At 42.9% G+C, this 72,089-nt stretch overlaps 3 protein-coding genes across 3 annotated transcripts; 1 reads left to right on the top strand and 2 right to left on the bottom strand.

Moving 5' to 3' along the window:
• Positions 1–6,867: 6,867 nt before the first annotated feature.
• Positions 6,868–30,838, top strand: LHCGR (luteinizing hormone/choriogonadotropin receptor). The gene is given in 12 exon segments (XM_059835342.1): positions 6,868–6,984; positions 6,986–7,017; positions 14,426–14,497; positions 17,376–17,450; positions 19,628–19,702; positions 20,266–20,340; positions 20,434–20,511; positions 22,504–22,572; positions 23,337–23,411; positions 24,636–24,821; positions 27,068–27,148; positions 29,680–30,838. Coding segments are annotated over 12 exon segments (2,094 nt in total).
• A 6,349-nt stretch (positions 30,839–37,187) lies between these two features.
• On the bottom strand, positions 37,188–49,332 carry GTF2A1L (general transcription factor IIA subunit 1 like). The gene is made up of 9 exons (XM_059834859.1): positions 49,312–49,332; positions 47,208–47,309; positions 46,783–46,906; positions 45,088–45,143; positions 43,760–43,853; positions 41,892–42,493; positions 40,050–40,346; positions 39,202–39,291; positions 37,188–37,295 (listed from the first exon to the last, which is right to left on the bottom strand). Exons 1-9 carry the CDS (start codon positions 49,330–49,332, stop codon positions 37,188–37,190), a joined length of 1,494 nt encoding a protein of 497 aa, XP_059690842.1.
• Positions 49,333–59,661: 10,329 nt separating this feature from the next.
• On the bottom strand, positions 59,662–71,224 carry STON1 (stonin 1). Its single transcript, XM_009821794.2, has 3 exons — positions 69,257–71,224; positions 60,435–60,637; positions 59,662–60,055 (listed from the first exon to the last, which is right to left on the bottom strand). The coding sequence occupies exons 1-3, from the start codon at positions 71,199–71,201 to the stop codon at positions 59,981–59,983; spliced, it is 2,223 nt and encodes a 740-aa protein (XP_009820096.2). The 5' UTR covers positions 71,202–71,224; the 3' UTR covers positions 59,662–59,980.
• Positions 71,225–72,089: the final 865 nt, after the last annotated feature.

Below are 72,089 nucleotides of genomic sequence, written 5' to 3'. Positions count from 1 at the left end.
CCTTGGAAATACTGACCTTGAAATAATGTAACCCTACTGCATGCCAGTGGAAGAGGTAAGAAAGTGAATGAGCTGAGGATGGCTAACACTGTTCCTTTCTGAAGTGAACACTAAGATTTAGAATTATTTTTCCCTTACAAGTCTACATATATTTGTCTAACTCAAGAACTTCTACTTTAATGAACTCCCAGAAAAAAAAAATGTATTAACTTCTTTCCAATCCACTTCATAATGTTTACCAAAAAAACCCGTATTTTTTTAATCAATATGGTATGAGCAATTCTGAGTTTTTTATCAACAGATTGTGAGCTATCATTTTTATATAATGAACTTGTATTAACTATTAAACCAATATTTAATTATTGAAATTACTGCAGTCTTTTTAGACTCTCTCCTGTTCATCTCTGCATTGTCAGAATCACACAAGCTGGCCTGCGTTATGTAGCAAGTGAAATTAAATGTAATTGCAGCCCTTTTGAACCTGAAAGTCCATGAAATACTTGAACCAAACCCTCAGGATCTAGGCAGCATGCCATTATTTTTCATGCAGTATTCAAATCTCAAGGGAATGGCAAAGTCTAGAAACCCCAGTGGAATTTTACCAATCTGGCCACATCTTGCATTAGAATCAAAAATACCCATTCTGACCAGGACCATTAAAAAGAGACCAAATGTGCCACAGATTCTTTTTTTCCAGGGTGACATGCCAAAGCCCAGAGTCGGTAAGAGCATACGCATAGATAAAATTAACAAGGTTGGATGCGAAACTGCTTCTTACCATATGAACTTCTGAAGTCACGTTTTGATCTCATTTGCAGCAATGCTAATCCAGAGTTCAATCAAATTCAAATTTATGCCGTTATAAACGAGAGCAGAATTTGGCTCTTAAATTACAGCAGCTAAGCACAACAGATTTTGTTTCCCTTGGAGTGTTTTTAAGCTCCTGATAAAGAGACAGCTTTTATGTCTTTAATAATCCCTTCTTCCTGCATTCAACAAGGTAAGCATCAAACACGCACTCAGAAGGGCTTCCTTCATTTCTCATGATGGCTTTAATGTATTTTAAAATAGTTCCTAAATCAATGCATAATACATACTAAAAGTGACAGAGGCATCAGGCTCAGACCTGATTGCGAATGGCTGTACCACCCTCTTTTGACATTTTGAGACAACAGACAAAAGATAAGTAAGAATGTGAAAGAAACTCTTTGGAAGAAGGGCAGAAAAACTACACCATACTTAATTATTGGATTTATGATCCAACTGACATATGGATTACTGGATCAAAGACCACAGGTTTTGCCATCTAGTGAATAAAGCTTACAACTCATCCTACTTGAAACCTCTTCCAGCCTTTAGGCTTTTGATGTATAACGTGTACATGTATAAATTCACGGGCTGCTGTTTCAGCTCGGTGCCCCTTCCGGGCACTCAGACGTTCTTGCAAACACTTAACACCTGCAAGTGTACGCTCACGTGCAGTTATAAATAAGTTAAACCTAACTGATGCATCAGTCAGAGAATTAATACTATGGCCCAAGTGAGAAAAATCCCCACTCCCTCGACTCCCCGATTTACTTTTACCCTCTGCAGCAGCTCTGGTCCTGCCGCTGAGACCCGAGGGTTAACTCCCCACCGCACTCACAGCCTCCACGTAAGGACGCATAACGCTCACAGGGTGGTCACAGTCCTCTAATTCATAAAGATGCATGCACTAACCGTATGACATCATATTCATGAAGAACCGACGGCTCCAGCACTATGTTGAAAGCACGCACAGTAAAGCGCTGGGGCAGAGTTACACTTGTACGAACACCCGACCAGAGCCAGACTCTTTCCCAACTGCTTCTGGAGGAGCCAAGGGCTTCTTTCTCTCTCAACATCCTTCCTCCGGGATTTACCAGAGGCAAATCACAGGTTTATACGCCCTGGCCAAAGCCCTTCCCAAAAATTTAATAATTATTTTTTTGCCAGGAACTGCCACAGATCATAGCGCAAGACTGCCAAACAAACTGAGAAGAGAGAATCGATGATTAAGTAATTGGCTAAACAACAGAGACCCACGTTCTATAAACAAACTCTCCTATTAATCAGTACTTAGGAGGATGGATGTGGTCCAAAGTTAGTTACTACTTGCTGCTTTGCGACTACAGTGACATATTTTTTAATAACGCCTTCACAAACACATTTCTTTTTGGAGTTTTGGGCCTGGTGAAGGCAAAAGACAGTGAAACGTTAAAGATGTGACAAAAAAAATGAAGTAGTAGAAAGGAGCAGAAGGTTTGACTAAGCTGGCTCAGTCGTTGTCAGCTCTAATTTAACTGTAATTACCATAGTTCAGCACGTTGAGCAGTATATTAGCAGGACTACAACTCTTCCGAGATGTTTCGACAAGGCAAAATTAATCTATAGGATAGAAAATAATGAGCCATTTTAGGTTTAGTTCACTAAAAGTACACAGAAGAGCACTTCAGCTTTCCAATACCACAGTGAAAAAATAAAAACCCACGCAGAAAGCAGCAGTTCATCTCCTTCCTACGGTAATTCAGTGAACAATGAGAAGCTCCTCAGAGCTGAGTGCAAACTCAGGCGATGCCGTACCGCCTGTTACCTCTACACTGTTCTTGGTAGGACACCTACCCTTGGGATGAAGTATGCGCTCAGGAACGATGTGATACGAATTACCATTGCGTCATTGTAAGTCCGCCTGCATGAGGGAGTCTTGAAACCAAGAAAGTGTAATTCATCACGACAGATGTATGCAGCATCAGACGTTTCTAACGGAGTTCGGGTGGAAGAAATACTGGAGCATCTGCGGGCTGCTCTGCTCTTCAGGCAGAAAGCACAATCCGTGGCAGCGTACATGGCCACTGTTATCTTCTGGAAACTAGAAAAGCATATGGTATAGCAGATGCTGCACTATGATTTCCCCCCTTGGACTCTGTTAAGGGCATTCAGCTAATTGTAACGCCGTAATTAGCTGTGTTCTGTATCTCAAAAGCAATTTTTTCTGCACATGAGTATTCCACTGGCACCGCTTCTCTGAGGAACTGTAAAAAGGCATGTTAAGGTTAACAAACGGAGAAAGAGAGGGAAAGATGGTAAATTAGAATAATTGGCCTAAACTGGATCTACCATGAGTGCAAGTCACGGGTTGCTCCTGAGCAAAAGTGGGCTGGCAGGTTCCAGCCCTGCTGTTCAATGTCAAAGTGAGACACCTCTCACCAGCTCCTCCGAGCCAAATTTCTCAGTCCTCGCTCCGTCAACCCCACATTTCAGATAGGTGGGAGGTGCGACGGAGTAAGGACTGCGGGGTTTTCCTGTTTACATTTTTCGCCCGTGCAGAACAAACCTACAACCTACAGCTGCAGCCCTCGCTGCTGTTATCGCTCCCGCAATTTCGGCATGCAGAAGGGCTCACGTACACTTCTGCACATCGGCCTTGAGGCAAGGATTCAGGAAAGCACTCCAAGACGTGGAAAGCAATCCCTGCCTATGCCGACACTTGAGCAGAAGAATAACGTCAGGCATTTCTTTAATTCCCGGTGACTTCAGTGAAACCTCAACACATCAAAGTTAAGCTCCCGCTTAAGTACTGCCAGAATAAAGACGGTTCCCTGAACTGTAAAATATAGGTAGTGCCATTCATTATGATTATATAGCCACGTACGAATGTAGGTGTAAAACTATTTGCATGTGTAGTTACAGAGCCGTATAAGGCTCCTCCATAATGAACCGCTGTCACTCCTGCATGTGCGAATTTAGGTTAACATCATGTGCATATATGCCTATACTTGTGCATATATGCCTATACTTGTGCATATATGCCTATATTTGTGCATATATGCCTATACTTATGCATAATTACTACGTCATTTCGGGCCGATATTAACTCAGGACCAGATGCGCAAGAATCCCTAATAATCGTGTCTTTCCATCAGAAATAAAGTTTTTTGCTTACAATTCTAATTTGGGTGTGTTAAAAATAATAGGGCATCAAAACCTTTTTATGTATGCAGCTAACATCGCTCAATGATAGTTTCTGGAGAGGGAGTTTCAGGGATAGGTACACTTTCAGGGGGGTAAATTTGCTTCTCCCTACAATGTGTACAAGATCCCCTGTGACAGCTCAGGTGAACTAGTGGGCTGAATGCAATTAAGGATGTATGATTGTTGCAGATTATTAAATGGTTTTTGCAGTTGATCGCAAGATATATACTCTGTACACACATGAGCATAAGGACGCGTAAATAAAAAAATTGATTTATAATTGCATGGCTAATTGTAATTGCCTGCCAGGCAAAGAGTGACCGCAGGTGTCACTCAGCAGTGCAGCTTCCCATGCTCTTCCAAGATGGCTTGCCAAACAAGTTGGTTTTTTTAAAGATGCACTCTTTCCCCCAACTTTGGGAGTACAGGCGGCTTTGCGGACAGACAAGCTATCCGGCAGCAGGGAGTTTGCTTCCTGACCGTAAAGTCTGCATGCAGCCGATTCAGGAACCGAACTGCTCCTCGGAAACCATCGGCTTGGCAGGGGGAGTCTCGAGAAGGGACTTGCTTGCTTGCCCTCTGGCCGTCTCTCTCCCAAATCAATGTATATGAGCACATGTAAATAACATAAGAATATACTCAGATTTTTTCCTCACCGATTGCTCCTCCCATAGGAAACCAAGCCGCGGGACTCCAGGCACCGGCTACTGCTCGTGACACCAGCAGCCGAGGGTGGGGAAAGGGTCAGCGGTACCATCTGGGCAGACCTCAAGGAAACCGCACTGCACATCAGCAGGTCCTCCCAAGGGCACAACGTTATCCGACGTTTGTCAGCAGGCACGGTTCAGTCGGTCCCTCGCTTTCATAACCCCGCCACTTTCTTTGATTTCAGAGGTGATGGGGAGGTGGGGAGGAGGAGGACCGATCAATATAAAGGCACATGCTAGCTGGAATTAGGCAGACCATCCATCAGAATAACCCTGCTGGAGTGGTGGAGAAAAAGAGTATGCCAAGCGTAGCGGAATAAAGTGATGGAGTGCACCTCATAACCATGGCAAGGTCAGAATAAAAGCTGACATCGCTATCAGTTAAAGCGGAGCGGATGATGCTGAGGGGAGGAAGGCGGAGCGGATGGTAGTGCTCTCGAGAGGGACAGCAAAGCAGGGCTTTGCCACCCTACCCTCCCGCGCAAGATTTGGTTCCAGTTCCCGATCCGGATGGACACAGGTCATGCTCTTGAGGCCAGACCACAGGAGTTGCTCAGCGCTTGCTAACTATCTCCACCTCCCAGCTCCTGCTGAGAATACAGGGATGCTCCTGGACCCGGCACCTCTCACGCACCTCATTCCTGGCTCCCATTTTAGTCCTAACCACCGAAAGCTGTAAAAGGCTTTACTATTTGATTCCGTGATTTTAAAGCTACAATCGGAAGAATCGTTTCGGGCAAAACCCATGTTGTGCCGGGCCATTCCCTCCTTTACTCTTTGCCTTTTTCCTGGATACCCTTGAGGACAGAGGCAGCTTTTGACAGCGTACCCATACCCTTAGTTTACAAATCCTACTCTGGGTAGTGATTATCTTTTTTGGTGGGTTGCGCCATAACTTGCCATAAATAAGGTCCTGATTTCTAACTATAGCTTTCTAGAAGCTACAGTTGTCGCAATAAATAATAATAACAACAGCAATGCTGATAGTTGCGTGGAAAACAGTCCCTTACAAAATGAATGGACCTTTGCGAAGATAAGTAGCCCTGAGAACATGATTGCTTCTTCCATGCAAAGGGCATAACGGATCGTAAAGTAACAAGCCACACACCCTGAAATGCCTCCCTTTGATCACCCGGCAGGCGAATCACAATCCTTCATCAGTGATACAGCAACCGTGCATGGAGCCGTAAGAAAGCGTTTGACAGGGACATTTGTATCCCGACCATTCCCACCCATTTGTATCCCGTCCATTCCCACCCACTAAGGAGGCTGCCGTATCTGGATGATAAGCATTTACCCCGTAAAGGGAGATGGGACGTGTTTCCCCCCAGACAGAGACTCTCAGAGCAGTTAACAGCCAGGCAGACGAGAGGTTGCAGAGCCCCCACCTTCACCGGCACAGCCACCCATCAGCTGGCGTGCAAGGCGGTCTGGTGGGGAGTTGGGTACGTGCTTTGCACCCGCGCCACTGGCCAAGCAACACCTCTGGGGACGGACAGCAGGGCTTGCGCACCCAACCCTCCTGAGAGGGGACAGAGAGCACGGCTTGCGACTTGCGCGCCCAACCCTCCTGAGAGGGGACGGAGAGCACGGCTTGCGACTTGCGCACCCAACCCTCCTGAGAGGGGACGGAGAGCACGGCTTGCGCGCCCAACCCTCCTGAGAGGGGACAGAGAGCACGGCTTGCGACTTGCGCGCCCAACCCTCCTGAGAGGGGACGGAGAGCACGGCTTGCGCACCCAACCCTCCTGAGAGGGGACGGAGAGCACGACTTGCGCATCCAACCCTCCTGGGAGGGAACGGAGAGCACGACTTGCGCACCCAACCCTCCTGAGAGGGGATGGAGAGCACGGCTTGCGCGCCCAACCCTCCTGAGAGGGGACGGTGGGGGCCGAGCTGGCGGCAGAGCCCGCGCAGACCCAAGGAGGTTTCCCCTTGCCGCCCGCCGGCTTTGCGCGGGTGAGGGGACGCCGAGGCAGGCTGCCCCCCCGGCTGGCCCAGCGGGCCGGGGTGCGGGCGCGGCTCTCCCCGGCGGCGGAGGGCGGAGGGCGGCGAGCCCGCCCCGGGGCGGGGGCGGGAGGAGCCGGGGGCGCCGGCCGCCTCCCGCGGGCTGCGGGCGGGCAGAGGCGAGGGGCGAGGAGAGGCGAGGCGAGGCGAGGCGCCGCCGGCCATGGTGCCCGCGCTGCTGCCCCTCCTGCTGCTGCCGCCGCTCCTGCCCGCCGCGGCGGGACACCGCTGCCCGTCCCGCTGCGCCTGCAGCCAGGGCGTCCTGCGCTGCCCGCCGCCGCCGCAGGGGGGCGCTGCCCGCGCCCGCCCGCGCGTAAGTACCGCGGGGTGGGGGGGGGGGGGGGGGGGGTGAGGCACACGCGAGGGGGAGCGGGCGCGGGGGGACCCTCCCGGCGGGGCGGGAGTACGCGCCCCGCGGGGGAGCAGTGCCTTCCCCCTCAGCCCCGCGCGTCGAGGGGCGCCCGGCCCGCCGAGGTGAGAGGGCTGGGCCCTGCGCTCGGGGCTGAGGCCCTGCGCGGGGCGTGAGGCCCGGCGCGCGCTGCCTGCGTGTGGAGAGGCTGGCAGGAGCCCGGCGGCGGGGTTTGCCCCCCGGGAGTAGGACGTGCGTCCTTTCGGGACGTTTTCTCACGGGGCAAAACGCCGCGCTGCCGAAGCCCCGTGCCCTGCGCCGCCGGCCTCAGCGACAGGGCAACGGGGTGTGCCTGGCTGAACTTTCTGGAGCTCCTTGTAGTGGCCTAGATAACTTCAAAGAAACCCAATTAAAAGGCGGATAGTTGGTCTCAAACCTTCTGTCGGTTCTGGGGTTTGCTTGGGTTTGCTTTCACAAATCCGACTTCTCGCAACCTCTCCTCCCAAAGCTTGTGCGATTTCATGCCCCCTTACACTGAAGCATCAAAACCCTCCTAGCAGCGCTCGTTGCCTCTTTTCAAGCTCCAACGCATCGACAAGTTAGTGGCTAATCCTTTTTCCCCTCTCTGGCAGTAAAAAGCTGGCTCTCTGTAGGGTGGTCCATCGTACCTTTCTGCCTAACGCTCCTCTGGGAATTAGGATTAAATTACAAGAACAGGGAGTCGCAGGCATTCCCTTACCCCACTCCCACACCATAGTCCCAGCTCAGGACCTAGTAGACCATACCAAGTACTTGATATACGTAGGTATTCAAGTGTTGTTGTGTTGTTTACGGGCTCAATTACAGCACTGATCTAAACAACCATGGCATCAAAATACGGGATTAGATGACCGACAGCAGAGTTGCTGTTTCTAGGATCCCTTGGTTATCTCCGCATGAATTGAGCTGGGGTTTTCTTATTATGGCCCTTTTGGTAACAAAGCCTGTGTTTTCCATTTTCATCTGATTTGTTTGTAAATTTAACATGCTCTTGAAATTCCCCAGGGATGATACTATCCTTCATCTCCTCTTTCCTTTCTCCCTAGCTCGAGAATCAGTAGGAGCAAGGAATACTAATTTGTACTAATCTATAGCCATGTGAATCATTCCTCCAAAGTCAGCTTTTAGAAAAACCTCTGTCCTGAATTTCTTTCCTTCCCATTCCCTTGTGTTACCTTAGTGTCAGAGAAAGCAGAGCACTGGAGAGACTCTCCATAGTTATTGCAACGAGCCCGTTTCTTCCCCGGTGCTCATACCACACGCAGAGCAGACAGTGGATCGGTCACATCAAGGATCCCTGCAGCAGCAGAAACAAACGGGGAGGTTAGTTTTTGCAGGGATCTAGCGTGTTTATTAGGACGATGCACACCGCAGCCCAGAGAGGTTATCAAAAGCTCTAAACTTAGGTGATTTTTTCTTTATTTTTTAGTTTACGCTTTTATTTTTCCTTTTTCCATCTATCACCCCAAGAAGAAACCACATCACAACCTCAGTGATCGGGTTAAGACAGATAACGGGCTTATGGCTGCTGCCAGTTATGCTTCACTCAGATCAACAGGGCTAGATGATGGGCAAAAATAAGAGCAGAATTTTTCCCTTCAACCTTTAATATAACATTTAATCTTCATGATTGTACACAAAGTCTAGCTGTTAGGCTGGCTGTAGAAACCAGCTTTACAGTCAGAAAAGAGTTCAACCAAGATTCTGCTCAATACTCCTACAGAGAAAATATTTACACTTAGATGTCAAAAAAAAATCCCTGTCTTTAAGTCTGCATTTGCAGACATGTCCAGCTCCTTCTACTTCCAGACCACATCCAACCTGATTTATATTGAACCTGGAACTATGCTATAAATTTCCATTTCTGTGTATTTTGGGGGGTTTTAATAGAAAGCTTACATTAATCATACAATTACAAAGCTGTACCGATGAATGCACTCTCTAACCCTACAGGTGTACATGTATTCTTGCTCTTTTTTTAGTTCTTATTCGATCTCTGTTACTTTCCTTTCACCTTTTCCTTTGATTTTCATATTAGTGTCTTCTTATCCCCTTAGCTGTTGTCTTCCCCTCTCTCTTACTCTTTCCCCTCTCTCCTACTCATATGGCTTTTCCAGCTTGGTTGGTACTGACTCCCTCTCTTTCCATACTTTACCAACCTTTTTAGCTCTCTTCTCCCCCCGCGCAGCTCTGTGTACAAGAAACAAGGCAAGAGAAAGTTACTTTTGCCCCCTCGTAGTCACGTCTGTACCTGTGTGCACCACGGGAATTGCAGTGTAGTGCTCGCAACTGCACTAATGATTTGGGAAAAAAACGCTGCTCCAGGTTGTTCCAACACAGTTCCTGGGGTGCCCACGCCCTTCCATTGGTGCCACAGGAACCAGACCTTGGAAAAGTCCTTCTTAGTAGTATGGTCAGTCAAGAAAATAAACACCAATATGTAACTCCAGCTATACCCAAGTAATTCAAGCCCTGATGCTGTAATGAGCTGTGCCCCCAAATGTACTTCTGATCATTTGTTATATCCCAAGTATATATTCTGTAGGGAAATTTCAGCCATTTTTCTTTACCCGAGTTATTCTTGCCATGTCATATTATTGCTGGAAGAGTTTTCAAAATGATTAGACTTCCGACAGGTTGCAGAATGATGTGTTTTATACAGTCCTGAATTGACCATATTTTTCTCAGACTCCTGTTTTTAATTTGGACGTCACACAAATGCTATAGAAACTCCATTATCCAGACACCTTTGTATGCCATTTTGGCTATAGCAGCTATGCGTCTTCTTAGTCTCAGCAGAAAAATAATCTTTAATACACCATTATATTTTGAAACAAAACATGATTTTCCTTCTTTTGAAGTCTTGTATGTACTTTTGGGGTTTTTAGTGAAGTCTAAATGGATAGGCACCCAACTCCAGTTGTACAGTAATGGGCAGTGGATACCTAATAGCTTTCTGCCCCTTCAGAAACCTCTTTTCACCTCGTTTCACCTCAAAACACACTTTGCTGTGCCTGAATGTGTGCCCCCATATGCAGGGCTTCTGCAGTAGGGTGAGTGGCACATGATTAGGCACCAAATTACCAGGCACCAAATCCAAAACTTTGTGGCAAAAGCCTGAACGAGTAGACAATTCTACCACGTCTTCACTAAGGGCATGTTCGGCTCTTTTGGATTGACAGGAATTCAGTTTCAGGGCCAAAGTGTCTTTCATAGGAGATAACGTCTCACCCATCATCACCTAGCGGAAAGTACTCTTTGGCTGCTTGTGGGATATATCCAGCATCATAGTTCGCATTTCAGGTGGATCATGCCCCGTACACAGGGCTTTAAAAATCAGTGCCAACACTTTGCATTGCCCCCAGAAGCTGACAAAAATCCTAGGAAAATGGTGGGGTTTCAGTCTTAGTGTCAATCAATATTCCCAGTCCTTCTGAGCTAAGTCCAAGGACACCACAGAATAAAACGTTTGCCACTCCCAGCAAGGGTCTACCTTAGGCATTCACCTTTCGGGTGTTAGAAATATGAGTAAGCCTATAAAATAGAGACTCTAAAATATAACAGCCAACCCAACTACGGTAACACATTCATACCTGTTGCTATAGGGCCCGTGTTCTTTTTTTCATATTTGTTATCAATTCAACTAATCACTTTTTGCAAAGGGGGAATTCTGTAATACAGAGATCTTCTCCAGCGGTGTGAGTGGGCTTGGGCTTTGATTCCTCATCAACAGGACTGCAAGTGGTCCTGAGGTCTTTGGGCATCTAGACCTCTCAAAAGCTTCTCTTGGAGCTTGACTCTATGTGGTAGTGGAGGAGCAGAAGCTTATCTTTTAGCAGATTAACGTTGTTGTCAAGTTGAGTCAAGTTGCCTCTGCCATATCCCAGAGCGAAAAAAAAGAAGACAGGGGTTTTATGCCAACTGTATCCTTGGGATAGACCCCCCCCATGAACATTTTCTGAAGAGCGCTCACTGCTCCATCTATACATTCACAGCAGGGGAAGCAGAAGGTGGTTTGCTCTCATGGTCCCTACTGGCCCCGGTATTCCTAGTAGCAGGAAGATAACCATCCCTGTGAAAAATCCACTCTAAATTTATGATTTCAAAACAAAAATACAGGAAACAAATGCTAGCTGAAGAGAGAAGGGCAGTGTTTTAGCTACCAGGCAAGGACAGGATTTGGTCAATCGAGGTGCTGTTCCTCTCTCTCCCCATGTTCTTGGACACGTATTTAGCCTGGCCAATTCAAACCTTACTGCCTAGAATGATGTACCTTGAAAACCAAGCTTGATTTACAGAACCGCTAAGGGCTGGTGAATGCCAAGAAGGCTGGCTGGCTCCCCACTCCCTTCTGTCCATCCTTTCTCCAAGGATGAAAAGTCCCGCGATTATCTGGAGCCGCAGTATTGTCAGCCGCTGAATGGCAGGAGTGAGTACAAGCATACAAGTTGTGATTTATTAACTATGAAAGAAACATTACTGTTTTTCTTAAAAGTGCAAAAGTTCATCCTTTAACTAACAACACTCTTTCAAACCGGTGTTGGTAACTTGTATTAAAGATGGATGCATCCCTCCTTTCATGAGCTGGAGAAGTCAGGCTGGTAGCATGGGCACGTTGGATTTATAAAAGCTTTGTAGCTTTGTAAAACCCAGTTTGTTCTTTCTTTTTTTGTCAAAAGCTTCCTCAGCTCTGAGAGATGAGTAACTGGTCACATCTGAGTGTCACAATCTGAGTGCTATCAGAAAGAAATCAATATTTAATTCCTGCCAGTACCTGCTTGAGTTTCATTGTGCGCTATCAAAGACATCAGTCATGTTCAATAGCGGAGACTTCAACACGTGAGATAAGGCCTCGCTTTACTCTGCACTTTGGAAAGAATTAAGCCTGCAACAAGCAGTTCAAAACTCTATTAACCTAAATGCTTATACATATACACGGGCTGGATTGTGCTCAGCAAGCTAAAGGATCTTCTTCAAAATGTTGCGAGTATAGAAAGAGGCATCGGAATGAACATGTTTCTCTTTATGACAGGCAGTGTTTGAGATACAAACTACAGAGGTAAAGTGGACAAGAACAGGGGTGGGGACATTCACCTTTTTGGTGAATTTAAGATCTCGTTATCGATGTGGAAGAGTCTGTGCGTGCTACCCCAGTATTTCGAGGATTAAGAGAGAAGGCTGATAATTAATTGCCTTTTTCCTTTGTTCTTGCTGTTTTGTGAGATGCTTAATGGGACGAGGTAATGTCAATGCAGATGAGTTCACAGTTCCAGCTATCAAGGTGAACTCACGAGAATTAAAAACCAAAAACCAATGAAGTTGAAATACAGAATGGATTAAGCGCCGTCATGCAGTTTAACTACAGTACATATGAAAAGCGCTGGGTCATCCCACTCAAATTTAATCGCCTAGCTGAGGCGGCTAAGCTCGGAGCACCATTGCCGAAGGCTTTCCACAGGCAGGGGGAGCGGGTCGCTCCGAGCCACGCGTTACAGGAATTTACAACCTCCACGCTGCTCACCAGCATGTCGCAGGGAGGTAGGAGGCTCTTGGGCTGAAGATTTTGATGTAATTAAGAGCCAAGACCTGGTTTTATTTTTTGCACTTTCAGTCACATTTCTATTTCTCCTTTTGTAAATGACGTCACATTTCTATTTCTTTTGTAAATGACATCACATTTCTATTTCTTTTGTAAATGACGTCACTTTTTTTCCAACGGTTTCACAAAAGGTATGTTTTATCTTGCAAGCAGCCCCAGCTGACGGTGCAGTTATGAAGAGGTTCCTGCTGCCAGGGTTATAGAACAATAATTTCTCGGCTCCTGATTTTTACTTCTTCCTGAAGTTGTTTTTTCTTTTGGCTCAGAGTATCAAGCCCTGCTGCAGGATTATCTCTACCTGTCCGTCCCCTCAGGGGCAAATACATTTTTCAAGACATGTGACTGAGTCCCATTTCTGATTTAACCAAACCTCACACACAACACGCCAGCATCCATCTAGAGACAGGTACGACCCAACCACAGTGACGTCAAAAAAAATACATCCTTACAACATCCCTATTAGGTAGGGAGGCATTGTTACTCCCAGTTTACTGACAGGGAGTCAAGGTGCAAGGAAATTAAATGATTTGCCCCAAATCATACAGACTCTTTGGAATGTAGGTAGGAATTGACTGTCAGGCTCCTTAGTACATCTAGATTTATAACCTCAAGACATAGGTATGGGTGACAGCCTGCCATTATATTGTGTAGGCATGACATATGTGTGTATATATATAAAATATACATATATGTATATAAAAGTTGATAAACATTTTTAATGGTCTTCATATAAAGGATTATGACAACAAAGAAAAAAAAAGCAGGTTATATGAATAGCACAGAAGCATTTTAGTCAAAAAACCTTGAGGGAGGGTTTTAAGGATGGGAAACAAATGTCTCTGACTAGATATTTGTAATTATCTGTTTGCACAGAGATAACGTCTTGAAATATGTTAAATATTTTCCTACGGCCATTATCAGGGAGAGTGTGGTCATGGCTAGATAAACTGGCTGGTGAAAGTACTGTGATTCAGACACAGAATAGAATGGTAAAATGCTGATCTGTCTCCCACATGGTTATTAACTTCTCAGAGTAATTAAAAAATTAAAAAGGACAATATAAACTTGCTTTGAATCAACTAACCACGCTGATGCAATTTATTATTAAAAAAAAACCCCTACAAAAAACCCCAAAAATCCACCACATCAGGCCTGATTTGGATCTCTTCTACACCTGTACACAGCCAGAGCATTGCCAGCGAATTCAGGGTGCCACGCTGCGACATTACAGGGATACTGCTGGGAGGAAACCATGGTCCAGCAAATGCAAAAATACTGCTCTACAGAGAAAAAGCTTTACATGAAAGCCACTTTTTCTGAGGAACTAACTTTAAATAGCCTACAGCTTCCTTTGACTGTGAAGGTAGCAGACTACTTCCATCAGGCTATTAATTTATTTAATAATGTCTATTATTGATTTGATGGTGATTAGTCTCAAATGTATGCTGTTGAGGAGCTGACCCAATACCCTTTGATTTCCATTTGACTGAGATCAATGGTAAATCACAGAATCACTAAGGTTGGAAAAGACCTGTAAGATCATCAAGTCCAACCATCACCCCAACACCACCATACCCACTAAACCATGTCCCGCAGTGCCCCAGAGGTAGAGAACTGGAGGCAAAATAAAGCAGCTTTATGCTTTTTGTTCTTCTGCCTGCCATAATGGTACAATCTGTAAACAAGGAAACCCCATACCTTACAACCCTTTCCTCCCTCTCTTCTTTTTTTCAGATCATTTACTCACCTGCCTGTAAAAGTAATCCCATCACACGCGTTTGAAGGACTTCGAGATGCCTTCATCATGTAAGTTGACAACATTTTCCGTAGGCTTTTCCTTCATTTCTTGCTAGAATTTCTATCCTAAACCTCCATCCTAAACAATATCTTTTTACAATAACGTGAAAATGTGTTGCTAAAACATACCATTGGTGAAAAAACCCCCGCTGGGGAAGGATAAATATAGCATTTCTTTTCTTATGAGCAGTATATAAAAGATTCTTTGAAAAGGTATGATTTTCAACCGTTGTTTAACAGATCACATAACGAAATATTCATCATGTTGGAGAGAACTGGATACAGCTTAATAACTGACGATAGGTGCTTTTGATTGGCAGAGGAGATAGATTTCTATCATAAAACATTATCACTCCCATGATAGCTATGGCATTCTGTGATTAGACATTTATGTAGTACCCAGATAAGATATTTCTTTGGCGTTTTGCACCGAGAGATAAGCTTCGCAGGGGATCAGTAGGATTAAACCCCTTCTTGGATCTTTTGATTTACAAGTGCTGTAATTTTGCACACCGGGTCTGTGTTGCTTCCCCTCCCTTGGCTTTGTACCTATTTTATATCAAGGTCTCAAACCATAAGGCTCATCTGACCACTTTTGCCCTTATTTCTGTTGTTATTCCAGCTGAAAGATGGCAGGCTTGAGTCTCCATTATTTATTATTTTTTATTTTATCTGCATTGAGTGGTCTCTAAAGGACAAAGTTGATGGCACACCAGTGCAATGCAGAACAGGGGAATGACCTCCCCCTAAGCAGCGGCACAAATGATGCCACTTTCTTTTCAAGGGGCACTTTTTATACTTCTCTTCACCTACAAAAAGTACATAGTGCATCTAATATTAAAATATATATTAGATGTTACCTAATTTATTTTCAAGGAAACAAAAAGAGAAAGTAGGAAACCCTTTTGTGGTGCATTCTTGACGGCAAAGACTTAAAGGATGAGGGTGATGCAAATGCCTGAATAGACTCAACTGGACCAGTTTAGCTTTTGGTGCTCATTGGCTAAACAATTTCGGCCGAATTATAAACGTAGGTGTTCCTGTAGTTCTAGCAAGTAGAAAATAAGCTAAACTGCTGCATGTATTCCACTGTGATAGTACAATTCAATGGCGCTGTATCCTTGCATTCACTTGCATCTGAATGATTTGTGAGAACTTACATTTTCAGATAGGAGACCAACTTAAACCTACAAAGTTTCTCCTACCTGTATGACTTCAGGCTAAACTTTTCCAAACTCTATGCATATCCTATTCTTCACAGAGAATGTTTTGTTCATTGACATTTTCCCTTCCATAAAGAGAATTTAATTGATTTCTTTGTGTCCTTTTAATGTATCTTTCCAAATTAACAACATAGAAATTGATGTATTTGTCTGAAGTAAATCTATAGAACACTTCATAATTTTATTGAGATTTAGTGTTAGTGTTTTTTCAAAGAAAAATGCATATTTTTAAATTATGAAGCTCTAAATCACCTATTTGGCAACTCATCACCATCTGCAACTCAGATGATAAATTATTCTCACTGCCATAAGTCATTCCAATGTATGTAAATGGTATGCCAGTGGCAGGCAGGAGGGATCCAAGAAGGACCACGTCTCAGACCCCAGACCTGAGTCTTCAAGTTCTGCGAGCAGGCACTGATCCCTCCCAGCCCGCGAGTCTCTGAGGATCAGGTGCCCAGCAGGCCACTCATTCTACATCCATCTTTCATTTATGAGTAACTAGTGCCATACCAAAAATAACAACCTCACTGAATTCCGATTATGGAAAAAATCATGAATATTTCTGTAAGACAGACATATGTGTTTAATATATGATTTCTGGTGTGCATCCCCCTTTGCCACTATAAATGAAAAAAGCAATTTGTTCTGGTCTAAGGGTTTTCCTATCAACACCAAAAGGAATTGTTTTCTCATAATTATAATTGAAATAAGATAACTCTCAGCACTGTGACAATACTGACTCTGACTTTGTAGATGCGTTCCCGTTGTTTAGAAAATATTTTTTTTCTTGACAGCGTATAATCTTAGGTTTAGTTTGTGTGCCCTTCCAGTCAATTCTGTCGAGAAAAACACTGTTTTGAAGACCTTTCCCCTATATATGCATCAATATATACTATTTAATTTCAGGAGTCAATTTTGCATAGCCCCGTAAATCTTAATCTAGCAGGCGTTTAACAAGCATTAAATAAGTGGATTTTTTTTTTTCTCTGCTCTGTTCAGCATTGGTTATTCTTAAGTACATGTGTGGAATAGGAGCATCGGTACATCAAAATCCAACAGTGCCTACAAAAACAGTCATGATGGTCAGCATAATGATGAAAAAGAGCCACTTCCTTTCAGTCTGCATGCACATAATGAAACGGCATTTAAATCCAGATATTATATCATAGAGTGCACTGAACGCATGTTTGTGTATTTCTACATCTGTGGATTAGATGACCATCATCCTGACTTAATAATAGTGTATGAAGCACCGTGAACATTATCTACATCCTCGCCCATGGAAATAAATTCACTAAGCGGGACCAATGATAGGAGCAAAAGGCTCACAGGCTTGGGCTCACTCCGTTTACGTTAGTTCTGGCCCCAAATAGCTACCTTACCTATAATTTACTGAGGAAATGGAGATTGGCTGTCAGAGAGATACTTATTCCAAAGGGTTGGCATACCCCTTTGCCAAGACAGCAAAAGGCTGGTCTCTCTCAAACCTTTCTGGCACCGGCTCTCACGATGCTCGAGGTGAGGCATGGATGCTGCTGCCAAACAAGAATTGGTAGGGGGGTTGAACAACTGTGTATAAAAGAAGGAAATATAAAGTGGAAAGCGGATTTCTGGTCTCTTTTCCACTAATGTCTTGCTTTGTGTCTGCCTTTTCGTTACAGTGAAATCTCTCAGAGCGACTCCCTAGAGAGAATAGAAACGAGTGCATTTGACAGCCTTCCCACGTTGTCTGAAATGTAAGCATCAGTTAAAGAAAGGCATCCATGTCGTGATGTAGGATCATCAAGGAGTAAACAGTCTGCGGAGAAGTATTCTTGGACCAAATCTTCCTCTGTTACTTAGGTTGGCTTTGGATTAGATCTATGATGAGAAACATTTCTCTCCAAAGTACCATATAAAATAGTGAGCAGTCTGTAAGGTCTAGCCTTGGAGGTCTAAATCATGCAAAGACATCCATGTGTAGAAAATCCCACTGCTTTCAGTGAGCTCAATGACAGGAGTGGAGCTCTGTGTCTACTTCTGCCAGCACTGTCAAGCTTTCTAAGTGGGGAAATAATTCGAGATGACAACAGATGAGAAAAATCTTCCTTTTTGAAGATGCAGTTTTCAAAGCCCTACAGTATTTCAATACAGCTGCTTAGTATGCATAGCTCTTCTTTTGAGCGCTAAAATATTACTCAAACAGAACATATACTGATTTTAAACTTGACCTGCATAGCACAGGCATCTGAGAGAGGGAGTGAGTTAAAGCAATGACTAGGAGAATGCTCTGAAATATCTAGCGAAATTGGAAACTATAAATCTGGTTCAGTATCTCATTACTGCCTTTTTCACACAGCATGATCAGCAAGTGGCTTAAAAATGGTGCAACTGAGTGAGGACAAATAAGTCTTTTCTTTTTTTTTCCTTATACGTGAACTCCACTGAAGCCAGTTACTTGCTCACACAAGCAAGAGATACAGAGTTAGCCACCTCTGCTTGGGTCCAACTTCCACTAGACTCAATGGTGGGTTTAGGGAAGGCATAAAGGATTTGATTATGGATAGCTTGTTATTTGCCGAAACCAAAAAGCTAAGCAAGACCATTAAAGAGCTACAGGAGGCTAGCAAGAACACCTGCTTGAATCTTGAATGCTCTTCATGCCTCGCATTGCAAGGGCTTGATATCCCAAGCTGCACTCAAGACCACTTTCAATGGATGAGCAGGGTAGGTGGGCTCAATGGCATTCTTGGTTTTGAACTCTTGTTGCAATTCCATATGCTAAAACCTTTGAATTTTGTAAATCATGCATAGGGAGGGAGCTGGGCTACGGCTGTTGGGCTTTTAGGCAAACGTACAGGTATACCAGATAGTATAGCTGCGGAAAGTGCTCCTTAACTGAGAGGATCTGTCCCATTTTTTGAGCAACCACTAGCAAACAGTATTTCATAGAATCATAGAATCATTTAGGTTGGAAAAGCCCCTTAGTATCATCGAGTCCAACCATAAACCTAACACTGCCAAGTCCCACTAAACCATGTCCCTAAGCGCCACATCTACGCATCTTTTAAATACCTCCAGGTATGATGACTCCACCACTTCCCTGGGCAGCCTGTTCCAATGTCTGACAACCCTTTTGGTGAAGAAATTTTTCCTAATATCCAACCTAAACCTCCCTGGCGCAACTTGAGGACATTTCCTCTCATCCTATCACTTGTTACCTGGGAGAAGAGACCGACACCAATCTCTCACATACTTATCTCCACCTCCCAGTTCATGGAGATCTAAGCAGGCATCTGGTGCTACTAGCCACTGCTCTAATAAAGACCATGGTGCTCTAAGAGGTTAAACCATCTGAGGAACTGCCTTTCCTGGCTAAAGCATCAGTAATACAATGGAAACAAGGTATGATGCAAAGGGATCTGACTGCAGGGCAAGGACCAGGCGTGCGCACACACACACAGAGCTCAGGCTCCTTGCTCAGCCCCACCTCTAAGACCACTGGGTTGGAGGCACAGTCACCATGACGGTAGCATCCTCGTGCCCCCGAGCCCCTGCAGCAAAGCAGAAGCTCAGTGCATTAGGCATGCCACAAGCCCGGAACGCATCCCAGAGAACCGGCAGACGACGGTAAAACACTAATTCCCATCAGTGACCAGGATATTCAGACCACATTGCCTCAGCTCAGCGAACCGTAAGAATTCGGGAGCTGTTAACTTTTGTCGGCTACCTAACAATTACAGGCCATTTTTATTACCAATAGTGCTTCGAAATGCACTCGCGGTATATTTGTAGAAAGTTTGTTCACAGCGGGAGAGCCTTCTGCCATATTCTGCGCTTGACTGCTTTCTGACAAGGCCAATGGCTAGCAAAATGCAGGACCCTCCCAAATGTATAACGATTATAATACTGAAATATTTTTCCCTCATTACAGATTAATCCTGAACACAAAAAATCTGTTGCACATTGAGGACGGAGCATTCAGAAACCTTCCAAGGCTAAAATACTTGTAAGAAAGAGTTCTGTTCCTTTTCTGTTTGGGTTTGAGTTTTTTCTGTAAAGAAGTGGACAAATTACAGAAAGGAGTATAAGGAAAAAAGAAATTTTTCATGCATTACGGTACACTAAAAGTACAGACTTCATTTACGATAGCTTTAATGGGCAGTTAACCAATAGTGAGGTCTTTCAATAGGCAAGAAAATAAAGTAACCCAGGGCAGGGCAGTAATAGATAAAACAGTAGTAAAGTCTGCAAATTAGTTCTGCTAAGTGCTTATTTCCAGAATAAAGCTTTCAGCTAGACAAGGTACTATGCAAAAGAGGTAACTAAAATCTCTTCCTTGTGCTTAATGTAGAGAGAACATACGCTGCTTCTCCAGGACACTGCTTGAGGGTGCTACAAAACTTAATTTTTTACAGGTCTTACAAACACAATTGGAGCCTAATTAAAAATTATGGTATTTGTCACTCACCTTTTAATACATTGTTAAACTCGTACCTGCCAAGTTGGCTTCTTGTTGCATCCACTCTGGTAATCTTTTCTCCTGTAAACAGGAATTATGCTTTTCTCTAGGAGCATTTGTAACACTGGAATAAGACAATTTCCAGATCTGACACAGATCTTCTCATTAGAAGCTCATTTTATTTTGTAAGTAGAGACCCAGCCTAACCCAGCTGTGAGTCTTTTCCATCTTGTTCCTGGATCACTGACAAAAATACCTTTTTTTTTTCCCTCCCAAAGGGAACTCTGTGACAACTTGCGTATGACAACTATACCGCAAAATGCTTTCCAGGGGATGAACAATGAATCGCTGACTCTGTGAGTAAAATAGTCCTAGCTCCAGTTCCTTCTGTGAGGATAACACTTCTGCTTGAGGAGAGTAGCTCGACCTTAGAAAGATCTTGAAATTAAGCCCCATACAATATATGTCTGTATTGTGAGTTGAATTTGAAATGCTTAGCAAATAGAGGGGTGTTCTTCAAGCTGAAGAGCAGAGTTTTAGCCAAAAGTTAACTTCACTTAGGAAAGAAAATAGGAGGAGGAATCCAAATCCTCACCTTCCATGCAATGTTGTTTTTAAAAGTACCATCAACAGGGCATAAACTCCCAAAGCTGCGCTGGACACCAAAGCCTCTCTCTTTCCCTCAGGGATGCGGTTTCTTGAACTAGAGCTTTCAGTGTCCAGGCTGATACTACAGATCTAACGCTGCTGAGCCTATGCTGCACGGGTCCCTCTGAAGAGGAGGGAGGGAGAGAAGAAATTGGGATGAAGTACCAATGCTTGTTCTTACCCTGATTTCTCTTGACTCAGCTTACGTTGATTCCCATAAGTCTCCACACCCAAGACTTCCCTTTTAGCAAACTATGGATTCATTGCTACAGCCACCTGTGAGATGGGCGGGCTGGATGCTAAGCGAGATGCCCCACCTGAGGAACGCAAAAAGCAGCAGAAAGACAAGGTGAGGTGTCGTCTGCCAGCACAGCAAGAACCATGTATGGATTTTGCAGCACCCTTGTCCTCACAAAAACTTCCACAAAGAAGTGCTGAAATAGGAAAAAATCACAGACTGAGCCTCTCTGCAGAGGCTGAATGTGGATGTGGCTGAAATTCAGGTCTCCCGAGGAAGGACCAGCCGAGCAGTAAAGGGCAGCAGCAGGCCGCCTACTTCATGTTGTAGCCAACAAACACCAATCTGGAGGCCAGTAAAGCCAACCTTTGCAGACCAGACTGATTTTTAAAAGGCAGTACACAATCCAGATGGGGAACCTTGCCTTGAGATAAGTGTGTACTAAAGCCCCCGTGCAAAACTCCATGCATATTTGCACCCACAAATGAGCTGTGCACACGAGCAAGTACTGCAGTTGACTGGATTGGGCCCTTCATCAGGCTAATGTGCTGGCATGACAGTAATTTCTACACAGATTTTATGTATTGACCAATACCTTCTGAAACCAATAGAGGAACTGAGCATAAAGATGATTGAAGACTACTCCACGCAATGTTAAAGAGGAGGAATTGCTCAGATTAGGGCATCATTTCATCTTAGGAGCCTCTTTCCTACCAGAAAGTTCTCAAAATAACTTCAGCAAAATTACCGTGCTGTTCATGGTGCAAGAAAATGAACATACAAGAGATGGAGAAAGGTGCTTACAATTTTTACTGTAACCCCAAAGCGTATTAAATGGGAGGGAGTCTAACTCAGTCAGGAAACAGCCAACGATTATTTTTCTCCTATCCTTTTGCGATCGGGAGCTCACCTCAAGAAGAAAAGAATTACCTTAGCAGCAGCTTCCTAATTGTAGAGCTACACCTTAACTCCACCCCCTGCGGTTAACTGTAATTAGCGGAAGTAATTCCAATTGTTGCAGCATGGTGAAACACAAGTAATCTATGAAGGTGTAAAGTCAGCCTGCAGTAATGCTTTGCACTACAAATAGCTAATTCAGTCTTTCCAACAGTTAGTGTTTCATGTGGATGGGGAAATCGATCCTGCGTATCGTTGTGGTTTTTAAAGAAATCACTAATTTCAGCATTGTGCTGATATAGACCCCTTCTCTTATCAATTATAGCCAGGCGCTCCCCACACTGCCCGCTTTTCTTGGGAGCAGGTACCACAGCCCCAGTTTCTGCAATTCTCTCTTAATTTTAGGTAACTGTTTCAGGACCTACGTTAACTCCTATGTTCTTTATAAGCCAGATCCTCTAATCATTAAAATGAATGCCACATTAAGATTTGAAACCTGTAGTACATAACATAATCTTGTCTTTTCCAAATCTTTTTCCCGTACACATTTTTTTTTAATCCCCAGCAAATTATATAAAAATGGATTTGAAGATATCCACAGCCATGCCTTCAATGGGACAAAGCTGAATCAATTGTGAGTATGTTTCCCCTCCTCAGTGTTTTTTAAACGGTAAATAATAGTTCAAACACAGTCAAAGCCTCTTCCTTCAGCGTAACTGGCTGTGTCTTGCGTTTCCTGATACCCATTAGAAAACTGAGTGTTTCAGCATCACTGCAACTCAGTTGTTAATCCTGCAGCACTTACTGCCTTTCCTGAAACACCGTCCCGTAGAATGCTGCAGTTTTTATGAGAAAAGCTCATCATTTTTAATAGAATTTAATAAATTCCTAAGCTTAGCAGCAGTAGTGGAAAGCTTGAAACCATAGCCCAAACTCAGGAATCTAGATTCTATGTTGGAAACATCAGTAGTTTTTAAATCACTCTCACACGCTCTGGGACTAGCCTCTTGGTTTGGGCAAAACTTTTGCTGCATTTTTGTACGCTGCTACTGCAGTTGAAGGAACCAGACTGGTTGATCCTGGTTTAAGTCAGTAGAAATTGGAAATCATCAGAATTAAGTGTGGATGATAATGGTCTGACAGCATCAGCGGAGGGAAAGGTTGCATGAGAAATACAAGCACTCCCAGGCCAGATCACAGAATCACTAAGGTTGGAAAAGACCTGTAAGACCATCAAGTCCAACCATCAACCCAACACCACAGTGCCCACTAAACCATGTCCCGAAGTGCAACCGCTGTGGTGGCAGAGAGGATCAAGAAGTAGTAGTAGACGGGAATAAGAAACCATAAAGGTTATTTTAAAAGAGAGCCCTAAAGAGTTAATGTTCGATTCCATAGAATCCTGAAGGACAACAAGAACCTCAGGCGGATACACAACGATGCCCTGAGAGGGGCCACGGGGCCAGACGTCCTGTAAGTATCCACCGCTCCGCTAGCCGGGTTTACAGGTGTCCCACGGGAACTGCGCTGTGCTATGCGGGCTGCATCATCTCAGCAAACATGGGCTTTGAGTCTGGAAGGAGACTTCTTCTCTTACCCTCTACTTGTAAGAGGGAAACATGTCAACAAGATGCCGTGAAATTACAGGGCGGAAGGCTCAGTTTGCATCGTGACAAATGCCTATTGGCCAATTGTAGCATAGGCATTGACCTCTGCCCCTTAGATATTTTGGCCTTTGCTTCATTTGTGTCAGATCCTCCTGATCCTACCCCTATGCCTTATATTCTGACATTGCCCAGTAACTTGTCTTTTGGTAGGATGAGTCTGTTTTTACAATATATTATTTTAGAGTTTGGTTATAAAAGTGAACTAGTTGATTGCATGCTATAAGCCTGTGCTGAATAAAACACATGATTAGCCTCCTCGTGCTTTATTAATCAAGTACTCACTGGAGGGCTGCACTGGCTGTAACTCCGTGCAATAAAACACAATGGGTGGTTCTGTAAATAGCACTCTGTGCCGCACGTGCCATTTTGTTCCTTTTATTGGCGCTTTACAGTACGTGGCGTTACTAATATCACTTTCACAATTGTAGCCTTTTTTCTCCTGTTTAATAGCCTGACTCTGAATATCCTTAGTCATGTCGATAGCCTTTCCGCACACAAACAGCCCCTCTGAAGTTACTCTAAGCCAAACTGCTTAAGTTTGTCTTGGCAAGAATGATGGATTCTTGTGTTGGATTGTATGTGTTTTAATTAATAACCATTTAATTAAAACACCTAGAACAGCCCTTCAGAGCCAAGCAGAGAGCCAGGAGGGCATCCTACGCGTTAGCTAGCTGGAGAATTACATTCGCCCACTTTCCCTCCCTTTCTCTGGCCTAAAGAACTGTCCCTCGCTCCGTGCACGGTGGCTTTCAAACAAAGAGCTCGGGGCACAGCCCCTGGCGCGGTGGGTTTCGGTTTCCCCAGGACAAAGTGAGCTCCTTGCCTCACCGGGGCTGCTGGGCCATGGGGATGCTCTTAACCTGCTGCTCTGTAGTTTCACAGACCACGTTGCTAAGCTGGGTATCAGGTGCTAAGTGGCTTCGCAGATTTAGACCTTTGTGAAAAACTGAGTCGCTGTTACCTACCATCATGCTTTGGTGGTATTTTTATATGTATGAAAAGAAAAGAGAATGCTTCCTTTATTTTGCAGGGATATTTCTTCAACAGCGCTGGAGTCCCTGCCTAGTTACGGGCTCGAGGCCATTCAAGTCTTAAATGCAACGTCATCTTACTCGTTAAAGAGACTGCCACCGCTGAATAAATTCAGCAGTCTTCTAGAAGCTGTTCTAACGTATCCCAGCCACTGCTGTGCTTTTCGAAATCTAAGGACAGAAAAGTAAGTCTGAATAGCACGTTATTGTATTGCAGTACTTCAGAAGCTCCAAAATGGCAATTCTGCTTTATTCAGCTCACGAGGTTTGATTATCCTTATTCGAGTTACAAGGAAGCTGTGGTACATCACAAGGCCTTGCACGAAACAACAGATCTCTGCTAAAGCCAGGAAAATTACCTCCATTTATTTTAGAACAGAAGTAGATCCCATCCTGTGCCCAGGATCTGCCAGCAGGAACATTATTCTAAATTTGCTTAAAGCTTGTATTTTTCTTGGTATCTCAATAAAAAAAACCTACTGGCACATGGAAGATAGATCTCCATCAATAGCATGTTGCCCTAAAAAAAAAAAGAGAACCCCCTGTAGCCTGTAGCTATGTAGCTTATTTAATGCAGGTGATATGATGACCTAGTAGAAAAGGCAGGCTTTCAATTACCCACCGGAATTAGGACCTGACACAAGCCTACAGAAAGAGGTTACTCAGTTTAGTTCCAGTCCTTTCAGATAACAATAGTCAGTATTGTTCTCCCTAGAATTGGAAACTGTGGTGCAGAGAGAGCTTCTCATCCCCTAATTCGGGGCAGTCACTCTGAGACAACTGGAGCTAATTTTTCAGCATTTTTCTTTCAAAGAAATCAACCCTCAGTTGGCTTTAGGCAACCAAAGCAACTCCAAATGAGTTTAGTTGAAGCTATGAGGATGCCTCACTTCTTGTCTGTCTCAAACAAAGGCTACAGAAAAGTACGGAGCAGTCGTTTGTGGGATGACTTGCATGCCATTGTGTCAGGACTGCGTTGCAAAGGCAGGAGTAGAATCCAATTCTTTAGGGTAAAATGAGGGGTGATGCTATGCTTTCTCTGCCTACCTCATTTTACTAAGTGGTTCCTGCTTCTGCAAAAGTAGAGCAAAGATCGTACAGTCAAGGCTTTCCATTGCTACCAAACTCTGATTCAGTCCCAGATCAAGTCTTTGAGTGTATTAAATGCAGAAGCAACTCTGGGACAAAAAAAAAAAAAAAGTGTTTTATTCATTCTGATGAAGATAACTACGTTTCTTATATTATATTAATTTTCAGGTGTTTGACTGTGCAACATGGTCACGGTCACAAGCTGCAGCCTGTTTCTGTCTCATCCTACCCCCTTCAGTTGTCCTGTACTCTACATACAGTCATCCCCCATAGTTTTTACTACCCGCGCCCCATAATCCCATTCCTTAGCACCTATGGTCTGCACTCTCTGATAAGTGAGATACGGTGATGAGGTCTTACATCTGACCAGGCAGGCAGGTTCACTTAAGTCAGCATCACAGACATTAGGGAAGTCAAGTCCTCAGACCAAATATTCTTGAGATTTCTGGGGTACAACTGTGGTGTGGTCATTCCCTGAGCCATGTAAGGGAGGTGGAAGGTAAGCATTCCGTTCAAGACTTCCTTCCACTGGCCTGAATGGGCGCGGGGGAAGCAGGTTATACCACATCTTCAAAAAATTACAAAAACACACAACTTCTGTTGCCATCCCACTATTTATAAGCATCACTCAGGGGCTTAGATTTGTATCTTAAAACCTTTTTTCTCTCATTATACGTAAAACTTTCTATAAGCTTCCAGGTGTCTGATTCTCTTAAGAGTACACAAAGAGCATAGTGGTTTTGTCAGCTCTTTCTACTGTCACAGCAACGAGGTCAGACAAAGCCATTTCCATTCAGACTGGTAGAGTACCTGGCTCATACTTTCAAAGCCTCAAAACCAGAGATTTTGCCAAATATGTCATCTTTTAACTTGTACTTTTCAAATTGATTTACTTCCAGCATGTAAAGTCTACCTCCAGATCCCAAAGTTTTTAAAAGAGAGTCTCAGGCCAGCTTCCCAGCATTTGTTAACACGCGCTTCTCTAAAAGCCAGCGTAGCTGCCACCATTCATACTGGTGGAGGATCTGGCCCACTTCAACACAACATTTCATAAGGCAAAACATACCTTTTAATTCCAGCTCAAATTATTTCCCTATAAAAAATACATCATAAACAATAATCGAGCTCAAAGACCATTCTTACAACCCCCATAAAGTACTGCCTGCTATCACAGTATTTAAAGCCTTCTCCTCCCTGCTTCCCGGGGTCTACATGAACGTTCCCACTGCGCGAGGCCAACTCTAGCTTACCTTAACACGTCTATGAAGATCACCTGCAGAGAAGATGAGAATTTGGCCAAAATCCAGACTGAAACTCAACTTTCTTTTCATCCTTCTTTCAGACAAAATTCCTTGCTTTCCATTTTTGACAACTTCTCCAAAGAGTGTGAAAGCACCATGAGGAAACCAACTAATGAAATACTGTAAGTACCTCTCTGCATACAGATGCTGGAAGTAGAAATACGGACCTCGCCCTCCTGCTGGTCGTGCGTTTTTTCTAGAACAGCATGTCTTTTGCTGCCAATACAGTCACCCTTACAAGTTGCACAGTGGTAATTTTACTATCATTAAACCAAGATTTGTGATTTTGATGTTCAAAAGGAAAGGAGAAAGAAAACCATAACTTCAAAAGCTTTACTCACTCCAGCTTCTCTTCTGAATTTGTGAAAGACTTTCAAAAGAGTGATTAAATATTTAAGAAAGTTAATGGCCTACATGGAGACTTTTCATGCCCTGAGATAATTGCAGTTGTTTGTGTGATTCAAAGAAGAGCTGCTACTGTTAATTTTTTTTTGCTTATAGAAAGGATAATTAAGAAGTCTGTATGTCACTCGTTTTCCATGGTAGAAGTAGAGTCCCTGAGTTAGAAGTTTCATGACCCCATGCAATTGGTTTACCTCTTCTAAATGTGTCTTTCCATATCATCACAGTTCTGTTTGACAGCGTTCCGGGGGACAATGAGAAAGGCTAACATCAAAACTGTTGTGTTGGCCATGCTGGATGACACAGGCTGTAAACCAGTATTTAATGGAGAAGTTTAAGTATTTGCTACTATCCATCCCTCTACAGCTAAATGGGAGACCTTGGGATTTCTCTTCAGCCCTGAGGTGGGGTCAGAGCATTGCAAAGTCTAGAAAAACAAAGTTATGGTGACAAAATTCCAACAGCTAAATACAGCTGAAATGTGATTGATCCATTGGGATACTGACTTTCTTGGACATTATCTCGTTTGCTGGTTGGTGAGGCCTCCTACAATTGCCATTTAGTTTTATTCAGGCTTTGATTCTCTTGTCACCGCTTCTCATTCGCTGCCTGTCTGCAGCATCTCTGAGTGCCTCGCTTAGTCAGTCCTGTCCACTCCACTCCTAACTGCAAAACTGAAGCACTTCAGGACTACGAAAAGGCAAAGTCCAGGCAGTCAAGACCAAGAATATATTGCCTCTATCAGGGGTGGCTGTAGGGAGAAAGCAAGGTGAGGCAAGGAGGTAAACACAGAGCATTAGGTCACGTTATAAAGGCAAGTGAAGTGACACCCTCATGAGGAATACAATCACACAAATCACACAAATTACCAGAGTAATCCCCCTGCTTTGGATTAGCGTCTGTTGCACTCCTACTGTGCGTTAAATAGTCTGCCCCAGTCTATTGGCTCCTGAAGCTTTTTGCTTTGGAAAGTCCCAATCCCAGCCATTCTCTGAGCAGACATTATGTGAAGCAACTGGAAGTAAGGTCACGATTCATGGGCTGAAAGGCTGCAAGTTGAAAAGTTCGGGAACCACAGCAGAAATCGGCTGAAAGTCCTGAGCTCTTATTAGGGGAAAAAACCAACCAGCTTGCACATGGCAGCATGTTTACGTGGCCTCTCAGAAAATCACAATCATTTTTTATTAATAAATAGAATCAAACATATTCCCTGCTCTTCCAGTTTATCCCAGGCAAGTAAAAGCCAGGCATTGGGCAGATTTCAAATAAGGAGAGAAGAGTTAGGATAACAAGACTGGGAAGTTATTTGCCCAACAGGAATAGCTGAAAAGCAGCTCAGCTTCATTTGCCAGTGAAGACCCTGCTCCAGAAAAGTAGTTTAATGTACAGGCTTCAGTAGATGTAGAAGTTTAAGCATGTATTTAAGTTATCCCAAAGCTACCAGTTTTCTGAAGAGCTGTCCTCCATAGAGATGCTTTCCAGGTCTCACACTGCAGATTGATTGCTCACCAAACACTCACAGTTGGGATGACTGGATAGTTGTGCAATAGGTGCCTGTTCTGGCAGGGAATCAGAAGAGACCGTGTTTGCTTTTGAAGTGTTTCTTCCTTGGTAGGCTTATCTAGTTAACCGTGCACTTCTACTCCTCACTTTATAATACTGCGAACAAATTCCTCAGCACTTCCCAAGTCATACATAGTCTCCGGACTTTGTTCAGTAAGTGCGTTTCCTAAGGGAGGTAAGGGTGCACAGTTAAAATCAGTAGGTTATTTTAGTTTGGCTTCTCTAACTGTCTGATAAACCTATATACATCAAACCTATAATCCATCAATTTGAGTGTTACTATAGTTTGAACTGCAGTCTACCGGCAGCATGAGAAAGATGGCTTGCTTACAAAGCAATCAAGATAAGTACTTACAAATAAGTAAGTCATATAAGAAAGCATTCCCGTGGATGTGACTGTGACCTCTGCTGCTCTTCAAGGCTGCTACCCAAACATATGGCATCCTTACAAGGCTTCATTATATGTAAACACCCTGTAGAAACACATGTAGGAAGTAACTGTTTTAAAACAAGTGTTACCTGTTGTATTTTACAAAAAAGTACGAGCGGCATGTAACAAATAGTTCACTTCTATTTGTGAGGGTTGTTTTTTTAATAGTTACAGGGATGACTCTTACAACACATCGTTGTGGTCAGCAGAAAAGAACACTTACCTGTTTGCAACAGGTGAAGAAACCCCTCCTTACAGCTACTCAGCCATTTTCGATGACAGCGAAATGACCGGCTTCGACTTTGAGTATGACTTTTGTCAGCCTAAAATACTCACATGCACTCCAGAACCAGATGCATTTAATCCCTGCGAAGACATCCTGGGATACAGCTTTCTCAGAGTCCTAATCTGGTTTATAAACATCCTTGCCATTGCCGGCAATTTCACTGTACTCCTTGTTCTTACAACTAGCCATTACAAGCTCACCGTTCCTCGCTTCCTCATGTGCAACCTCTCTTTTGCTGATTTTTGCATGGGACTTTATCTGCTACTCATCGCTTCTGTTGACGCCCAGACCAGCGGTCAGTACTACAACCACGCAATAGACTGGCAAACAGGCAGCGGCTGCAGCACCGCCGGCTTTTTCACCGTGTTTGCAAGCGAGCTCTCAGTGTACACGCTAACTGTGATCACTATAGAAAGGTGGCATACGATCACCTACGCCATGCAGCTGGATCGAAAGCTACGACTGAGGCATGCCGTGCCAATCATGCTCGGTGGCTGGGTATTCTCCATTTTAATAGCAGTGCTGCCTCTCCTAGGGGTCAGCAGTTACATGAAGGTCAGCATTTGTTTACCCATGGATATCGAAACAGGTCTTTCCCAAGCTTACATACTGCTGATCTTAGTGCTAAATGTTGTCGCCTTCATTGTCATTTGTGCTTGCTACATTAAGATTTACATAGCTGTTCAGAATCCAGAGCTGGTAGCTGCCAATAAAGATACCAAGGTTGCCAAGAGAATGGCGATACTGATCTTCACGGATTTTACCTGCATGGCCCCCATCTCCTTTTTTGCCATATCTGCTGCCTTTAAAGTGCCTCTCATCACAGTGACAAACTCCAAGATTCTGCTGGTTTTATTCTACCCCGTTAACTCCTGTGCAAACCCATTTCTCTACGCAATTTTCACCAAAGCATTTCGAAGGGATTTCTTTCTGCTGATGAGCAAGCTTGGTTGCTGCAAGAGCCGAGCAGAGCTTTACAGGATGAACTATTTCTCTGCTTATACCTCCAACTGCAAGAATGGCAGCTCAGCCTCAGGCCCCAGCAAAGTCTCACAAGCGCTGCTGCTCTTGTCGGCATTAGAGAAGCCGTATCCTGCAGTACGAGACAAGACATCTTACAATGAAAATTAAACCAGAGCGCCAATAGATGCAGCACTTTGCAAGGCCTGCTGTAATTATTCTAATGACTAGGAATTAGTTTAGAGTATCTTGAATGTTTCACAATAAATAAAAATGCCAGTCAATAATTCTTATGCAACATAACTGTTCTGAGGTTGAAAGTGGTATTTTCCCTTTTCTTCTTTTGTAACGATAGGCAAAACTCTTCTTTGGGGGGAACCAGGGAGTAGTCAGGATGCTCTTGAAGTTAACAGGTACTGCAGTGATTGCAGTCTGGCTCCTTTCTCTCCAAATCTACCTCCCTGGGGTATTTAAAGCCTGTCTGCTACCTTTCATGCCTTCTTTTTTCACTCCTATCAGCTCTGCTGGCATTGTTGGGCTAAAGAAAGGGGCACTAAACTAGATGCCTCCCTTCATTTCATCAACAGAAACTTCCAATTACACAGCCACCTACACCCAGTTAAAGAACAGTGTTCAAGCAGTAGGTTGTAAAGATGTCACCGAGGAGAAAAGTTGACCTGCTGAACCTTTATTACTAGCAATTTCACAGTTTACATTAGATCTCAGTCTGAGCTAGTAGGTAATTTACTTAAAAAAAATTAACCCATACACAACCATGTATGGTCCGGAAATCAGAAGAGATGCAATATCTGTAAAACCCCACCTGCTGCACACAGGACTGTATTTTGTATATCATACGTGTGTGCACACAAATCACGGAAGCTGTAAAGGCTCCCTCTCGGCAGCAGGATAGCTGCTGCCTGCACAGGTAAATAAGCACTACCTTGTTTTCTCTTCAGGAACAGTCTCATGAATTATTTTCATCTGCCCACTCCCCAGCATCACCAGTGCCACTGGCATTCAGGAGGCACCGGGGACTCCTCAGCACTCACAGTCCAACTCCATTCGCAGCTGATGAAGCGGAGTAGTTACTTTTTAGTGACTGTGTTTTCCCATAAAAATCTATCTTTCCTTTCACCATGCATTGCCTAATGCTAAGGGGATCTAGATTTGTGGCTGCATTTGTAATTTAAGAAAGAATTGAGCATTCCTTTGTTATTGCAGCATATTTACTCCACCTGCTGAAAATAAGCTGTCACCCTTACACAGTTCACTTGCCATAAGCCAACACCACACTATGGTGAAGTTGGAGATTCAGATGTGTAAGCTCTTCCCTGCATCGTATGGGCCAAACAATCTGTACTGGGTGACAAGCTGCAGATTGCATTGAGCTCCAGGCAGGATGCCTGCAGGAGTCCACCCCAGGCACATCCTAAGGAGGCCACATCCTGCACTGCCCGGTCTTCTGAAAATGAGGGGCTTAGTTATTGGAAAGTTCACAGTCCTGTGGGCAAAAACAGATGCAAAAGCTGCGGACCACAGATCAAGCCTCTTCGTAGGTGGCTTATTTTTGACAGGTTGGTTACATTGCCTCTGATGGGAGGAACACGTGAGCGCCTACATTTCAAACCACTATGGTAGCATGAGACCTATACATGGCAGTTACGGTTCACAGAAGGTAAAGAAAATGCATTTTATTGTAGTCAAAGTTTTAGCATCTTAGATCACATTCTGTAGATGATACTCACGGTATCTGGAGGCAGATCTTCAGCTGGTATAATACGCACCTCCCCTGCAGTCAGTGGAGCAGTGCAGCTGTGTAAGATCTGCGCTTACTCCAGAACACAGAATCACGGTTAGAAAAGACCTGTAAGACCAAGTCCAACCATCAACCCAACCCCACCATGCCCACTAAACCATGTCCCACAATGCCTCGTCCACACGTTCCTTGAACACCTCCAGGGATGGTGACTCCACCACCTCCCTGGGCAGTTTATTCCAGTGTCTCACCACTCTCTCAGGAAAGACATTTTTCCTAATATCCAGCCTGAACCTCCCCTGGTGCAACTTGAGGCCATTTCCTCTCATTCTATCAACAGTCAAAGCCTAACAGTTCTTGATGGCAACTGAAAGCACAGACCCCAATACATAAGAAAACAGTATTACTGCAATCACTTTAAACCTCTTACACTCTCCTCCTCAAACAAGTCCTTTGCTTTCAAGTCTGTGACAGCAGTAAAAATCTGCGTTCCAGAGCACACCCCTTGTTGCTAAAACACTGCACTGCAAATTAAATTTGCTTCACATTAATGAAATTGATTCTTTGTACTAGTGACTGGTTTATCATTAGCTTATAATTGTGTTAATTAGAAATAACATCTCTGACCCTCTCTTAGCTTCAGCTTAATGCCATGATTTCAATCAGCATAAAAGCTCTGTATGTAAGCACAGCTGTACTCATGAGCAGTTCGCATACACATGGTGAACGAAGCAGGATTGAGAACAGAGGAGACTATTAAAGCTCAACGGTTTAGCAATCAGTAAGAATTCCATATGATGCACCTCTTTATACACACCAGCTCCTAAGCTTAGCAGATGAGCAAACGGGACTACTATAGGATATTTAACTATAATAGAAACAAAGGCACTGGTGAAAAAAACCTACCCGGCCTAAAGCTTCTCTGTCACTTATCTCAAAACTGACTTTTGAGACTCATTTCTTCGGATGGCCCATGGAAGAGTCCTGCACACGATTTCGGACATGGCAAAACAATGTCTTGAGTGAGCAATAACTGATTTACTTACATTATGTTTCAACATGACAAGAGCTTGCAAGCATACCCTTCCTGTCCTCCTCCCACATAACATTATCAGGAAACTACATGCAAGAGAAATGAGTTAGAAATAGCGACAACTGATAGCACCTGCCTTACGAAGCTGCTTAGGTAACAGCAAAGAAGTATGAGAGCGTGGGCATTTTTCTTTTTGTACCTGCTGTAAGTTGAGTGAAATCTACCATTTAGAAAATAACTGCTGGTTTAAAAACAAAAAAAACACACAATACTTCAAATTTTTCTACACACAAAAGTGAGCAAATAAGTAAAAGCAACACATTATTAAGATTTAGATTCGTGCTAAAGCTTCTCATACAAGTTACACTTGTTGTTCTGTCTCATCATTTTGGGTAAACCTACCTTCTTTCTGGTGTAAAGTTTTAGACAGCCTTTTACTGAACTATCTTCGATGGCCGTAACTGGTATTATACACCTCTTCCCATCACATCTGCAGCAACGTGTTTGCTAAACTGTAAGTAGCGGCAGTCAAAAGCATTAATACGTAAACTATTCAGATCAAAAGCACTCTGATCTGATTACTGCTCAAGTCTTAGGCTACAGTAATTAGCAAACTGAGCTTACATTTTAATAAACATTTTTTCCAGTATAAAAATTCCTGACTTCAGATATTTTTAGTTGTTAATGTCTTATTCAAAGCTGTAAGTCTTTGCCAATGTTCGTTCAAGAACACTGGAAACAAAATGTAGGGCAATTTTTGTATGCTTAGACAGAAGAAAATGAAAGTCAGTCCTGCTGCAGGAGTCCAAATAGACACTCCATAGCTCTGGACCAGGAAAACCACTGCAAGCACTCCCAAGGAATATCTGCAGTGTAGTTTGGAGGGAGACAGATGATCTGCAGTGTTATGAATTCAGTAGCCATTTTCTCAAAGATGGGAAGGGTTGAGATAGCGAGAGCAAAACCCTACTCTAATCCCTAAAGCTTCTATATTTGATAGCTCAGGAAGGCACTGGTTGGAGCCGACATTAAGGTTCCTTCATATCGAGAAGGTGCTGGGTTAGAAAATGCAACTAAATTGAAACCCAGGGGATGCTTGATGGCATAGCTAAGCCACCTTCAGCATCCCTTTTGACGCAGGTAAGCTTTGAGCAGGAGTAACAGCCAGCTATGCATACTGTCAGCAAAACTTCAGGAGGAAAGGTGGCAAACAGTCCTTTGAGGTTTTAATTGCTGATGGTACACATGGTTTGTGAAAAGCAAGAGAGGATTAAAAATACTGCGACTGCCCAACCTGTAAATCTTACAAGAAGTTTGAGAAGTAAGAGGCCAGTGTTAAAAAATACTTTCCAATTCCCAATGTGCAGTCTATATAATCAATATCATACTTGGACTGCACAGAGGTCGCAGCAGGCTGTCAGAAAAATTTACTTGCAAAAATGTCAAAGCATAAGAAGTGTTTCAAGAATGGAATAAACAGGCAGATGAGGCTAACAGGTAGAAGGCATGTAGTAAGTATGAACTGGTAAAACTTAGAAGAGATGGGGGGGGGAACGGAATTCCTACTCTAGTACTTTTATCCCACACATCTCAGCACCCATTCACAGAAGAACAAGGTCCGAAAAGGGACAGGGAGAGAGAATATGGGCAGTCATAAGCACGCTCAGACCTCTGACTCCTCACCTTCGTGTGGAGGCAGCCTTTAACAGCACAAGCAGAAAGATGCAGCGAAGAGGAAAAAGCTGCCCATCTTTAAAACGAGCTAAAAATTAGATACTCTTCAGCCACTTAATTTTATAGTGACTAGCAAAACCAGATCCTATTCTCAGAAGCAACATTCAGAGACTGCGCGGTGCTTAGTGAATGGTGCGTATCCAGTCCTGTCCCATGGATTCCTGTGCCGCACCACCTCTGCTTCCAGTCTTTTCTGACGCATCGCTATGCTGCCCAAGTTGAAGATGGTCCCACAGTTTGTAACGTAGCATTTACAGAGCACGAACACCTCAGAGCCTGCGAAAGAATGCTGAAATCTAAAAGCATCTATTATGTAGTAAAAGCTGTATTTCCTGTGCATTTATGGGTCTGAAGTGTAGCACCAGTGCAGCTACAAGTCAGCTGAATGTGGAAAAAGAAGTCATACACTGTAATATTTTTTAACTGTCTCTGAATACCCAATTCTTCACATCCCAGCAGCAGTATCTATAAAAGACAAAAGGAGTGCCACACTCAGGACAGGCCTTCTAGTTCAGCATCCTGTCTTAGATACTGGACAGCAGCAGATATGTCAAAAAGAGCATGCAAGAAAGTTAAGAAGTAGTTGAAAACTTGCCTCCTGAAGGAAGCATCTCTATTTATGCCATCAGCACAAGGGTTTGTACCATTATAAAAAAGGGTTGGTTCCCCTTCCTCCCCCCATTTCTGCTATGTATTCCTTCTCTCCAACTCTCCCCTTTATTTTCCTTCTCTTCTCAAGGCCTCTGCATCCTCCCAGGGAACAGAGATAACCAAAATGTCTCATCATGTCTTCTTTCAGCAGATGTAAAAGAAAAAGCCAGGAGGGAGGAGTGCCATACCGTTGCATGTAGCACTGCCCTCCTAGCAGGATCATCCTGGCTGAAGCTTTACCATTTAATTTCCAATATTGTCCTACAAGGCACAGGAGCTAGCCAGGGGAAAGCTGCAGCTCTCAAGGGCTAGGGCCCAGTCATATGGGCGCGGAACTTTTTTTACCTCTGTTTCTAGAGGAACAAAGAAAAAGCTAACGTTGAGCACTGCTGGGAATGCAGTTCTCACAGGCATGGCTTGTACACATTTCTCTAAGCAAAGTTTGTATTTAGAGAACACAAAACCAACTCTCTGCTAGAAATGTATATGAGATGACATTTTATTATTATGCACAATTTATATCATTCACAGCTTACTGGTCTGTAATCTTAGAATGTAGTGGATATGTACAGAAGCAAACTTAAATGACTTTGCATTGACAGTGAAAATAAATCACATTTTAATGTTAAATCACACTATTCATTGTATCTCAGTAGACATAGAGGGTATAGAATAAACAATAATAATTCTCATATATTGAGAGCTCAAGGGTCTGCGAGCCATATTTCCTGACTTAAATCTAAAGTGCCTGCCTTTAAGCTAAAGTCAAAAACCCACAAAGCAACAACAAAAAAGCAAGGGAGGAAGGAAAGGGGAGAGAGAAGTACACAGCTGAAACAGCCACAGGTTTCAGACTTGCACAGATGTTGCTCTTTTTTTCTTTTGTTCTTTAAACTCAGCAGCCTTTGAAAAGAAATACGTAGTATCACCACCAACTACGTAGTTTTATATTTCAAGTCATACTTTAGCTCTTACTTTAAAAAGTGGAAAGAAAACCAACAGAGCTGAACTTTATTTAAATATAGTCACTTAGTATTCCATGACTTTCTTGAATTACTAACAGATTCAACATTTCAGTCTTTAAAGCTATTCATTCCAATGATGTTTCTTGGGTAGAAAAGTAATTAAATAATCAGAAAAGAACAGCAAAGACAGCTGAGTGGCTAACAATACAGTGTTTTAGTTTGCATGTATTAACAACACTGATTTTGCATATTTTTATCACAGCTTTGTTGTTTTGTTGGGGTTTTTTTAATGGCAAAACAATAGAAAGTCTAGTTGTTTCACATAAGATTCATAAAGGAATAATGCCACAGTCTTAAAGTACATACTTCAGTGAGGTTTCACCACTCTGCATCTCCAATGGCTTTTGCAAAAACATGGTCTTTACCCTCAAAGGACATCACTCCATCTTTTAAGTAGAACTTCCATTTGTTCTTACTTCGATGTATCTGATGAAAAAAATAAATCAGTACCCCCTCCAAAAAATATATATATATTAGACCATCCATTAAAAAAAGTTTTTTCTAAGCACAACTTGGTTTACAAACCTTGTTTTTCTTTTAAAATCCTGATAGCCCAAAACATGTGAAACAGTGCCACTGAACACACCACAAATATTCAGTAGAGGCACTAGCTTTCAGTTGTTTATAATGAACTCCCTGCCCTCTCAAGGGAACAACCTCCTAAATCTTAGCACACACCCCACCCCCCCAAAAAAAAATCCCACACTCAATAACAGCAGGAAAACAAGACAATAATGGAGCAATTTAATGACTGTACCAGTCCCAAAATATACTGAACCTTGCAAACAAGCATGGCTTAACTGAAATGCAGTGGTTTCCTTCTCCCATACACATTGCAAAGCAATATTGTGTGCACAGAGACGTTAGGATAAGGCTAAAAGCAGGAAAACTTTGCTTAAAAGCAAATACTGCCATACAAAACAGTAAGAAAGAATGTGCCTATTCTGCTTCTTTTTAAAGGCCTGCAAAATGATCTATACTGCAGCAAGTTTAATACTAAAAGAAGGAATTTTAAACATCTCTAGAAAATGCCTTGCATTTTAAGCATCAGTCTATTTTCAAGTCCAAAAACAAGAAGGAGGGAAAAACCAAAAGAAATAGCACAGTAATTTTGCTGACAGCATTCTTTTATAGGTAACAAGGTAATTTAATAGATAACTGTTTCTACTAGGCCTACATGTTTTATTAAATCTATATAGGAAAGGGGAAAGTTACCAACATCTTCCCCCAACTTCTGTAACTGTTAATTTCTAATAACATCTGATCTTAAATTTCCTGTAAGACATGTCCAGTGCTGAACTTCCCATCGTTTTTTAAAAAATTCAACCAATTTTTCAGCTTACTACAGACAAAACTTGCTGTAGATAACAACATCCACTACCTACAGCATCTGTAACATCAAACTGAGTTACGAAGCCTCAAGACCTTGTGTACCTTTTCAATACAAAGCAGACACTGTGGCTTAATTTCAGATGCATTTTCTACACACATCCCTATAACTACATTTTCCAAAATAAATAGTTTCAGCAACACTCAATCGGTTACACTTTGGTAAAGACAATTTTCTTAGCAGCTCACTGTTTCCTAGAACACGGACACCGTTAAGGTAGGCCTACTTGAACACAGACAAAAAATTATCACTGGTCACTTTTGAAAGAATAAAAGCCAAGGCACATTCTTGAACAAACTATAGACATATTTTTCCATATTTGTTTCAAAATAAAATACTCTGTTCTGTCAACTTTTAAACTACTGACATATAAGTGTCCAAAACCATACCAGAGTTAGAAGTACTTAATTTAATCTTCAAGAGTTCAAAATAAGGTTGAATTTTAAACACTAAAATGAAAAAGGGCAAAATGGCCCTCAACAACTTTTGGGTTTTTTTCAGACACAACAGAATTCTGGTAGGAAAATCTCAGTAAGCACTTCAAAGACAAAAAATGTGAAAGAAAGTACACGCACTCCTCTTTCTCTTACCCATTTCAAAAGTCTTAGTTCATAGCTGAAAATGCATACATACCATCCATGGAACTGCTGCTATTACTTAACTTTTAAGGAAATGCATAAGCTTTTGCAGCTTTACAAATCTTAATTTTGCAAGATTTGGTCCCTTTTCCTTTAATAAGCCATTATGAACCCGTTGATTATCCTCATTTCAGAAAACAGCAGGTAAGTCTTCAGATTATTGTCAGCTAAACACGTAATTTAAACACTCAATCATTACAGCATTAGATTTTCTTTAACAGGCACTGACAGTAGACCAGACATAGATTTGCTTAAGGTATTATTTAGAATGATTATGGAACAAATATAAAACTATATACTGTACCTTGTCATACTGACAAACTATCACATTGTCGGTGTCAAACAAGTCTGGAGTGTCCTGTTCACTGACATCATCACCAGAATTTAAGGGGTCCTACAGATTAAAAATGTATTTTATACATTCTTTCAGAATAGCACTGAATATACTTGACATTAAACACACCTAGAACAATAAAGGTTACCATTGCAAAAATCAAGACCTAGAGGCTATGAAGACCATGTTGCACAAAGCTCATTTATAACTATCTTTATGTGCTCACATTGTCAAAACCAAAAACACCCTAACCAAAAACACAGGTCAAAAAGTAAGACTGCTAACTGACAAAACTGACCCCAGTAACTGGAATACTAATCCACTGGTGTCTATTTGAAGTCCAGGTGCTACAAGTTGATTCTCTTGTGAATCTCCAGGATACAAAATTGCACATCTTTAAGAAAAGCCTTTTCCTAGGAAACATATGTACTTGTATCACATTGTTCTCTCTGTCTAATCCCCTGTGGTCCTTCAGAAGGAAAAGAAACCTAGATTTGTATCCTGATCTTACTTAAATAAAAAGCGGAACTCCATTCCGCTGAGGCCAGGGTTTTACCACAGAACTTTAATTCTGGTAATTAAGTATTTCAGTTCATCCCATAAACAAATGGCTTCTCAACATCTCTTTCATTTGTCCACGCTCCTTATAATGAGCTCTTGAGTAATTTCTCAGCAGTACCTCCTGTCTCAAGAGGTATGTGACTTAACTATGCATTCTCCGCATTAAATTTACCAGGATTTGTTCTGGGTCCAACAATTCAACAGTCAAGATACATACGCTATTGTAAAGTGCTTCACAAGGCTTCAAAGTAAATTACCTCCTCAACTACATCTATTTGGGGCTCTTCTTTATCACCACCACTACTGCTGCTGCTAGACTCCGTGTTTGAAATACTGTCACATTCTTCATCATCATCTTCCTCATCCTCCAGAACTTTTAGATCCTCCGATTCAATAATGCCAATGAATTCATTCTCTTCCCCATCTTTTGTATGTGGGGTTTCTTCCTTGGGAGAAACATCACCAGTACCATCGAGCTGAATTATGCCTTCAATGTCACTGCAGATATCCTTTTCTGATTGTAAATTACACTCTATCTGCTCAGTAGGTTCCATCTGAAAGGAATAAAAAGAGACCAGAGACAGCTTGTGAATTAACACCACATAGCTCTCATTGTTCACTACAAAGCCTGAGATTTTTGTTTACTAAAGCTACAAGATTGGGGCACTAAAATGGGAGTTTCAAGTCCTGGCCTACTTGTAAACCCTGACTACATTTGCAAATCTTGTTCTTACACCTAACCTTAAATGCAATTCATGCCAAATAGTCCTCGGTAATATAGAAGGACATTTTCCTAGACTTATCTTTGAACACTATTGTACTCAAACAACTTTAAGAAAAAGACGATCGAGCGGGCCTTTAGAATTTCTATTGCAAAGAAAACTCCAGAAACAAAACAAAGAAAAAAAGGAAAGAAGCTACTCCCCTGCCCCCCAAAATAGCTTTTTTTGTTTTTGAAATAAAAGTCAAGATTAACTTATCCCTATCCCTCAACTCAATCAAAATGCTTTGCTTAAATAAGATATACAAAGCTGAGAGAGACTATAAATATTTCAGTACTTCAAGTTACTGTTCATAGAAGTGCTAGAATTCCTAAAAAGAGTATTCACAGGAGCATAAAAGGGCTTTAAACTTCCAGCCATCTTCGGTTTCTCATTAAATCTTTATTGTAGCACTTAATTCACATCCACATACGCTTTCTAGTTCAAGAAAATAAGACTTTGTTTTGACCTTTCATTCTTACTACAGACAGTCTTCATCGTCCTGCCATCAAAGTTAAGATGAGCAACATAACATGCTTTCTATTTACAGTCATTTGTCATTACTGTCATTGAATTTGCATTTAATAAATTTGCCTCAATCACATATAAGCACTACAACTCCAAGTCAGCAAGCCAGCCTGAACTTAAAACATCTGCAAATAATTTCTGGAACAAAAATTAGATGATGTCAGGAAAGTGGCCTGTTAATTAAAATCATTCAAGTTTTCCACACAGCTCTAGCTGAATTCTAGTTTGTTCAGGATCTTTTCCCAAGGAAATACATTTCCTTCCAGCAGATTTTCACTTACCAAATCTGACTTTTCCTACTCAATATGCATTCTCAATGCAAGTTAAATGCTCTTCACACATTACAAGTTAAAACTAATCCCAGCTGACACTGCAAAAGCAATTTGCCCACAGCTGGCCAGTATCCATATGCAGATTCAGTGTCAGAATGACATGAAAGTTCTCAAAGGGTCATTCATGTCTGCTCAGTCGCAAAAAAAAAGAAAACTATTATCCCCAAAAACAGTCAATAAGTCTAAGAATACATTATGTTTATCCATTACACTTTTAGCATTTTTTAGATTGACATTCTCTTCAATCCCAGTATTTCAGCAATATTTGTGACAAATTCTTAATGTAAAAATAAGCAGTGAGCTACTGCTATTCAAAACAAGCGCAAGAATGAACTTTAAAATGTTAATAATTCTTATTACTGTAATTTAGAGGCGCTACTTGTCACTTACAGATGCGTTCGATCACATCTCTTACGGTACTTCAAACAACCATCTCCAACAGACGTATTTTCACCACCTGAGAAATAAAAGATCTTACCTTGTCAGAGGAAGCGATGCTGTCCTGATCTTTCAGAAGAGCATTGTCATCCAAACTTTTGCCCGTGATAATCAGGTCAATGATATCATCAGACACCTGCTGTTGTTCCGACTCCTGAGGCTCAATGTCTAACTGCCCCTCCACGTCCAGCAGTACACTGCTCGAGTTGTTTGCCAAGGATTCAGCGGGAGAACACACTTCAGAGGATTCTGGAGTAAACACAGTTGTGTGAAGATTGCCACGCTGGGATTTTTCAGTTGAGTCTGCACGCTGATTCAACACTGCATCAGTTGCAAGTTGCTGCTGACTCAGAGAAGGCTGTGGGACCAATGTCGGATTGGCAGAGTTCTCCAGGTGGGTTTTTTCCATGATATTTGTTTGAAATACCATAGGCTGTTGGACAGCAGTCTCCGGAGGCTGCAATGTTTCAGCAGCTGCCTGGGCAGAAGATGCATTCACCTGTGCAACACCAGCAACGTTGGCTTGCAGAACTGTAGGTTGCCCAAGGGGCTGAAATATCTGCTGAACGGGATGGTGTAGAATACTTGCATCTCCTGGGGCCTGTGTAACCATAACAGGCACATTTACCTTATAAAGGTGCCCTACAAAGAGAAGAGTTAAAAACTGCTTCAGCAGGTTAAACTACAGGTTCATCCAGGCCACTGTTCTGTTACCACTAACGGCCACTAGCAAATACTCGGGCAAACTATGAGAAACAGGATGTTTACAAAGCAGCACTTTCTCCGAGCACAATTTCAGCCTTTGAAAATTAAGCGTTCAGAGGCTTTTTTGAGTCAGCTTCCATCTAGACCATCATGTTTAAAACCTCTTTTTGGTTTTGGGCTCCACAATACCTGCTGGCAATAAGTTCAATAATTTAATTACATACTAGAGTTAAAAAAAAAAAAGGAAAATCCTGGTTTGAATTCATTTCCATGTCATTTTAGAAACTAAGGAATACAAGATGAAACAGTAAACTATTCCATATCTACTGGGACAGGTCACTCCTTTAAGGACCTTTAGGTATCCCCTCTAAAAAACCTGCCTAGTTTAGTTAAAAAAAAAAAAAAACCAACAAACTCCTAGTTTATCTATCCTCTCATTGTATGAAAACCACTCCAAATACTGAATCCTTAAAGTTATTATTATCGGTGTTAGAATTAAGATGCCAGAGCTAAGCTCCCAATTTCATTTAATTATTCTTTTCCCCACACACATGCTTACACACACAGAGTCACTGATACCAGCCTACACGTCTCAAAACCTTAGGAATTATACCTGAAATAGTTATCTAGTGACATTAGTTCTCACCAAAGAACAGCTCTTTGACGGAAGAGTCAATCTATGACTGAAATAAGCCGTCCAGTCATCACACCCTAAGCAACACAAGCACTTTTTTGTACAAGCAGTACAGGCAGTTTTATCAGCAAAAGAATGTAAGCAAAAAGGTTAATGGATGGTTGGCTTTTATTCAAATAAGAAATCAACTTGATTCTGAAGCACCAGCATGTCTTTACCTTTTTAAAACATGGAAGATTGTCCCTCACACAGGAGAAGGAGATGCCTATGTCTGGACTGACAAAGGAACACATTTGCACGCAGTTGTAAAACAAAAAAATGCCATCACCTGGCAGCCCATGTTAACTGATCTTGCAAGCGTACACAACTGACACACTACCTAATCAACGTAATTACTTCCCCCATGCAGCAATTACAAACACAAACTCCAATGGAAGAAGAGGATAACTGGCTCTACCCACCTATACTTTAACTTCACGTTTGTTTTATCTACTGTACTCGGGACCATCTTTCAATATCCACATACAGTCAACACACTGTAACATTTTACATCTCCTCTTTAATCTTACCAGATGCTGTCTGTAGCGTCACTCCGGCTGGTACATGTATAGGATAAGCAATACCCGTAGGGAGAGTAAGAGTTGCACCCGCTCGTGAAGCACCCTAGATACACAAGAGCCTTATTAAGAAATAGTGCATACTTTATCTCCGAGGGCCTGAAATGTCACACTAACATAGCTAGATGGATGAGGGCCTTTTTGTGATCATCTTTACTGAAGAGTTGCTTCAGACTTTTGAGATTTGCACAGATAAAGAATATTCTGTATTGACAGGATAATGACTTGCCCTAAGTGTTTCCTATTTTCCAGTTATCACAACCCCTTTCTGTTAACAGAACACTTTTCTGTACCCCCTTGATGTACACACCATCCAGAAAGGTATTTTTTCCACTCAGAGCCACTTTTACCTAAGCTTATGCATTACTCTACACAGCACAGACTCCTTGCCTAGGCCTATGAAGTCACTTCACGTTCTTTTTTTCCTCCTGGAAAGCAAAGAGTTGGATATAAGGCTCTCTTTCAACTAGCTGTTCTGGGGAAATCCAAATTTTAAACCAGGAAACTTGCATGTTACACAAACATCTTCCCAGTATTATATTTCAGCTTGGCAAGCTAGTTAGCTTGAGGCTAAGGAGGCACTCAGTTAAGTTCGTCAAGCTCTGGCAATTAATAGCCCCTCCCCAAAGAAATTTTGCCATGCCCAGACTTCAGAACCTGTCAACTCTAAAAACATTCATTTTCTTCTGGATGATTTCTATGCCTTGCAGATAATGCCCCTCCCAGCTTCACTGGTGCTAGCGTTTCCCAACCACACATTATTTTAACACCCAGTAATAAAATAAATTTTAAAAAAAGTATCTGTACATGTGCATTTCCACTACACTTCCATCTTACGGGCTACATACATGCAGCCATGTCTCCCAACACAGTTTTGGCTGCACTGCTTGCAAAGCAAATGGTACATCCCCATCCTTTTTCACTGCTCAAACAGAGGCAGCAGTTACAGCTCTCCCTCTTCAGACTCTTAATTTTTGTATGGTTTTCATCAAAAAAAAAAAAAAAGGGGTGGGGTGGGGCTAGAAGTACAATTGAGTTTCTTCAGCTGATGATTCTCTCTCAGCAGGCCTCCTGCACCCTTGCCTACTATACCATATTGGGCAGATGGAACTGTCAGGAGAAATGCTACTTTTTCAGTCCCTAAATGCTGTCCTAAAGCATCTATACACAGAAAATATTTAATAGTTGCCTCCCCTCAAGCCTATTAACAACTGACAAACTTAATCATTTAGAATTCAGAATAATCAAAATTGAAATAAAATGTCACTACACCTACATACCAGGTCTGCAGCTGTGAAATGCTGAAAGCCTCTGCCAGTTGGGATGACTAAAGAAGCTATAAAAAAAAAGCGCCACTTTACAAAAAACATTAATTTCTAGGACACAGTAGATCTTTCAGTAATTTACAGCAAGCACTGCTGAAACTAAGGCAATCTAACTTCAGTTCATACTCATTAGATCAACAAACAAGTGAGCACATTTAGAGAAGGCTCTTGAATATACTTCCCTTTATGTTGCTTCAAGCTTATGCTGTACTCGGAGGGAGAGGTTATGCCCTGAATTTATAAAACTTACATTCTACTAAAAGCTGGTCTTGGAGATTTTTTGTTTGTTTGTTTTAAAAATATTTCTATTTAACTCTTTGATCTGTTCAAGTTGCACTGTAAAAATTAAGCATGCCATTTCTATTTATTACATCAACTAGGACAGATGCGCAATGCTACCATTTTAACATGACCAAGAACATATATGTAAAATGCACTGCCTTACCAACATGAGGAAAATGTGCAAGTATTTTCCTGCAGCAGAGCAAATCCAATGGTTTTAATAGTAAGGACAGTAGGGTGGGATTTTCAAAAGCACTCAATACTGACTTCAGTGGGAGAAGATAAGCCAAAGGAAAAACTTCCACAGGCTTTGAGAAGCAAATAATTTAGGGAGCCCTAACTACCTAGTAATCTCTAGCCATAGGACAATCCAAATCCCATTTTTAAAAAAAAAAAAAAAAAAGTTCACTGGCTTCAACAGATTGTTTTGCCTTAGTATTGCCCTTCCAAAAATCAGGAGTAACAAGGTAAAGCTCATTAAATATAAAGCCTCCAATAGCAAACAAACCCAAAAGTATATTCCCTTTAATCACCTGGAATAAATAAAACACCTGTCTCCAAAACCAGTCCATTCAACTATGAAGATTGTAAAAAAACAGATCAAGAGTGCCTGCCCAACCTTAAAGTGCACTACAACACAGATTTCATTAAATCATCTCATCTGTTATTTGTCCTTTGTGGGGAAAGGTCCTAACGGCCTCTCACATTGGGAGATGCCTCAGCTGAGCATTATGCTCTACCATAACATTACCACAGTGGTCACCTGGACTTAATTGAGAAGAATAGGTCCTGATGTCAGATTCTGTGTTTAAAAGTCAAGTACTTCTCTGCAACAGGAATACTTGCTTTCAGGAAAACTAACTGAAAGACAAACCAAAAAACTCCCCCAAAACTCCCACTCTTCTGTTGGAGCAAGGGATTACATTTTAACAAGTGTAGAACCAGATTAAACTCCAACATGACAGCAGAGCTGCACGGCACAAACATGCCATATAACTTCAGCACACATCATGCCACACATTAAAAGGGGAAGTTAAAGCTTAACCCTACTAAATTGGTAACTTCGCAATTGAAGGGCTACACTTCTGTACTGCAGACAAGAAGGCTAAAATTCTCTTCACGTTTTGCAACTGGAAATAAGCAGCAGACCAAGAGCACATAGACATAATTGCATTCGTTTATCCAAGTTTAATTCGTCCTTTATTAGTCAAATCCTTCTTTCAGATAATGACTGTTCCCCATCGTGCCAGACATATACATAAGCATCGCAAACCAAGATTATTGCAGCACCTTGAAGTCTTCCAAAAAAGATTCTTGAATCACTGAGCTATTCTTACATTGTGTCTGTTGTGTTCAACAACATCTGACCTGCCGAAGCCTGCAGAACGCGGTGAAAATTGTGCGGCAACTGCAGGGTAAACTGCGGAGAATGGTGGCTATGTCTGAAGAAGCCTTCTGTTGCTTTAGACTGCATCACCTTGGTTTCCCAAAGCTGCAGAAAGATTATTATTAAGGTCAACAAATATCACCTTTAAAACCAAACCACATCTAAAATGATAATCAGGTATTCCTAGTTTTTCCAAGAGTAAATTGACTGATTCTATCCAATAAACATGGTAACAATCACTACTGAATTTTGACTTCCAGCAGCCCAACACATGATTCACAGGGTATTTATAATCCTAAGTTAGGGCAAAAGTTTGCATATTTTGGAGTGCAAAGAAACAGACAGGTATATCATCTCAAAAGAAAAAAAATACAAAAATTCTATTAATGCAGCAAACCCAACAAACCTGCTTCAAGTCTTTCAGAACCTGTTCCTCTAAACCCTCTTCTGCAAAGAGTTCCCGCACACCTTCAATCACATCTTCGATAATGGACTTGTATAGTTTAGGCTACATAAAAGAAACCCAAAATATTTTCAAGTTAATGAACATTAAGTCATTTGAAATGACAGCACAAAGTCTAATTTCGCTGCATAAACTACCATTACAAACTGAACAGCATAAAGAGATCAGTGTAATAAACTGAATGCTCTGAGAAGTCAAAGGTCTGCAAGTCCACTCATTCTTTTAAATCTGACATCCCTGGGAACAGACATCCCTGGAAAAATACTGGATTCAAGACTCCAATTATTGGTTTCTGTGGGCTACAGAAATGCTTAAGAAAATCCTAGAAACATTAGAAAAACAATTGCTGTGCTGTATTTTCAAGAAGCATGTCTAAAATGTCAGTTTAAAACCAACATTTACCACTTAGTATCATTCTAGCGTCATCGCCTCTAACTTAAAGACCAACCAACAAGACAAGCTACTAAAAATGAGATGTGCCAATTCTATCAGAAGCATAATGCAAGTAACCGGCAAGAAACAGAGATTTTTTTTTTTTCTTTGTGGTAATAGTCTGATGCTGTATAGTAGTTTAGCTATGGAAATTTTAACACTACAGTTATCAATACATATAATTCATCTTATATTACAATAGGACTCCAATACAACGTTTTATTCCTTCTTCTGCCCGTGTCAGTGATTAAATTCTAATCCTCCAGTCAGACCTGGACGACAGACACACATAAGCTTCAAGATGCAAACGTAAGATAATAAGCTTATACCAATTTAAAGCTTATTAATCTTGACTATCATTACCACCAGAATAGCCTACACAAGGTGAAAGATGAAGTTGAGATTTTCAGGAAACCTTAGAAGTTAAGATTCTGGGATATTAATTCACACTTTTCTAACTTAACATCAAATTACTATTTTACTGCTCTAACGTTGTTCTAAACTGCAAATGATAATTTGTTTTTAAAAAACCTAGAAGTTATTAAGAAGTAACAAGTTACACTTTTGGCAAAAAGCTACCAGCACAACATAGCACTACTTTAAAATAACCATGCTCATATATGATTTCTTATGGGAGGTTAGCGATCTCCAAGAATTCCCCCAGCACATTTCAGGATACTAGGAAGATGAGAAGAAAAAAAAAAAAAAAAATGACTCTTGTACCACCACACTAAAAGATGTTGACTAGCTCGTACGTCAAATGCTTTGCCTTCATTGTTAATCCGGAAGAGAAACTGAATTTAAATCTTTTAACAGGCCTATTCCTCCCCCCCAGGATTGCCAAACTACAGCAAGTACAAGTATTTATTATGCTATATAAAGACTGTACATAGCAACTGTAAAATTCAAACACTACATGCCCCCAAATTAGAAATAAATGGTTACAGTGCAGAGACGACTGTACTCCAGTTTTACCCCTTCGCACCCGGACACTGCTTTGCCAGAACCAGGCCATCCAGATGGGAACTGCCAGTGCCATGAACAAAGAAACTCCAGTTTTCTTTGCAGGGAGGGACTGCTCAACACCCCATTCCAGCAAAGCCAAAAAGCACGGCTGAAAGTGAAGCCTCCAGGGCTTCCCTGGATTGACTGTCACCTGAAGGTGACAATAAGGACAAGAAGCAGCAGCAGATGAAGTCCAGAGGGGAGTAAAAGCCGCCCCCTTTCTCCCTGGCACCACTAAGCTTGCACGGCCTCCCTCCGCACCCCGGAGCTACCCAGTGGCTCACACCAATCCCTGCCACGATGCTTTTGCTCACAAAACACATTTTTTTAACAAACCCCCCCCCCAAAACAATGCCTTTCGAAGTCACCCCTGGGCTACCCGCGCCAGGGAACGGCGGGCGGCGCCCACGGATCCTCCCGGGGCCTCCGCGGGGCGGCACCGCCTCCCGCCGGACCCGGGGAGGCGATTTCCCCGGCCCTGGCCCGGCCCCATCCCCTCCCGCCCGCGCGGAGGGGCAGCCAGACCCCGCCGGGCCGCTCGCAGCCCCCAAGCCCGGCTACACGCCGCGGGGTCGGGGCCCGACCCGGCCCCGCCGCCGCAGCCCCTCACCACGGGGTTAGCGTGAGCCATGGCGGCGGCCGCCATTAACCCGCCCTCCCGCCTTAAGGCGCCGTTGCCATGGCGACGCGGCCTGCCCGCCGCCCGCCCCGCCCGGGCCCTACTCTGCCTTCGTCTGGTGGGCTCCGTTTTCCTTCCCATCCCTGAAAAACCCCGCACAGTGCCACGCACCGGGGAGTAACGGGGCGGCGGTGACTAAACCCGGGTTTCTTCTTTCCGCTCCTGAGACCAAGAAGAGGGAGCAGCCGCTGCGGAAAGCGAAGGGGCCCGGTTTGCAGTTCGGACCCTGAGCTCCAGCCTGAAACTTCAGCTTGTGAGCGTGGGGAAGAGGGGGCTTTGTCTGGAGAACCACAGCTGCCCCGTAGTGTGAAAATATATCTAGGAAATCTGGCTAGAAAAGCATATTATTTTGCTCTAATAAACTCTGAAGTCATTATTACCTCATAAAGAGGGAGATAGCTGAAGCTAACCAGTTAAGTAGCAGCAATCTGGTACAACTACTCAAATTATTGCTTACATTTGCAGCAATCTGTTCATATGTTAATACGGAGATTTACCAATTCAGCAGTTACTCATCTGCAAAAATGTTCATTAATCTCATATATGTAGAATAATATATACATCGGTCTTTATACACCTTCTGTCCGCACACGGATCAGTGTTGCCCTGACGATTCTGAGAACCGAGAAAGATCATCTTCTTGTTTCCTTTCTTTGTCCTTTCTTTTTCCATTTTTAGGTAGCTATCTAATATTACAGTGCTGTTCGGCTTGTGAAGAGGAGGCTGACCCGTTAAGCTTTAATTTTTAAGGCTGACTTACACATCCTGAAAAATGAAAAGATTTTCATGACAATACTGACAGACCCTTAATTATATAGCTGGACTAACACCTACAACAAAAAAAATAAGAAGCAACATCCATAATATCGTAAGTTGCATTTTCATGAATGAGACAAATGCAGTTTGCTCTTGAAGTAATTTTGCTCTGCAACAAAGTATGTTTAATGACACTGTCTGGGTCTCCAATTAAACAGCAATTGCATATTCAGCTGTTCTGTATGCCCTGCATCATCGCCAGGAAAAGGCGAGCCATGTTGCTCTGCTTATAGAATAATTTAAATAATAAACCGTATTTTTTTAAAGCACAGCGCTTATTTGAAACTGTCTGGGATAGTGCGTACCAAGAGCATCATTATTCTTCTCTTGCCTGGTTAGTCCTGTTGTGTTAGGAGAGATAGCAGGAAGCAGTTGCAGCCTTTAGGATCTCACCGGGCCCTGAAGGTTGCAGGTGGTGATCCTGCAGCCCGCTGCGACTTGTTCATGAGAGAGAGAACCCTGATGCAGAGCCATCTGTCTGCCAGCACACTGTACAGCAGTTTTAGAAAGGTGGAAGTGCAGAAAGAAGATTTATAAATGAGTTCCCTGCTTTCTACCACCCTTTGTTTATCTAGGGATTGCAAGGTGCCTTGAAATTGGACCAATTTGTGAGCCTAACTTCCCAAAGAAAGAGAGGTTGGGGAGCTTGATACCAAAGGACTTCTCAGCCGCCCCCGATAGCAGTCGGGTTACTTTGGCTATGTCCACATGAAAATTTGCAGACCAAAGCAAATGATTTTCACTTGCACTTCAGGTTGACAGTGTGTCTCTATATTTGCTTATACCTAGCTCATCCCACCAGCACAAGGCACTGTGGGCATACCCTGCGGGTGGTAAATTATAGCCTTCCTATTGCCAGTGAATTACCAAAGCTCCGTCACCAAGGTCAATGTGTCAGCTCCCTTCATGCAAGGGACAGCAGACTAAGCCTCCTGATAGTCCACAGCCATCGCTGGGGAGAAAGTAAAAACTGGGAATGGGAATACAACTTCCCAAGCTGCACAGGGAGGTTGCAGTGGGCGCTTCTTGCTAACCAGGGCACTTTTAAACTTTCATCTGAGGTCCTTTACAAATTCCTAAAGAACGTGTCTTTTCATCCAAGCACTGCGAGCAGTCTGCCCACTGAACAGCATGAGAAAGCCTGGTATACACTGAAAACATTAAATCCTCTCTGAGCAAGAAAAAAATATAAAAATATCTGTGAATAGCATTACTCATACTGACTGGCTAGCTTTGATATTAGTGATCTAACCTAATATCAGTGTCCTGCAGTATAAAGTGCAACCCTGTAGTGATTTTCATGCTTATGGATTTTGTTAACATTTAACCTCACTTTTAAGAGAAGAAACTGAGGCACAGACACACCATATATCCCGCCCAAGCTCACTAATGGCAGTCAGGAACAGCATCCAGGTTTCATCAGTCTTGGTTCAGCTTCCGATCCAGCTCTCCCCATTGTGGTCTCTTTAACAGCTGACAAGAGTTTTAGAAGTCACGCGATCAAAAAGATTAGCATGCTGTTCAAACCCTCCTGATTTTTCAGGGGTTTTGCCAGCATTTGGGATAGTGCTGCTTAAGGGCACCTCAAACATCCGTTTACTGGACAGGTTTTAATTTGTATTTATTTATACTCCTCTTGGTACATGATGTCTAGAGAAAATTTATTTTTGGATGATGAACCTTTATTAATCATAAAAAAAAAAAACCAAACCGTTTTCAAATGCCTACTCTCTAGAAATGGAGAGCCCTCAGCAAACTCAGATGCTTGGTAATGAATGCCCTCTTCTGTTTCAACCCAGCATTGCTGCTATAGAGGAACACAGCTACTCAACCGCAGGACTGCAGAATTCCTTCTCAAGGCATATTTTGCAATACCGTCTTGCCCTTCTTTCCAAGTAAAAGTAATCATTCTTATGAGGAACCGGTTGCAGAATCTGGGCAGTCCTCACGGAGATGCCTTGACATGGACAGAACTGTAATTTCATTTTAAAGATATTCTCTAACATGCTGCTTTTGTTTTCATCTGTTGACTCATAGATATAGGGCACTCTAGTCTCATAACCAATTTTATTAACAGCATGATTTTGTTATAAGCGCCATAATTTCCATCGGAGTTCTGAGACAGATCACACTGGGACCTGTGATTTGTTCTTCTTTCATTTATCATGTGAGACTCCCATTTCTTCAAGCACCTCTCCTTTTTTACCTGATTTAAACCACTTTATCAGAGGAACCGTAGAAAGAGCTGTCCCTTAATTCAATTTAATGACAAATTTTCAGGACATTGGGTGGCATAAGAAGGGCTCTGACCTGTACAAACTGCTATATAAAAACGGCGGTCCTGATGGATTGAATACACTGAATAGTGCTGTATATCTCAGCTCCTTGATAAGCCCAGAGACTTGTGTAGTATGAGTAAACCTAATTAACAATTAAATAAGCCTTGCCTCTCTTAAATACTCACCCTGGTATATATGCCTTATGTGGAAAGAAAGTCTCAAAGGGAAATAGCAGCCACCAGCCACTTCACTGTCCTTGTTCTTGTCCCTGCTTTCTACCACGCTCCTGCTGGTGCCCAGCTCAGCGCTCGTCTCCTGTTCCCTCACCTCCCTTGCTGTCTGCCTTATTTCCCTGGGTATGACGTACAGATGTTTATAGCACCCTCCTTCCCCAGAGAGACCGCAACCTCCCAGCCTGTGTCCCCAAGAAAAGCCCCTGTCCAGCTCCCTCCCCTTTTGTCTACCGCCTTTGCCTTCATCGCTCTCTAAGTCCCTTCCCTGCCATTTTGTTTTACCCCCCTCCTCGACAGTCTATAATTGCCACTTACCTGCTCCTGGCCTCCATGGCTCCAGTGGAGAGGGACTAGCTACAAGGGCATGCAGAACATACAGAGGCAGGGTACAGCGGGAGGGTAAATGCCAGAAACATCATTCCTCCTTAGCTGAAATTAGCTGCTGGCAGTTCATAGTCGAGCAGACGGTTGCTGAAGTCCAGCAGTTTTAGTGCGAAGTTAAGTAAGAGCAGAGCAGCATGTTCTGGTCAAGGCCAATTTGCTCTAACTTTGCATTTGGCAATTTGGAGAGGAATAAAGCTGAGCAACCACAGTAGCCCCTTTCACCAGCAGCAGCTTTTGCAGCACCAACCACACCACTAAAATCACCCGGCAAGTGACTTTGAGAGACAGGTTGAAGCACAGCTTAGCAGTCAGGTTCTCCTTTTTACTGCCTGATACCAGTTTAACTCTACTAAAGAATGACTCAGACGTATGGAGACTAAGCTGCATTGCCATATTGGGTCTTGAAAGCATTTGTGTGAGGACCCCAATATTTGCTGGAGGTCATCTTCCTAAGCTTCCCTTTCTGAGCAAAGGTGGTCAGGCTCCTGCTGTCCTAACACTTGACGGTACACACCTTTTCACTCTTTTTTTTTCCCAACTCTACTTTTGAGTAGATCTACTGCACACCCCTTTTGACAGTAGTAACCACACAATTAGCAGCAAAACTATTCACTAACTTGTTTCTATGGCTCTGAGTTTCAATTAGCATGCTTGCGGCTTTCCGTGAAGCGAACTAAAACAGCCTTTCACCTTTTCCCTCCAGGCAGTGGATGGCTCCCTCCATTTCAGATGAACAGTCATCTAAATCCTGGTGTCAGTACTTACATTTAGACAGTAAAATCTACTCAACCTTACAGATGACTTGACAGACAAAGGTCCCTCCCTAGAGAGCAGTCCAACAAGGTTACAGCAGTAGCTTACCTCTGGGTATCATCAGGCTAATACCTACGTTCTTGCTTTACATCCTCCCTGTTCCACTGCTGGGTTTTGGTATTTTCATTGCGTCTCCTGTAGCATGACTGTGCCGTTGGTCCCTTACCTGAGCAAGATCTTCTTGTCCAGGAAGATAGGTTACCATTACCGACAGCTCTACAGATGTGATGCAGGGATGCTCAAGACAGATGGAGCGAGTTCTTCAGTTCTTCTGCTCGGCGCATAACGGCAGCACGTACTATATGAAAGCAGGGAGAGCTGCGCGGTGCTGCCCTGAGCTGTGGCATGCCACAAGTAGGCACCAGCTCAGCTTGTTCAGGTGGGGCACCTCTCACTGTGCCCAGTCAGTCTCACTTGTTTCCAGCGGCTCTGCCCACGTCCCCCCTTCTTCAGCTCCTCCCAAATCCTCCTCCCCACCCCAGGCGAGCATTCAGTTCATCTTTCCCCCTGCAGCTACTTGCACCTTCATTCTCAAGAGCTTCCCTTGAAGGCACTTCTCTGCATGGGTTTCTCACCGCTTTTCTATTTCAGTCCCTTTTAGAGGTAAACTCTTCCCCTTGACTTAGAGAGGCAGCAGTTCTCCTTAGCCCTTGCAAACAAGCTCTGCCCGCTGCCCTTCCCTTCTGCCAACTCCCTGCCTCCTCCCCCTTACCTCCACCACCAGTCACTCAGGCGTGGGTCCCTTCTGCTCCCAACATGCCCCCACTTCTGATTTTTTTCCTCCTCGGACTTCTATTGTCGAATATGGAAAGGGACGTGAAAGTTATTCTATATTAAACCGAAAAGGCTATCACAACGCAATGTAATGCTAGACTGTACCAACCCACAACCAGAAATACCTAATCACACTGGGGTTTGTGGGATGGCAAAGCCGAATTTGAGCCGATGCTTTTTCTTTTATTTCTGTCAGTACGGACTGAGCAGGGAGCGTGAACATCACTTACAACATGTTATGACTGTTATTGCAAAAAATTACAGGTTGTTTTTACTAAGGGAAAAACAGGGCTATAAAATAGCATATACTAGGCAGAGCACATACTAGGAAACTCTCCCAAAAATAAATGTTTTCATATTTTCATTTGTGTTCTAGCAATTTACCATCTCACTTTTTTATGTACCTGAATCATATTGTTCACTGATATTTCTAAATGCTGCCAACTGTTTAAGCTCTGGAAGGGGACTATACTTCTGCTAGACACCTGCTTTCCATTTGCAGGTGCTCACTGAAGGATAGAACACCAACGAAGTGAAAATAAATGTTAACTGTATTTCCCAGTCTTTCCCAGAATATCTGACTGGTTTGCTACAGACACAGGAGCATAGGACAGGCAGCATGGTTATTTTATACTTTAAGCCCATTCTTTGAATGCTGCCCCACAAACCTCTGCCTTATTCCCGTATTTCCCCGCAGAGGTTTCACTATTTCCCTAGTAACAGTTCATTTCAAGAGCAGACTTTGAAATTTGTGGAAGTCTTAAACAGTTGTCGCTACATTATATTCAAATATCCCAGAGATCGGAGGAAGTACTCAATAGGAAAAAACACGGTTATTCTTTGGCTAACTATTATTATGCAAATAAGGCAGGAAAAGGGCCTGCCATAAATGATCATTAACGGAATACAGTGCATCATTCAGCTTTCTGGAACTAGCTTTGCCTAAGACGAGGAGTGATGTCCCCTGCTCACACACAGAGTAGAACTGCTCTTTCTAATAAACTGCAATACCTGATGATATGAGATCAACCAGTTAATTATAGTAAACGTAAAACAAGCTTGATAGATTTCTAGTGAGGGGACAAGAAACTGCTAGTTTGAAATACAACTTTATTTTTTTAATCAATATGCAATCTACAAAATGTTATTACAAGATTATCAGCATGATCTGTTTATACTTATACTGACAAAAGACCCAAATAAAATTATATTTTCCATTAAGAATAAGAGCACTGCTTCAGAGTTATGAAAATTATATCTAAGAACTACTAACTGCAGCAGTTAGTTACTGTGTTTAGTCAACAAAACCACAAATAAATGTAAAATAGAGGTGTGGACACCAATACTGCAGCTAAGAAGTCTGTCAAGTAAAATAAACACAAGTAAAAGCAACACGTGAAAACATGTTTCCACATGTAAAGTACTTTTGGACAATTAATACAGAATCTGGAGGGAAAAAAAGCAAGGCACATAAGGATGACAGGGGCTTGGCATTGTGTTCAATGGAGTGCACCATCATCCTCACTTCTCAAGAGCTGCTACACAGGGGCAGCCAGACCATTGCTCCCCACCACTGCAAAGCTTCAGCTTTGACACTCAATAACACCTCTTTTCCTCTCTTTTGTGTTCTATTCTGGTTGGAATCAGCAAGCAGTGCAGGTTGCTTACTTAAAAGCATCAAGAATCTTCTACAGTGGTTTTTTTCTGCCCATTACCACTATTCCTTCCTTTTTTTTTTGCCTCTCCTTTATTCTTAGAGACTTTGATGCAGATCCCATTTTGTCAGTTAAAAGGCTTCCATTGACTTCAATGAGTGTTTGAATCCAAAATGACATCAAGTACCATTTACCTACAGTAATACAATTAGTATGAGAAAGAGGAATGCAAAGATAAAGTTTGTCGGTTTCAGCAAATAGGACACTGCGTAAATAAGGCAAACACACCATAAAAATAGCTGTTCTCATTGATTTCTGTTTAAAATATAAAATATCCCAAACCCTGCTGGTCCTTTGTGAAGGCAACACAGATAATATCTAAATACCGCCCTGTAGGAAATGTTAGCAAAGTGTCAGCATCTTAAGTGACCCAAACAGTTGGAAGAATTTCAGTGACTGCAGGCGCTAGCTGTGGGCAAGCAGAGATCAGATACGTGTGAAACCGGGTTCCTTGCATGATGCCAGTGCACCTCATGCGTTATTTAAAGCTCCAATCCCGCTAGCTGGACACTGAGCATCACAACAGCTTGTAGCAACTGTTCCTTGTCTCCATTCCCCTCCCAAATTACAGTTAGACTACTTATAGCCCAGATTTCTAAAGAATCAAAGCCAGTATGTTTACTCACTATCACCTGCTGTCGCCTTCATAGAAAATGTTAGCAAATGAGTCCTAAATATTGAGAATATTTGTTCAGTAGGTTGTACTCAAAGGACTTCAGTGAATGCAGAAGAAATATGAGAGAGGGGAAGCCAGGGTGTTTCTGCTTTAGCACGCTGCAATAGAAGTTAGAATTCGATGGGGGGGGGGGGGAAGTCAGACAACCCAAACTTTCTTTCATTAAACTGCAGCCTATTTTTAAATATTCTGACAGCAAGGCATGCAAACATCAGTTTGAGACTGAACAGGGTAATTATTCAGCCTTAGGCTGCACCAATTGTCAGGTTTAAACTGAAAGCCATGCATTAAACAGCATAACTTTCTTTCAGTGTGGCAGTATTTCTGTGGAATTAATTCCCTGTGATCCTGATCCAATTCCAATTAAAGTTAATGGCAAGTCTTGCAGGCCTCAGACGGAAATCCAACGTAGATAAAGCTGTCGCTTGACCTTTTTACATTAACGAGTTCAGTAAGGCTGAACGATCATTTGCACCATACCAGATATAACACAGAGTCACTAGCAGGAAAAACGACTTGTAACGTGGCTGTTCACCACTTAGGCCATTCAAAACAGTAGCTCATCTCTTGAGGGATTAACACTACATGGGCTTCTTGAACATGTCCCAAGATACAGCAGACACCTGACAGAAGAAAAGTGGCCATTGCTTCTGCAGGACCCGTAACACCACCAGGAAATGAGTGCTGCAAATGGGGATCCTAAGGTGAAGGAGTCCCCAAACAGCCTGCCTCTCCCCTTAAAAACAGAAAAATAGGGGCCAGCTGGGCAAGACAGGCTTTGGACAATAACCACTGCTAACAGATTTATTGAATTAGCTGTGTTAACGTCAATCAAAACAAGTCAGCCTCAGACAAAGGCTAGTGCAGGTGTCTGCAACAGGTATTTTACTTCCCCTACCTTACCGAGCAAAGAGATTAATAGATAGTGTAGCTCTAGTATAACCAGGGACTTCAGCAAGCTGCAGAGCTCTGCCATGATGCAAAATGTGTATGTTTTGCTCTAGCGTACACTGTGCCCCTTAGTTCAGCTGAGAAGTACATAAACCAAAATTAAATATGAATAAACCAAACCAAACATGACTTGAAGGTGCTAATGGCTTCTCAAGTCAAAACACGGATGGAAGATGCAACAGCCGAGACATATTTGGATCACTACTACAGTCAAACACTTGCTTAGATTTATAATAATATAATCTGCTAATAAAAAGGGATATATAGAGAAGCCAAAATACCATAATAGTCTATTTGGGGCTTTGGCAATGCACTACCCATAAAAAACCTGCCCTCGGGACTTACTATAGAATCTATTACCCATTTCATTCTCAGCTTCCAAATGGGGGGAAAAATTTATTGTGATGAACTAGGTTCATATTATGGCCTTCTGTTTCCTCAGACTGGTAATTTTCTCAGTGCATATCCCACATATTTCTACTTTTGGGGAATAACATTTATCTGTATTTTTACACAGTCTTCATATAAACAGTTACAAGCTGTGACAAAATATAAAGTGAGCCTTAGTGCATTACTATATTTTTGTTCTCCACTAATTTCAGTTTGAAGGAAGGATAATTTTAGGAAAACTACAACACAAAAAAAAAGTATCAGAAGCATTTTTTTAATTTATCAGATTTTTTTCAGACCTGGAATTACAGCCTGTAGAAAATAACAAAGGGGATAATGGCTGAGGGGAAGCATTAGAACCTTTTCCTAAATGCCAATAATTTGTTGAAAATACAGTTAACGCATTGATACGGGGTTGGTAGCTCAAGCTGCCTGCTGAAGCATCACATCTTCGCTTCCCTTGCAATAGTCTATTCCTGCATTGTTTCCCCCCAGAAAATGCTGCCTTTAGAGCCAGCAGCACGAAAACATCTCCCTTCCCCATGCACGGAAAGACATGTCCTCTGTCTTAAAAGTTACTCAGAGCAACAGCTCCTGTGGTTTCCAAACCAACATCTGGAACTTGAATCCTAAAGGAGACCCACAGCAAACGGCAGCCACCAGCCATTTCTTCAGTTAGTGGGGAAAACCCTCCGCTGGTGTAAATTCTCAAAGCTTCATCAAATGAAATGGGCCTGGACTGATTTACGCTTGCTGACGATCCGCCCCTTGTCTCGCTGTACTAGTGAAAAAGATTTGTCTAACGCTGGGACAGAAACGTCCATCGCATCTGCCATATGGGTTTTTGCCCAAGAGATTACTTTGAGTGAACCTATAAAGTGCTGGGGAGGAAATGCTCGCAGCCACAGAAAAATGAAGACTATTATTACAGAGGAACGTTTCCCATTTTACCCATGAAATCACCCAGTTTCCAACTCATTAATTGAGGCTCTTGTCGAGAATAATATTATATTACGATATTATATTACAATGAATAATATTACGACTTGTTCTGTTCACATATATCGAGGGGAGCAGAAACATGGGGGACTGCGGTTTTCAAACACCGCTAAAAAATGTAATTGCTCCTGCTGGACCTTACACAGATGCTGGTCTGCACGTAAGTGCTCTGGCAGTTCTTATTGCTGAATATTATATGTCCAAGTGACATGAACTCTTTGAGTAGTTACCATTAGGTTTCAATATGGAGTATGAGATCATTCCCAAGTCATAGATACGCAACAGGAAAACAATATATTACAATCAGTCAGTTAAGTGCTCACATCCTGCAACTCTTTACAAGGAGACCTTATTCATACCACTATTCCCACGACAGGAAGTTTACTTGAACGCAGGCCAGTCAAACCAGTACTGATCTGCAGAATCAAACCCAAAAGCACTAGAAAAAAGAAAGAAAAATTCAGTGACCGTGTTTATCCTAAACTAGGTCACTGCGCTTCTTCTAACAATAGAATTTCCTATGTAAATTGATTCCTACTAATATCCTATGACGGTGCCTCCTGTCCTCTTTTACTGCATTAGGCAGTTGCCAGCCTTATCTGGATCTTCTCCATCCAGCCTAATCCACTTCTTTTCAATTTCAACCTGTAGTTAGAAAACAAAAAAAAAACCCAGGTAGAATTAGCAAATAATTGGGCACTGAAAGTGTGAACTGCAGCAACAGCATGAATAAAAGCTTTGACACAGAATCAAAACATTTCCAGACCCAACAGATTTCAAAACCACTTCTCCCAAAAATAGCTCAACTGAGGAAAAACAACGCTGCATTTGCAGTTCTGTTTTTCAGCATCATCTTTGATGAGACAAGGAATTATTTTTTAATGATTCCTTTGCTCAAAGTCATTATCACAAATGAATGCAAGGTATGTTTAGAATACAAAGCACATTCGCCTTGCAAATACTGTAGGGAGGAGTGGGGAGGAAGAAGAGGAGGAAAACACTGAAAACATAGCCCTAAAAATACCTGGCAATTGTAAAAAGCTTTCTGAACCACGTGTTTCTGGGGCTGCACATCGCTCTCTATGCCCAGTGACTTGACTTCCGTTCCTGAGGCACAGGTATCGTGAACGACAAACTGGACAGTAGCAAATGGATACCAGTCAGACGGTATTTCCTGGTCTGATCCGAGTTCCAGTTTGTAAGACAGGCTGTGTGGATGATCTGAACCTTGGAAAAGGAAAAAAAAAAAAAAACAACCACCATCAGTTAATTATCTTTTCTTTGTTTACAGGGCAAGGTGAATCTGCTAGCAAGAGAGCACAGCTCTATCTGTTATTAATGCATAGCTGTTATGATACAAGATTATTCTATGGATAATCTTTTGCTACTTGGGCATAAGGTGACCCCTTACTCATTTTTTTCTCTGCTTCAGCACACTTTTCACAATCATTGCAGTTTTACAAATTAATTTGCACAAGATTTACCGAATCCTCCCAGCTTCTGATTAGGAGAAGATTATTACAAACTTAGGAATAGGTTGCTAAATTCAGACTATTAGCGAAGAACCTCAGTTTTCACTTAAAAATACATTTCTTACTCTCATAGAAAAATAAAAACCAGCTTAGCCAAGGCAGAGATGCCTCCCTGTGTCCAACAACCACCCTTTCCAGAGCTCTCTGCTGTAGGAATTTTACTAGAACGTTTATTTCAAGTACTACAGCTATCTTGCATTACATCATTTATTACGGTATGTCCACAGCAGGAAGATAAAGGCGCAGCTCGGAGTGCTGCTCAAACAAGATATATCCCAGCTGCCAGGATAAGGGCTACCTGGACTCCCTTTTTAGCTTGGTTTGTGATGGGAAAAGAACATACTCTGTTTCTTCCAAACCAAAGTATTACTGAAGTAACTGTCATGTTATAAAGCGGAGTCCTGAAGGACTGCCCATGTACTGCAGCTTATCCTAAATTACTTTAATCCAGCCTTAGATCCGAGGGATCACTTGCTACTCGCTTTAGCATTTTTTATATGTGGCAATCGTAAGGGAAAGCATTTCTCCTCCTCCTAGCACACAGGAACACCGGGGTGGAAAGCCTGCTTTCCAAAGAGGTCAGCAGGCTTGCTATGTGCGTGAAAGCAGTATAATATAATATAACAAAAAGACTCATTTATGTTGCAGCTGCCTCTCCAAATTATTCAAGGCAAAAAGCAGTAATTCTCCGTTTCCCCTCCTCTCCAGGATTTTAAGCATCAGCATAGACAACTAACTACCATTTGGCTGCAGGAAAAAAAAAGGCAGAGAAAGGCTTGGCCATATTTTGTCGAAGGCAAGCCTGGCAGTGTTTATTTGGTTTTCATCCATTATACTGAACAGCATCTTAAAAGTTCAGGCCAAAACCTCCCATTCTTTATGCACTCGCTTTCTCCGGTGGCAGGAATCAATTTTGTATTGGAATGAAGGAAATACTGAAGATGGAGTTAACATACACTGAGCTTTATCCATCCCGTGGGAAAAATCGCTGTAACACTCCACATCCACAGGCTCACCGGCATTTCGTAAAGCAAAAATAAATTTTAAAAGCTACATCTCCATTGCTTCTGGGAGCCTTGGGCTGGGTGCATCCTCTGGTCTGTGCTGCAGGTTTCCCCTGCAACCTGCCTCACAGCCTGCCCAAGCCAGTTCTGATTTTAGGAGGTAATTTACATTTGGGCAGTTTGATGGGCAGAGTTCTGTCAAACACACGTGTCTCCGATGTCACCAGAAGAAAGTCGAATTCAGTAAACTGTCCTCCAGATTTCATTCCAAGTCTGGCATAAAGTCCCCAAAAACCAAGGCTTAAAGAGCATGAAATTCATGCTTGTAATGTTCAAAGAAAACCTGAACTGGATTTCAGAAAATAATGCTATATACACACCAACTAGAGTCCTGCACCATGGAAGAGTATCAGCCACTGGCCATGAAGTCTCCCAGGTGTCTTTAAAGAAACCTGTACCATGATGGGAGAGAGAGCAACCATTCCCCAAATGGGACTAGCTGCTTCTTTCTACCAAAGCACGGCTCTAATACATGCTCCTAAGGAACTGGTTACAGAAAATTGTAGGAAGAGGTAATACAACTTGCACTCATAAATGCAATGGCAGATCCGTAAAAGAGACTGGTTGGGATCACTGGAAATAATATGTAAGTCCTGAGTTTGGGGAGTGAAGCTCCCCTAAATACGCCCAGTACAATAGGACCTTTAGGGTGAGTTGGGAGAAGTAGGTGCCCAGCAATGGCCATCCCCACAGCTGGCACAGAGGGAGGGAAACCAAATCGAGCAGGACAGGCTGGAGAGATCGGATGGAAAAACTTCAGCCCTCCTTGCAAACCTTGCAACCCGCCTGCCGCACCAGTCAAGGCACACGCTTTACAACACCCCCACACTTGAAAAATGACAACCACCACCCAAACCACGGCCCACGACCAAAACCAGCAGCACTGTCACCTCCTTTTTATGCACTAGCCTACCACTTAGTTCACTTGTGCGTGAATCGGGCCCAGAGTCACCCACACGGCTATATGGCAAGGCTGGTATGAGGGTGGAGTAGGAGGTACTGAGTGCGATTCGTGCTAAATCACTGCTCCCAGTGTGTGCGAGACATTACTCACACCTCGGAGCGCACTACAGGACAGAGTCCTTCAAGGCGCTAAAGCACAAAGATACCCGATTTGCAAGTCCGTAAAGGTCTTACTCACAGGAGTGCAATGCCAGGGGCACACAGCGCGTGGCTGAAGTCTCAGAACAATAATACAATACACAGAGACAGGTAAAACTGTAACATTAGGGACTTTATTACTGAAATAGAGGAGGGAACAAAGTCAGAAACAAGAATTACAACCACCTGCCAGTTCCTTGAGAAGGAAGTTGGAGGAGGACTAAACAAGTATGAGGAGGAGATGGAGCTTCGTCCCTGATGTACACAGTGACAAAGCAGATCTGTATACCTCTGTGATGTGGGCCTTGTCCACGATCTGCTGCTGGTCATCTGTTGCTGTGTCCAAGCCCATTTCTCCTGCACCTACACTCTCTTGGTCCACAGTCCCTCTTCCAGACTGCCTGGACATGGTGGAACGATAACCCTGTTGGGGTGAGCCTCTCCATCCTTGAACCTGCCATCATCCCAGCAACAGCTGTGGCGACAGCAACACCAGCGGTGAAGGAGACCAGAAGCAGCACCCCATTCCACAGCCGAACTGTGAGACATCATCCCACCTGTGGTACCACAACCCACCCAAGCTGTGCTCCTCTTGGCTCCCAGGACCTCCTCCACTCTCCAGCGGTGGTGCTGAGATGGCAACACACTTACTTGACCTGGTCTTTGTGCTGTTTGCTGGGTTGGGATGCGCAGACTGCACAATGTCAGCAGTAAGTGAAGGGTCCTTCACAGCAGCAGTCGCAACACTAAGACGGCACATCATGCCCTGGCCAGGAAAGCAGCACACTCTGCCTCTGGGGCTATGGCTGACCAAGGATCTGAGGAGAAAGGGTTTGTCCAAGAGCAGTAGCACCTTGTTTGGAGTCCGTTTGCGGTAGCAGGAAAAGGGTGTAGATCTAAGGGCTTTTGGAGATCAAATTCAGCACCTTCCTGTTGTGCGAGGGAGGCCTATGGAGAAACAAGTAGCAATGGGATCTGTCTGGAAAATGATTTTGTCTTCTGAGAAAGGGAATCCAGAAATAACCACTGCTTGGAATCTTCCTGGACAGGTATCTGATGGTAAATGTTGGATGGTAGATGTTTACTTGAGCCCAGGCATAAATGGGCCACTCCTCTTGGCCCGCTGCTAAAGGCTCCTGTGTTAGCCATGGCACAGTTGTGGTTCAGTACCATACAACACTTGAAAAAAATCTCTGGGCTTATATTCCAGCTAACCCACACCCATGAGGTGGTCTCAGTGTTGGGATCCGATGAGTTCTGGGGTCCGTCCTTTCCCCTAGGTGGTAACCTGCAAAGGCAGAGATGATAGTTTTGGGATCTGGGTATGCTACTGCCCTGGGTCCCCTGGAGCTGCCTCCACTGGACCCTTTTGCCTACTCTCAAAACACAGGGTTCCCCCCAGCCTATCCGTCTCCTGTACCAACGTCAATGTCAGAAGGAGGTACTCACCACTTCACTTGCGGAGAAGTTCTTCTGCCCACTGCTGGGCTGTAGTAGGAGTGTGGAGCAACTTCTTCCCATCGGCTGCCAGAGCGATCAACCAACACTTTGGAAGGTGGTGAGCATTGCCTTAGTTTTCACCTAAAACTGGCCAGTCCTTGTTATTTCTGCTCCATGAAAACTATTGTTTCCCAGCCCTTGCATTACACTGGAGTTAGAAGAAGAAAGAGAGGCTGCATGTACAAGATCCTTTTGCAAAAAAACCCTGTAATGTTGAATAAGCAAGATGCCAGCCAGAAAGTAGAAAAGGTAGTGGGAAGACAGGTAGGATGAAGCAGGCATGGTGTAAGTCTGTACAGGTGCCCAGTGGAAGCGAAGACGACATATTCGGATGCGAGCCCAGCTATCCAAAATATGGACTGTCAGGCATCGTGGAGACATGACCATCTGGCCTGATGGAATCCAATCACTCCTGAAAAGCAACCAGATAATTTGGGGAGATAACTGAGCTTTTACTAGCTAACTTAGGAGACAGAAGCCCTGGGGTTTAGGTGTCTAGGCAACTTGTTAAGACTTTTGTGAATTCAGAGACCTAAGTCTTTCCTGTCTTACATGTGAAAATTTGGCTCTTATTGCCTAAAAATGTTCCAAATTCTTGCTCTCCTTCTCTGAAGAGTAACAACAAAACAGCCAAAACAAACAAACAAATCAGTAAAACTATGGAACGAGATTCAAACCATCATTTAGTATTCATATAGCACTTCACAAACAATTAATAATCTAACTTTACTGCATTTACTCGCACTATCTATCCCTTATTCACCTGTATGAGTAGCATTCAGGCAACCTTGATCTGAGAAAGGCTCATGAAGCCAAGCAATTTAGGTCAAAAAAACATGCTGGTTATTTTAGTTAAGTAGTAATTCTATTTTTGCCAAAATAGGTCCAGTTCTAAAAGTCTTATTTTAAACATGAAAACATCAACAATTACTAAGAACGGATTTACATCAGGACTGTTAGAAGTTAACAGCTCCTGCAGCTATGTCTAAATGGGTGCACTTATCCAACCTTCTGGGAGAAAAACGTAGGAAATAGGGGAGTGGGAAGGTACCACTGCCAAGGAGCAATTTGCAACGGTGCTGGGGAAGAAGGAGGTGGCTGGGCAGGGATGGAGCCCACCTAATAAAGTCATGGCTTGGAGTTTCTACCTAGGCAGTTTAGAAAACGAAAAAGCGGCAGCTGAAGGTTGCTGGGAGCCATATCACCTCCCACACTTCATGCTCAGACCCTAAAGGCTGCCAGCAGCCACAAGCTCCCCTGGCTCCATTTCTCTGTGTTGCTTAATCACTGCTTCCTCACTGTGGCTCCATGATGCAGAAGAAAAGGAGAAATAATCAGCTGAAGAACTGTTTCTTTACACAACAGCTCAAGGATGGAGGTGTCCTAGCAGGAAACACTGCAGGGCACAAATTTACACAGCAAGAGATTAACCCACAGCCTTTCGAAGTCTAGTCTCTCCCCAGCTCCTTGGGCAACACGGGTGCGACAGCTTCTCCAGTACAAAGCCTGGCCCCAGTACTGCGCTGAAATCATAAAACGTTCTATATTTCCTTATACAACGCCCCGATTTCACAAACATAGACTCCATTTGCAGATCAACCCTCCAAAGCCTATAGCTTTTTAACTTTTTTTTTTTTTTTTTAAATAACGCTAACACTCGGCCTCCAAACTCTCCATTTATATATCTGAATAAGCATAGGCAGCTTTTAAAAATCTGGGGTATCTCGCAGCCCACATCGACTTCGCTTGGCCAGCGCTCTCCCAAGGAAGCACTAACATATACTAACATATTTAAATGTCTATAAATGGAGTCACAATATAACTGTAGGCAACCTTTCCTTTTCCCTTTTGTTTTTTTTAAGACGCCTTGGACAAAGGCTTTTTGAAAGCCAAAGCCTCGGCATATTTTTCTCCCTGCAGTAGATGTTTTATAAAAGTTTACATACTTCTATTAGTTTGACTGCCTCCAGATTTTTGGCATGCCTTGGAACAACTCTATTTTTAAACTCTTAACTGTGTACAGAAAACTTGATAGAGAGGTTTAAAATTTGACCAGGCAGTATTACTACCAAACTGTTTTTTCAAACACATGAACATTTCAAGGATACAAATGATTTTGCAGATCTCAGCCAGAGGAATTATTCAAATGTGAAAAGTTTAAGCTACTGGTAGAAAAGAATGTAAAGCTGTAGAATGCCACAAAAAAAACAGTTCTTACTTTCAAATAATGTACATCTGAAGTTAATTGTGCACATCAAATCTTAAGGTGAATGAACTGCAGGGAATTAAAGTCTTTGGACGACTTATAATCTTCTTTAAAATTGCCTGACTAAATTGTTGACTTGATTTTGCAGAAGCAAACCTACATGAAATAGCAAAGAATACTAACAGCTACCTGAACAGTCAGTCCCGTAAGCCTTGGGAAGACACACAGGCCGCAGCAGCACGGTGCAAATCCTTGAAGCCTGGAGTGCAAGACACCCATATCTACAGATTTTGAAGACCTCAAGAGTCTTCTTCTGCCCACTGGTTCTCCTACATCTCTCCATCAACTCCTCTGCCCTCCCCTGGTCCATTTTCCAGTCCCCCCAACTGCCTCCCCTTATCTTCCCTCTCTCTGCCGTTTCTCTCCCACCATTAATTCTGGCTTGGCTCCCTGCCTTATGTCAGCGCGTCTGCCGATGCTGCGTCTCCTCCGCTCTCCCGCTGCCCATTGCTTGGCAGCCACCGGCATCCTCTCCGAGCAGAGAGTGAGGTACCCAGGCTACAAGCAGCATGTAAAAGGGAGGGCTTAGCCAATTCGGGAGGAACCATATGGCATTAGCCACAGGTCCAAGCTGACCACAGCTTCTTCCAAAGCAAAAGAAGGGGAAAACCAGAGATGGCGTTAACACGACGTCATTGCTGAATCTGACCACGGCGGCGTTAGTGCTGATCCTCCTGCGGTGCGCGTCAACAGAAATTGAAAGGCACAATTGCTCGAGGTTTGAGAGACCTCATCGCCTAAGCAAGACCCAGTCTGCACGCCAAAGGGACCAGTACTTCCATGCAGCATCATTAGTAAAAATACTAGCTCTCATCTGCCAGTAGCCATGCAATAATTCATACTCTTACAACTGCCACACTAGCACGTTGATGTAGGATGCTTTCAAATGCTGTTTTAATACCAAAAACCATCTAGTTCATATATAGGCTCAGGATAATATTCCCTTTTCATTTGCTCCTGCCTCAGTTTTTCTGTCGATCTGTTACTTCGGTCACTGATATATCAATCAGAATTCAAATATCGAACTGTGAAAAAATGAAATAAAATAGAAGTCATAATTACCTAAACAACAATTAGTTAAAAATGAGGAAAAAATATCCTCAGGAGGTTTTTTGCCTTTACACTTCATTTTTTTTTAATAGTTTTGAATGTTAACTCTCACCCGCACACACATCTAGCTATCAGAACCTGGGTGTGGGTATGTCAACTTAATACTAGCATACCTGAAACCAGGACTTAAGAAGATTAAATCTCTTCTGGGCATTTTAAAGAGGTAGTTAGTCCACACAGTTAGGATACTATAAGACTAGGCCAATCCATTTGTTAATACTACACATTTAGCCCCTTCTTAAAAGTACAGATTTTACAGATAGGTTAGGCAAAATGCTTTAATAGATGCCCTTGTCTTACACAGATTCCCAAAGCCTCAAATACACATAATGCATATCCAAGCAAAGGACCAAATGTCTTCACTCTACAGAACTTGAAGCAGAATACCGTATTCCTCAATAATTTTTATGTCTTTAGAAAAGTACTACGTAGGGCTATTGATCTGGTAACGTGACTAAAAATTGGAATTTTAAAAGCATGTATTTATATTTTCCTTCTCCAAAAAGTCATATTTTCTCCATTAAATTAAGGTAAATTAACTATTTTACTTAGTGGAAAATTAACAACTTCCACCTCCACAGCTATAAACTTGGCTGGTTTTATTGCTGCAAGTTTTCAGTGAGGTACCACTGCCAGAGAGAAATGGGAATAAAACGGGAGGCATGTTTTGCCAATGCAGTTATTGCCATGAACGTACAATCTCAATGCAGAAACCCATAAAAGAAGTAATAGATATTAGCCCTTGCAAAAGCACAGTCAACTTCCTACAGCAGGTTTGACCACAGTACCTTCTAGTTATGTATCATACCTACCGTTTCTTAAATGATGCTAGAAAGCCACGACCCAACAATTACCAAACCACCTTTTCTATTAACTGTGTGATACTGGGTGGGCAAATCATTTTACCTACTGGCGTTCGCTTCCCATCCCACCGTTGCCCAGCTGGTATATGGGACGCACAAACCCTTCTCTCTTTCTTACTACAGACCTGAAGTTTACTCAGAATGATGAGATCCACTTCCATGATACTGCACACTTATAATTACTGACAATAACACATCTGCCTCCATCAAATAAATTAGGAAAATGTCCTTTAAAGAAAGATAAATAAATAAGGCTATGTTCTCTTTTTCCTGAAAGGTTACTCCAGCTTCTACCAATACCACCATACAGATAAAAAAACCCAAACTACGGAAGCTGATGGAGGTACAGAAGCATAAAAACAGCGAAGACGTGCACCCAAGCCCATCATTTTAAAGCGCAAATTATTTACTTGAGTTTTTATCTGGAAGCCTGTCTATCTTCCACACAACAGCCCTGTAGGCACTCTCGTATTTTGCTGTTCCAACCGAGACTTGTATTACGGGATCAGATTCAACCTCATGTAAAGCGCCAAGGCACGCTCTCCTATTCATTTTTGCTTTTAGGGACTTCTGCCTTTGGAGGTTCATCGTCCAAAGTGCTTTGACCCACTGCGTGGGAACGGGAAAGCGTATCATAACGTTTTCACAGTATTTCACAGAGGGTAAACGTGTTGGAATGGGAGCAGTTGAAGACATGTTTATAAAAGCCTGAAGTTCAACGTATGCCCCCTGAACCACTACCGCAGCCTTCACAGAAAAGGGAAGGTCTTGCCCATTATACCGTGTCCTGAAACGCATCAGTTCCAGCCTACAGGCATCTGGGGGCGTAAACTTAATAATTCGCGATTGCTCGAATTCCTGCACTTTGACACAGTTATGGAAATGGCAATCGAGAATATCGATCCATTTCTTCTCCTCCTCCTTCTCGAAGTAACGCTCGTCCTTCTTCTGGAGCTCCAGGTCGTTCAGGGTTAGAAAGCAGTCGGCACTTCCGTTCACAAAACACAAGCAGTAAATGTGTGTGATGACAGCACTTTCTACGAGTTTTCCTTCTGCCTTAGTGACCTTCCCCCAAAAGTTATCCACTAATTCCAGAGTCATTTCTTGCTCTTCGTAATTCCTCTTTTGCCTAGAAACGGTAGGCAGTTTCATAAGCTCTTCCTCCACCGTTACGAGGAAATCAGAGAAGTCGTTATAATCTGTGGTGCCCAGCTTTAACATCTGCTCAACCTCCGGCTCATGGATCACTTCTACTTTGGGATGATACCTCCTCTTCTCTGTGTAAGACACGCACTCGATCTTCACGGTATGGATTTTTCCCGAGACGTTATAGCTCTCTAATTTGGGTTCGGACAGCTTACAGTGTGGCTGCAGCTGGAATTCCCTGAAAGGTTTCTCCAGGCCCTTTTCATAATACATCTGCAGTATGCCTCCGGCGAGGACGCTTAGGTAAATAGGGCCCCATTGCCGAGACGACATCATGTTCTTCTTTTCAGGAATCCTCAGCATGAATGGCCACCCATCTGCTTTCCGGCTCCTGAAGAGGCTGCGTGGGACGGCGGAGGAGAGCTTGTGCCACGTGTGAGTGCTGGAGCCGGATGGGCTTCCCGCAGCATCACGGCTGTCAGCTTGCAGGTGTTCCAGCCTCTCGCAGATGTAGCTGAAGGAGCCCTGGTTAAGGCTTTTCTGATCGTGGCAAGTTTCTTTGTCTTTAGGATGACAGATGCTCCTGTCAAGAGCTTTGTCCTTCCTGTGTGTGCTAACATTAGCTGGTGACGCGCTGAGCAAGCATCCTTCCTTCCAAAAGGGACTGGAAAAAGCACAGTCACTCTGGAAGTATGGGAATTGCCCCGGTGCTGCCAATAACTCTCCTGACTCCTCGCAGTTCCCTGGCAGATTAGGGCTTCCTTCATCTGTTGATGTGGAGACCGAAGTCTTAACTGGATAGTCATTAGGTGAGGTGTTCAAAGGAAGGTTGCTAGGTTTCTGCGAGGTTAGGGATGAGCAAATCGCGGGTGATGGAAGAAGGTTAATGTTTGATGGCCATTCAGGGATGGGATAAAGGATGTGAGTCCCAGGTTTTGGGATGCATGGACTTCCTGGGTAGTCTCTGGTAGGTGTAGTAAGTGGAGAGTTACTGGGTGGTCCAGGACTTAGGTAGAAGTCGACTACAGGAGACGAGAGTGGAGTGCTGCCTGTAGAAGATGACCTACTTGAAGACTCATGCACACTAGAGAGATTGAGTTTAAGGCCATTTGCTTTACAACTACTCTGATTATCAACCGATTTCTGAGGCGACTGGAAGAGCGGCTCATCGTCGAAGGTGACCCAATTTGCTGGATTTGTGGAACACATCTTGTAGGAGAAACTTGAGGCACTTACATGCGTATCATCCGCCAACCACCTACGAAGAAACAACAGACATGAGTAGAAATAAATTCTCTTGAAAGACAAAACAAAGAAACCCACCCCTTATAATATTCAAACCACACAAAGCTTAAAATGTGCATGCAGTTCACAAATCCAGCGTACTTTGTGTTTTACATGTATAATCTGAGACAGATGTGCAGGAACAGATAAACTGTCCATGAACCCCCGCTGCTCTCCTGGGTTGGGGATCTAAGGGAGATCTAAGCTTTTGTGGGATCTTCAGAGTATCTGATGTATGCAGCCTCTAGATCAGAGAGAGCAGAAAGTCCCACAGCTGTACAGGACCGCTTGCATAATACTTTCTACGATACCGCTTATCTGTAGCTTATAATACGGACATTTTCCATCCTAGGCCTCTGCTCCAGGTGAGGTTTCCCCTCCATCCCACCATTAAACAAAACACTGTTTTACTAAGAAAGGTGCAGCTGTTTCCAAGAACAAAATTAGGAGGATGAGGGGGGATGGTTTTTTTGTTGTTGAAAAGCTGTAGCAACTCAGTGCTGATGGCAAAGGCACACATACTACAGCCATCAGGGCAAAACAGGCCCACCGAGATAACATGTGCAACAAACGGCCAGTTCCTGAGGTCTCTCCGAGCTCCCCCCGTGCGACGGGCTCAGGCAAGAGGGCAGTTGCATGAGCATCCCCAGGTGAGAGGTGGCGGGGAACGTATTGTAGCCACCAGAACCGGCCTGCGACTCATCATCCGCTCCACGCTGCCGTCTGAGGTGCCTCCTGCCAAGAGCGGAATGCGCAGGTTGGTCCCGGACGCTTTCCAGACCTGGGCAGGAATCGCTTCATGTCAGTTCCTTC

This window comes from Gavia stellata, chromosome 2 (genome assembly GCF_030936135.1).
Source record: "Gavia stellata isolate bGavSte3 chromosome 2, bGavSte3.hap2, whole genome shotgun sequence".
In the NCBI taxonomy this organism is placed as follows: domain Eukaryota; kingdom Metazoa; phylum Chordata; class Aves; order Gaviiformes; family Gaviidae; genus Gavia; species Gavia stellata.
This window is presented reverse-complemented; position numbering and strand designations above follow the sequence as displayed.

Excerpts from the sequence above, each read along its gene's own strand:
- STON1 (XM_009821794.2), bottom strand. The coding sequence starts at position 71,201 with ATGTGTTCCACAAATCCAGCAAATTGGGTCACCTTCGACGATGAGCCG. Across the intron at positions 60,638-69,256 it reads GCTTCCAGATAAAAACTCAA|GTTCAGATCATCCACACAGC; the intron begins GTAAATAATTTG and ends TCCTTTTCCAAG. Across the intron at positions 60,056-60,434 it reads AAGCTTTTTACAATTGCCAG|GTTGAAATTGAAAAGAAGTG; the intron begins GTATTTTTAGGG and ends TTCTAACTACAG.
- GTF2A1L (XM_059834859.1), bottom strand. The coding sequence starts at position 49,332 with ATGGCTCACGCTAACCCCGTG. Across the intron at positions 42,494-43,759 it reads GACGCTACAGACAGCATCTG|GGCACCTTTATAAGGTAAAT; the intron begins GTAAGATTAAAG and ends TTCTCTTTGTAG. Across the intron at positions 40,347-41,891 it reads GCATCGCTTCCTCTGACAAG|ATGGAACCTACTGAGCAGAT; the intron begins GTAAGATCTTTT and ends TATTCCTTTCAG.